This window comes from Dama dama, chromosome 29 (assembly GCF_033118175.1).
Source record: "Dama dama isolate Ldn47 chromosome 29, ASM3311817v1, whole genome shotgun sequence".
Taxonomy (NCBI): Eukaryota; Metazoa; Chordata; class Mammalia; order Artiodactyla; family Cervidae; genus Dama; species Dama dama.
In genome coordinates this window covers 30,734,320-30,804,825 of record NC_083709.1, presented here as the reverse complement: position 1 = coordinate 30,804,825, position 70,506 = coordinate 30,734,320, and the positions used below count along the sequence as shown (strand labels likewise).

General features: G+C 38.4%; 1 long non-coding RNA gene across 1 annotated transcript; it reads left to right on the top strand.

The window, feature by feature from the left end:
- Positions 1 to 12,610: 12,610 nt before the first annotated feature.
- On the top strand, positions 12,611 to 58,435 carry LOC133048487 (uncharacterized). Its single transcript, XR_009691044.1, has 5 exons — positions 12,611 to 12,874; positions 33,266 to 33,387; positions 34,522 to 34,633; positions 41,177 to 48,472; positions 48,666 to 58,435. It is a non-coding gene; the product is annotated as an uncharacterized LOC133048487 (long non-coding RNA).
- The last annotated feature ends 12,071 nt before the right edge of the window (positions 58,436 to 70,506 follow it).

The following is a 70,506-nucleotide window of genomic DNA, read 5'->3' as shown; positions in this document are numbered from 1 at the left end:
TGGTGTCTGACTCTCTGTGACTCTATGGACTTATAGCCCACCAGGCTCCTCTGTCCATGGGATTCTCCAGGCAAGAATACAGAAATGGGCCGCCATGCCCTCCTCCAGGGGATATTCCTGACTCAGGGATCGAACCTGCATCTCTTATGTTTCCTGCATTGACAGACAAGTTCTTTACTGCTAGCACCACCACAGACAAGGTAGCTTTAACAACAGGATTTTAGTTTTTTGGTTTTGGTTCCCTCTTCTTGCCTTACAGATGGTCTCTTTCCTACTACTGCTTTACATAGTCACCCTGTGTGCATGCAAGTTCCTGGTATCTCTTGTGTGTGTCCAAAAAATCCTCTCCTTATAAAGACACTAGTCAGATTGGATTATAGCCCACCCCAGGAGCCTGGTTTTAACTTAATCACCTTAATGCCTAGCTGCTGCTATCTTCAAATACAGTCATTCTGAGATACTAGGGGTTAGAGATTTAACATATGAACAATTCAGTTCATATGGAGTCTCTTCCAAGTTTTACACATATCACTTTTCATTGCTTTTTAAAAAACTGTTGTCAGTAATTTATTTATTTGAATAAGGATGAAAATAAAATCAACACGTTGAAATTGGTTGACGTTTTTACTAGTCTCTTTTGTCTCTTCTGATTTATCAGCTCCCCTCTTTCTTTCTTTCTTCTTTCTTTCCTCTTTCAATTTATTTATTGCAGGAATTGGGTTGCTAATTTTGTAGTTTTCTAAAGTCTGGACTTTGCAGAATGCTTCTTCATGATGACATTTAACATTTTTCTCTGTCACTTGTATTTCTTATCATTTGTTATTGAGATCCAGAGTTTGGGTGTCATTCAGGCTTGATACTTTGGCAAAAATACGTCATAAGTAGAATTATGAACTTCCACCAAGAGGCAAATAATCTGATAGTCTCTTTTTCTACAACTTCGACAGTCATTAATAATTATTTCTTAGATCTGTCATTTCCTTAGGGGTTGCAAAATGGTGATCTTTTAATCCCTTTAATACTTCTTCATCTACTAGCTGGGTTACTTTTATAAAGAGACATTTTTCTTTATTATCTACTTGGTTGCCCTCAGGTACATATAAGAGACAGAATGAATACTTTATTTTCAAGTTTTCAAAATGATGAGTTGAGTCCCTAACCTCTTTCAAAGGTGATTACTGATTTTTAAATTATTGTAGATGTAGGCATTTAAACATAATTGGTATGTTTCAGTTTATTATAATTATCATTCCTACTGATGCTCAAGCCCTATCTTTGGCTAATGGGAACTGAGAGTTGGCTCCTGAGTCTTTCTAACATGACTTCAGTAGTCTTTGACAGAATCCTTTATTTCTGGCATGATAATATATTCCACTTTTATCTTGTATGTTTCCCTCACTATACATGGTATCAACCATTTCTCAAAGGAGCACTGATTATTTTTTAGGGTAAATGGAATTTTAAAATCACAGTTTGAATGCTGGGGATTTTATTGCTACCCAGACTATGATTATATTTTTAGGCCTTTGTGTTTATACATTAAACATAGTTTAATCAGAATATTTACATACATTTTCACCAACATGAATTTACAGAGGACTTACTGCTCAAGTTAGACATGATGAATAATACAGCAGTATAGCAGTCAGTAATTATTTGTGACATGAAGTTCTCTCTTTTTTTTGGATTGACTGTCTAGTTTTAATGTTAGTATCTAGTGAATTTCACAGCTCTTACTATTGTAGATGGAATATCAGGAAAGGGAATGAAAGGTTGAGTTACCCGAAAAACATTTTCTCAAAGTAGAGATAGTTGCTAAATTTCTTGAAATATGCTAAAAAAAAAAAAATCAATGAACTGAGGATTTTACTTTATCTGCATTTTCTCTTGAATGTTGTTGTTTAGCATAAATTACATATTTAACTTTTTTTTTCTCAGAAATGTGTTATTTCTGAGCTATATGTAGTACTAATTTCATTAGGGATAATTATACATTTCTGATAAAGTATATTTTTTCTTTATATATATTCAGCAGGTATATATAAAGGACTCTTTATAATGTAAAGGCATAAAACTTTATAGTGATTTTTTAAATCTTAAAATGTAGTGATTTTTTAGAACTTAAAAAAATTACAAAGCTTATTTGATTAAAAAATGCAAGTACATATACAAGCACATGTACACATATCTTAGCAGAATGAATTGGCTTGAAGATTTTATTAATCTGATATGTGGTGGATCCAAATCTACATTCAAGTCTCCATCTTTATGAGTTATTGTGAAATGAAAAGTGGATCTTTTTCTCATCTACAAGAGCAAGAAAATGTTGCTCTTGTAGATCTAGTACAGACACAGTCAAATCATTACACTTTACATTGCTAGAGAAGCTACTTATTCAGAATGTAAGATCTTTGGAAGAGGAATGTTATTTCTCTTTCAATTCACTCTCAATCTTCTGCAATCTGGCTTTCATTCAGAATCTAGGTAACCATTTATGAAAGTAATCAATGATTTTCTTGTCACTTAATTCAATAATCTGACCATAATTTCTTATAATCTTCATTTGACTATACTTTCTTCCTACAGCTTTGTATCCAGATTAACTCTCTTTTCTTGTGGCTTTTAAATTTCTTGCCTCTCACAAAACCATCCTCTCATATATTTACAATATGTCATGTGTGTGATTAAATAATACCAACACGTTCACATCTTTCTACAGATATATGTGTGTATATATATACACACATATATATGTATATACACATATATTTTGTTTGTTTGTTTGTGCCTTGTGGCATGTGGGATCTTAGGTCCCTGACAAGGGATCGAACATGGTCCCTGCATTGAGAGCATGGGGTCTTAACCATTGGACTGCTGAAGAAGTCCCCTAAAATATATTCTTATTTCACATTTAATCCACCCATATTTTTAGTGACAATGCCAAAATGAAATCTTGAATTATTAGCTATCTGTAAAATATCTACTTATCCATTAAGAAATTTTATATTAAGTCCCTACTAAATATCAGATACTATGGGCTTGGTATAATTGATGAGCAAATCAGAGAGTATTAACTACAAAACTTGGTAACTGTCATTATGTAAAAGTCCTGGATGCCATCTGAATGCATAATGAGGGAATTGATCTGGTCTGGTGGTCAAGAAAATTAAGGGATATTTGGGTTGAGATCTGTAGGATAATGTTGGTATTAATTAATCAAAGGAATGGAGCAGTAGTTGCAAGGAGGAACATTCCAGGCTGAAAGAACTGCATATGGCAAGCTCTGAGGTGAGGGTAAGTATGGACATACTGAATGAGTTATGGTTAAACACATAAGCATAGCATCATTAACTCAATAGACATAAATTTGAGCAAACTCCGGGAGATTGTAAAGGACTGTGTGCTGCAGTCCTTGGGGTCACAGAGAAGGACATGATTTAGCAACTGAACAATAACAATAGTTAAGCGTAGGGATGGAGGAGGAGAATATGGCTAACTGTGGTTGGAAAATTAAGTACAGCAAAATCTTGTAAGGGCAGTATAGACCATGTTAAGAATTTTTTCTTTATATTAAGAAAAGGAGAAACCATTGATGTGTTTAAGCGGAGAAGTGATGTGATCAGATTTTCAGTTAAATAAAAGAAGAAAAAAATTAGGTTCACAGTGGAGAATGGTTTGGAGAAGAAGCAAGAGTGGGTACCTGTGGGCTGGCAGTTCAGCAGATAGATTATGGTAGCTTGAACTAAAGTGTTGGTACCCAACATGGAAAGAAATGGAATGCTGTAAGGTATATTTAATATTTAAGGATTAACTTCAACAGAGTTTAGCAATAAATTCGAGATAGCAGATAAGAGAGAGGAAGATGTTATGCAGATTTGTACAACTGAAGAAGTTGGTAATCATGGTCATAGGAACACTGGAGGAGGATGCAGTTTGAGCTAAAGATCACAAGTTTGCATTCAGAGAGCTTGAACTTGAGACATGGTGATGTATCCAGAGTGAAGATGTCCAATATTAGAAAGATGGGTCTGGAGCTCAGAGAGGAGTGCAAATTTTAAATGCAAACTAATTTATACTGACAAATGTAGAAATGAAATTTTATGTCACAATTTTAGCATGGAAGGTTTATTTTTCGGAAAAAAATAGGAAAAGTTACAGCAAATAATTCTGAAACATTTCCAGCAAAAAAGTTGATAAAATACACTGAAACTACCTCTTCCAACTTTAAATTTGCTGGATCATTCTGAAGACATTTTTTATACTTCTTTATATTGATAATGTTTTTTGCTTATTTTTACAAATTAAGGCTTAACTTTTTTTGATTGTTTATATATAGGACTAGTTCCCAAGATATGAATGCACAGGCATACTTTGGAAATGTCAGTTCAGTTCCAGACCATGGCAATAAAACAAATATCACAATAAAGCATTTGCACAAATTTTTTTGTTTCCTAGTGCATATAAAAGTTATATTTATGCTATAGTCTGTGTGTGCATGCATGCTCAGTCTCTCGGTTGTGTCCTACTCTTTGCAACCCCATGGACTCTAATCCATCAGCTTCTCTGTCCATAGAATTTTCCAAGTATGAATACTGGAGTGGGCTGCCATTTCCTACTCCTGGGGATCTTCCCTGACCCAGGGACCGAACTCATGTCTCCTGCATCTTCTGCGTTGGCAGGAGGATTCTCTACTATTGTGCCACCTGGAAATCATACTTAGTCTGAAAGTGAAGTGAAAGTGTTAGTTGCTCAGTCGTATCTGACCTTTGCGACCCCGTGTACTGTAGCCTGCTAGGCTCCTCTGTCCCTGAAATTATCCAGGCAAGAATATTAGAGTGGGCCGCCATTCCCTTCTCCAGGGGATTTTCCCTGACCTAGGGATTGAACCCGGGTCTTCTGCGTTGGAGGCAGGTTCTTTACCATCTGAACCACCAGGGAAGCCCCATACTGTAGTCTATTAAGTGCTAAATTGCCTTACGTCTTAAAAAAAAAAACAAACAAAGTGCATACCTTAATTAAAAATATTTTATTACTAAAAAATGCTGAACATTGTCTGATTCTTCAACAAGTCATAATCTTTTTGCTCATGGGAGGTCTTAGCTCCATGTTGATGGCTTTTGACTAATCGGGGTGGTGTTTTCTGAAGATAGGTGAGAGTGTGGCGATTCTGTAAAATAAGATAAAATGAAGTTTGCTGCATTCATTAACTCTTCCTTTCATGGAAGATCTTTCTGTAGATGCAGTGCAGTTTGATAACATTTTACCCACTATAGAATTTTTTTTTTTTTCAAAATTGGAGTCAATCCTCTCAAATCCTCACGCTGCTTTATTAACTGCTGCTGCTGCTAAGTCACTTCAGTTGTGTCCGACTCTGTGCGACCCCATAGACGGCAGCCCATCAGGCTTTACTAACTAAGTTTATATAATACTCCAAATTCTTTGTTGTCTTTTTAACAGTGTTCACAGCATCTTCATCAGGAGTAGATTCCATTTCAAGAAACTGTTTCTTTGCTCATCCATTAAAAAGTGACTCCTCATTTGTTAAAGTTTCATCATGAGACTGCAGCAATTCAGTTACATCTTCAGGCTGCACTTCTAATTCTAATTCTCTTGCTCTTTCTACCACATCTGCAGTTACTTCCTCCACTAAAGTCTTGAATCCCTCAAAGTCATCTATGAGGATTGAAATCAATTTCTTCCAAACTCTTGTTAATGTTGATATTTTGCCCTCTTTCATAAACCATGGATGCTCTTAATGGCATCTAGGATACTGAATCCTTTCCAGAAGATTTTCAGGTGACTCTGCCCTGAAGAATGATTATCTATGGTAGCTGTAGCCTTATGAAATGTATTTCTTAAATAATAAGACTTGAAAGTCAAAATTACTCCTTGATACATGAGCTGCAGAATAAATGTTGTGTTAGCAGGCATGAAAACAATATTAATCACATTGTACATCTCTATCAGAGCTCTTGGGTGACCAGGTGCATTGCCAGTGAGCAGTCATATTTTGAAACGAATCTTTTTTTTTTCTCCCTGAGCAGTAGGTCTCAGTAACAGGCTTAAAATATTTAGTAAACCATGTGAAAACAGATGTACTGTCATACAGATTCTGTTGTTTCATTTATATAGCTGAGACAGAGTAGATGTAGCATGATTTTTAAGGCCATGCCATGTGGGGCCACCCAAGACGGACCAGTCATGGTGGAGAGGTCTGGCAGAATGTGGTCCACTGGAGAAGAGAATGACAAACCACTTCAATATTCTTGCCTTGAGAACTGCATGAAGAGTATGAAAAGGCAAAAAGATAGGACACCAAAAGATGAACTCCCCAGGTCAGTAGGTGCCCAATATGCTACTGGAGATCAGTGGAGAAATAATTCCAGAGAGAATGAAGGGATGGAGCCAAAGCAAAAACAACACCCAGTTGTGAATGGGACTGGTGATAGAAGCAAGGTTCAATGCTGTAAAGAGCAATATTGCATAGGATCCTGGAATGTTAGGTCCATGAATCAAGGCAAATTGGAAGTGGTCAAACAGGAGATGACAAGAGTGAACATCGACATTTTAGGAATCAGTGAACTAAGATGGACTGGAATGGGTGAATTTAACTCAGATGACCTGTATATCTACTACTGTGGGCAGGAATCCCTTAGAAGAAATGGAGTAGCCATCATAGTCAACAAAAGAGTCTGAAATGCATTACTTGGATGCAATCTCAAAAATGACAGAATGATCTCTGTTCATTTCCAAAGCAAACATTTCAATATCATGGTAATTCAAGTCTATGCCCCGACCAGTAACGCCGAAGAAGCTGAAGTTGAACAGTTCTATGAAGATGTACAAGACCTTCAGAATTAACACCCAAAAAGGATGTCCTTCTCATTTTAGGGGACTGGAATGCAAAAGTAGGAAGTCAAGAAACACCTGGAGTAACAGGCAAATTTGGCCTTGGAGTACAGAATGAAGCAGGGCAAAGGCTAATAGAGTTCTGCCAAGAGAATGCACTGGTCATAGCAAACACCCTGTTCCAACAACACGAGAGAAGACTCTACACATGGACATCACCAGATGGTTGACACTGAAATCAGGTTGATTGTATTCTTTGCAGCCAAAGATAGAGAAGCTCTATACAGTCAGCAAAAATAAGACCGGGAGCTGACTGAGGCTCAGATCATGAACTCCTTATTGCCAAATTCAGACTGAAATTGAAGAAAGTAGACCATCTAGTAGACCACTAGACCATTCAGGTATGACCTAAATCAAATCCCTTATGATTATACAGTGGAAGTGAGAAATAGATTTAAGGGATTAGATCTGATAGACAGAGTGCCTGATGAACTATGGATGGAGGTTTGTGACATTGTACAGGAGGCAGGGATCAAGACCATCCCCATGAAAAAGAAATGCAAAAAAGCAAAATGGCTGTCTGAGGAGGTCTTACAAATAGCTGTGAAAGAAGGGAAGTGAAAGGCAAAGGAGAATAGGAAAGATACACCCATTTGAATGCAGAGTTCCAAAGAATAGCAAGGAGAGATAAGAAAGCCTTCCTCAGTGATCAATGCAAAGAAATAGAGGAAAACAATAGAATGGGAAAGACTAGAGATCTCTTCAAGAAAATTAGGGATACCAAGGGAACATTTCATGCAAAGATGGGCACAATAAAGGACAGAAATGGTATGGACCTAACAGAAGCAGAAGATATTAAGAAGAGGTGGCAAGAATACACAGAAGAACTGTACAAAAAAGATCTTCATGACCCAGGTAATCACGATGGTGTGATCGCTCACCTAGAGCCAGATGTCCTAGAATGTGAAGTCAAGTGGGCCTTAAGAAGCATCACTACGAACAAAGCTAGTGGAGGTGATGGAATCCCAGTTGAGCTATTTCAAATCCTAAAAGACAATGCTGTGAAAGTGCTGCACTCAATATGCCAGCAAATTTGGAAAACTCAGCAGTGGCCACAGGACTGGAAAAGGTCAGTTTTCATTCCAATCCCAAAGAAAGGAATGCCAAAGAATGCTCAAACTACTGCACAATTGCACTCATCTCACATGCTAGTAAAGTAATGCTCAAAATTCTCCAAGCCAGGCTTCAGCAATCTGTGAACCGTGAATTTCCAGATGTTCAAGCTGGTTTTAGAAAAGGCGGAAGAACCAGAGATCAAATTGCCAACATCTGCTGGATCATCGAAAAAGCAAGAGAGTTCCCAAGAAACATCTATTTCTGCTTTATTGACTATGCCAAAGCCTTTGACTGTGTGGATCACAAGAAACTGTGGAAAATTCTTCAAGGGATGGGAATACAGACCACCTGACCTGCCTTTTGAGAAACCTGTATGCAGGTCAGGAAGCAACAGTTAGAATTGGACATGGACCAACAGACTGGTTCCAAACAGGAAAGGGAGTACATCAAGGCTGTATCTTGTCACCCTACTTATTTAACTTATATGCAGAATACATCATGAGAAATGCTGGGCTGGATGAAGCACAAGCTGGAATCAAGATTGCCGGGAGAAATATCAATAACCTCAGATATGCAGATGACACCATCCTTATGGTAGAAAGTGATGAGGAACTAAAAAGCCTCTTGATGAAAGTGAAAGAGGAGAGTGAAAAAGTTGGCTTAAAGCTCAACATTCAGAAAACTAAGATCATGGCATCTGGTCCCATCACTTCATGGCAAATAGATGGGGAAACAGTGGGAACAGTGTCAGAGTTTATTTTTCTGGGCTCCAAAATCACTGCAGATGGTGATTGCAGCAATTAAATTAAAAGACGCTTGCTCCTTGGAAGGAAAGTTATGACCAACCTAGACAGCATAATAAAAAGCAGAGACATTACTTTGTCAACAAAGGTCTGTCTAGTCAAGACTATGATTTTTCTGGTAGTCATGTACAGATGTGAGAGTTGGACTATAAAGAAAGCTGAGCACTGAAGTATTGATGCTTCTGAACTGTGATGTTGGAGACAACTCTTGAGAGTCCCTTGGACTGCAAGGAGACCCAACCAGTCCATCCTGAAGGAGATCAGGCCTGGGTGTTCATTGGAAGGACTGATGTTGAAGCTGAAACTTCAATACTTTGGCCACCTGATGTGAAGTCATTGGAAAAGACCCTGATGCTGGGAAAGATTGAGGCAGGAGGAGAAGGGGACGACAGAGGATGAGATGGTTGGATGGCATCACCTACTAGATGGACATGAGTTTGGGTAAACTCCGGGAGTTGGTGATGGATAGAGAGGCCTGGTGTGCTGCGATTCATGTGGTCGCAAAGAGTCAGACATGACTGAGCGACTGACCTGTCTGAACTGAAGATTTCTGGAATGGTGATGAGCACTGGACTCAATTTAAAAGTCATCGCTACATTAGCCCCAGGCTTTGAATTTTGACTTCTGCTCTCTAGCTGTGAAAGTCCAGGATGGTATCTTGGTATCTTCTTCTAATACAAGGCTTTATGTATAAATGAAAATCTGCACTTAATAGAGTCACCTTTGTTAATTATCTTAGCCAGATCTCTGGATACCTTGCTGTAGCTCCCACATCAGTACTTGATGCTTCACCTTGCACTTTTACGTTACGGAGACGTAAACCTCATGAACCAACTTCTGCTACCTTCAAGGTTTTTTCCTCACCTCTCTCAGCCACAAAATTGCAGACAGTTAGGGCTTTCTTTTGGTTAGGCGTCTTAAGGGAATGTTGTGCTTGGTTTGATCTTACATTCAGACCGCTGAAACTTTCCATATGAGCAATGAGCCTCTTTTACTTTCTTATCACTCATGTGTTCAGTGGAGTAGCAATTTTAATTTCAAGAACTTTCCCTTTTCATCCAAAAATTAACTGTTTGTTGTACAAGGCTTCCCTGGTGGCTCAGATGGTAAAGAATCTGCCTGCAATGTGGGAGACCCAGGTTTGATCCCTGTGTTGGGAAGATCTCCTGGAGAAGGGAATGGCTACCCACTCCAGTATTCTTGCCTGGAGAATCCCATGGACAGAGGAGCCTGGTGGGCTGCTGTCCATAGGGTTGCAAAGAGTAGGACATGACTGAACGATTTCATTTTTTCTCTTTTGGTGGGGAAGGCCTAACTTTTGACCTATCCAGGCTTTCAATGTACCTTCCTCGCTAAGCTTAATCGTTTCTGGCTTTGATTTAAAGTGAGAGACCTGCAACTCTTCCTTCCACTTGAATGCTCAGAGGCTATTGTAAGGTGATTAATTGGCCTAGTTTTAATTTGTCTTATCTCAGTGAATAGGAAGGCCTGAGGAGAGGGAGAGAGACAGGAAAAGGCAGGTCAGAGGAGAAGTCATACACATCCATTAAGTCTGCCATCTTTATGTTGTTACAGTTCGTGGTGGCCTCAAACAATTACAACAGTAATATCAGAGATCACTGATCATATATCATCATAACAAACATAATAATAACCCCAAAGTTTGAAATATCATGAGAATGATCAAAATATGACACACAGACATGAAAGGAATAAATGCTGTTGGAAAAATAATGTAGATTTGCTTGCTGCAGGGTTGCCAAAAATCTTCAGTCTGTAAAAAGCACAAGATCTGTGAAGCACAATTAAATGAAGTGCAGTGAAACAAGGTATGCCTGTAGTTCAAATTGGAATAATCTATTGAATTCAACCTTGGAATAATCCATTGAAACAAATCAGAGAACGACATAAAAAACACTCAGAAACAATGCCAGGAGAAGGCATTTACCACATAATATCCCTGATAAGAGTTTCTTCTGAAGTTTCTCTTTATACGTGCATTCTTACTAAGTGAAAAAAAAAGCAAGCAAGACAATAGCATTAGAAAATTATCTAAAAGTAAGGCCCTTTCTGAATGAGGAATACTTTTCTTCATGGTTGCTCATTTCTTTGTGTGTCTGTTTTGATTATTCAGTTCCTCTAATAGTCACTCAACAAATATTTAATGAGTGTCTGATATGTGACAGGCACTCTTTTAAGTTCTCTAGATGTATTGGTGACAAAATAGTAAAAGATTCCCATCCTCATGGCTTTTATATTCTAGGGAGAGTAGCAACTTTTGTTGTAAAGTTAATCATATTATAGAAATAACATGTAAAAGAAGTTATTTTAAAATTGAATATATTTCGTATTTTATACTACACCCTCAAACATACAAGGTTTGTTGTTCAGTCGCTCAGTCATGTCCAACTCTCTTGCAACCCCATGGACTATAGCCCGCCAGGCTCCTCTGTCCATTGGATTCTTTAGGGAAGAATACTGGAGTGGGTTGCCATTTCCTTCTCCAACATAAGATTTAGCTTATGATAAATCAATACCCCATCATATAAAGACTTCTAAAAAAATTTTTGTTACATTAATGAGTCAATAATAGGACTATTTCCTCAAAAATCATAAACAATGCAGAGTTATTTTCATCTTAAAGAAAGGTTGGTAGATTTAAAGTGAAAGTTTCAAGAAACAGACCTAGACACCAGAATAAGGCAAGTCAGGTTTGGGTTACTAATTTTGCTATTCCCATACTAAATGAGTACCCCTAATTCAGAGCTGAAGAACTAGATGTGGTTATACACCAAGGCATAGTTGAAATGAAAGTTTTATAAAAGTATCATAAGCAAAATTCGGTATCGTTATGATGGCAGTTTTAGGATTTTATTTTTGACACTCTAGTCTCAAATTGTGTTTGATGTGGTTATAACCAAGGCAGTATTGAAGTGAAAGTTTCAAAACAAATTCAAAGAGTTATCAGAAATATAATCAATATAAAGGCAATGTTAGGATTTTAAAATTTGACACCTAATCTTCAATTAGCACTTGAAATTTAACAGTGAAGTATTAGACATGCTTATAAAACAGTGTTACTGATTTTGATGTATACTTTGTGAGTATGGTTTGAGGTTCATCTATGTGGAGTTCCTGATGGAACCTTTGATATGAATCCAGTCATAGAGGTGATGGTCTCACCAATTCAGATTGTTGGATATTCTCCAGGAATACTGGCCAGGACTCTTTAAAGGATCCAGAGAAGAGAGAATGTAGGTGGCCACCCTCAGATGGCACTTCCCATCTGGTCTCTGACCCAACCCACAAGACTCTGCGGTAGTCAGGGTGATGTGTGCCCACGAGGCACACCTGTACTGCTGTTCGGGGTCATCTTCCAGGGCTATGTTGGAAGAGAAGACTAATGGGAAGACATTTCTTCTAAGTTTAATCTGAACATTCTTAGAGAATATCACAATGGCTTGCTTTCAGAATTTTAAAAATAATTTTCCATTTTCATGTATTCTGACTTTGTATATTTAATCAAGTTAATTTTATCTTGTTTGTAGTTACTAGGGTCTGAATCTTGTGGTATTAATACTCCATGATTCAAATGAGCAAAAACTTGCTTCCTGTTACAAGATGGGGAATGAATAATATAGAAAAGTAATATCTTCCTCATAGGACCATTCCATTTTGTACAATCTCCTGAATTCTAATTCCCATTGGTTCATGGGCTATAACTTTAGTAATATTTTCTCAAAGTAGATTTTGCAAGTCTATTTTTCTTGATCTAAAGACATAAAGCTCAAAGTTCTTCTTGGAAAGAGAATTAAAAACATTTTAGTTACCCTTATCACTTAGAAAATCAGATGTCAGTCAAAACTTACATGTCATACTGAAAAAGCAAAACTCAGATGCTGTCTGCTCTTGAGGAGAGATTTCTTTGCAGTTACACAACCCACCAGGTATTTGGAGCCCATGAGTAATGTGCTTCTTCTTTGTTTGTAGAGTTGTTCTTGGTTGGAAGTACATGCAGAGGAAGTGGTGAGTGGTAACATCCCTGCCTGGAAGGAGCCCTAAGAAGTGCCTAAACTGCTTTTCTGTTTGCTCCTCTTCCCTTCGGAGTAAGTGGGGCGAAAGAGTTTGGGCCAGGAAGCAATTGCTTCTTTTATTCTGCTTAATGTGTATGTCCTGTCTGGGGATTTGGCAAAAAAAAAAAAAAAAAAAGACTCATTCTCTGACCTTGTTTTGAATCCCCCGGTGTTGATATATTTTCCCACATTCCAGAGAAAGAACATTAGAATGCTAACAAGTAAAAGTGTAAGAAGTCAAAAAAGATGAGGTGTGGGCATACGAAGTGGAGGTCCAGTCCTCTAAAACATTACTGGCAGAAGTAGACTTAAAACAGGGTTTAAAGTTAGATAGACCTGACTTTAAATTCTACTTGTCAATGTATGGCAAAACCACTACAGTATTATAAAGTAATTAGCCTCCAATTAAAAAAAAATAAATTCTACTTGTCTTATTATTTTGCTGAGTTACTTTGGCCAAGTTATTTAACCTCTTTAATGTTCTGTTTTCTCATTCAAATGAATGATAATATTAACACATCCTTCCTCAAGGATAAATATTAGTTGAAATTGCATATGCACATTTTAACATAGTGAGCTCCTAATAAGTGGAAGTTATTATTAATACATCCTAGGATGAGAAAAAAGGCATAGAGAATGAATAATGTTTTATTAATAAAATATTAATAGATGGATTATTTGTGGGCAAACAATTTAGGACTGGATTTTCAAGGAGTCATCTCTTTTACCAGGTGTAGTTAGGTTTGCTCTGCTAGTAATAAGGATATATCTAGTTACCTTCTTCAACCAGAGTCATGGGGCAAAAGTTAATGAATAAGATTCAATATATTTACTGAGCATTCTAAATTTTATGCAGTCGTTTGTATACCACTTTCACAATGTTTGTCCTATTCTTACTATCTAGTATATTCTTTTCTTAATAGTTTTCTTCAGTTTGACTCACACTTTCCTCAACTTCATTTAAATCTCATTTAAGCAACATTAGCTTTAAAGTCATGGGTTTGCTATGCACGTTATATTTTTATAATACACTCTAAAAACATATACTTGAGAAAAGTTCCTCCTATCATCCATGGGCCACTTAAAATCATCTCAAGCACCTCCAGTGCTATGTTACTGTAGTTTGGAAAATATTGCCACATGTGATCTTTCTTAGTCCTTGTAACAATTATATGAGGCAAAAAGAGAAGGCATAATTATTCCCATTTCTAAGATGAGAAAATCAGGTTCATGGATAAAATTTTACAGCCAGTAAATTTCCAGAAATGGGCCTGGTACTCATGCTTTCTCCATATCAACCCAACGCTTCTACTGTACTATGAATGCTTCTAAGGAACACAACTTAGAACTAGAAGTAAAGTTTTTTTTCATTTAGATATGACTATTTTGGAATTTGGTGGTAATCTGAATAGCAACCAGACAGAAAATAATTAGCAAACAGAAATACTGAGAATAGATTGCCAAGTGATGGTCGGCAGCATCTCAGATAGTTCCAGATTAGCTCAGCCTCCTAGGAGTCATGGCTGTGTAATCCCCTCCACTTGAATAACTTACTTTGAACCAATAGAATGTGGCAATTTAGAGAAGGTATCATATCCCTGAATACAAAAGTTTGCAAAGGACTGTCACTTCTATCTTGCTAGAAGACTCTCTCCTGCTGACTCTGATGAAGAAAAGTTGCCATAGGAGAGAGGACCTGAGGGCAGTCTCCAGCTAAAGCTGGCAGGGAACTGAAGCCCTTTGTTCACCCTCTCTCAAGGAAATTAATCCTGCCAACAATCAGGTGTATTAACTTGGAAGCAGCACCTTCCCTAGGTGAGCCTTCAGATGAGACCCCAGCCCTGCGGGACACTTTGACTGCAGCCTGGTGAGAAACTGTGAAGAGGAGGACCTGTCACACCATCCTCAGAATCCTGGCCCACAGGCATTTTAAGCCATTCATTTTGGGGAAGGGGTGATTTAATTTACTATTCAGCAACATGTAACATGAGTCCATAGGGGTCCTTCTAAGAAGTGACTCAAAGAGGTGGGATCAAGTGAAATGGTTGTGTGTGGGCCCCAAGTGTTTGCAGTTCTAATGGATTGTGATACCTAACACTGGACACCTTTTCTATCTCTTTTATTCTCCCATTCTTTCCTCCTTTCCCTCTCTCTTTCCCTCCTCTTCATTTCTTCTACTCTTTCCTATGTTTTTAATTAATAGAGCAGTTGGAAGCTTAAAGAGAAAAGTAACACTAAAGAGAACTTCCATCTGTAAAACATTATCATGTAACCTTTTTACAATGCCTTGCCCTGGGCTTCATATGCAGGTTTCATGTGCATATGTGGGAAGTACTTGACAAAGGTTCAACTCTTGCTATTATTTAATCATCATGGAGTTGCTTCATTACTGTCCATTCCCTTTTGTTTTCAGTTTTCTATTTGTTAGAGTATCTTTATTCCTTGCGGATTTTGTATAATCATCTTTTCCCTTTTCCTCTGTGTGAGATTTATAGCACTGATCTATCAGTATCATTTGCTGACTTTGATGTGAAGATGGTTTTTTCTGTAGGTATCCTTTCTACAAAATTAACAACATTGAGAATGAGGAAATGACATGCCTGCTTTACAAAATAAAGAGTCTCCTTGGATTTTCTATTCACCACATTACCTAAAAGATTTTCACTTTTGTTTTTCTTGGCCCTACTGTGCATGTGTGGGTTCTTAGTTCCCCCCATGAGGGATCAAACCCATGCCCTCTGCAGTGAAAGAGTGAAGTCTTAACCACTGAACCACCAGGGAAGTCCCCTTCTCCTCCTTTTTCTATTTTGAAAGATTTTTACTTTTAAGCAGTGTTTACTTCTATCTCACATGCGCAAGTAGCCAGAGAGAATTAGGCAAGGACCATTCCAAGTGATTCTATCTGTGTACATCCTTGAAAATAATCTGAAACTAGTCCTTGATAAATGGGGGAGAGGTGAGTTGTGTGAAGGGACAAAGTGGGTGGTGGGGAAGGTGTATATACAGACAAATTTGAATCACAGATTCCTCACTGTATGTCAGCAAAATTTAATAATAGCACTACTCCTAAACACACACACACACATGTAAATGAATCACATAAAAACTTCCAACAAGTGCTGGCAAGTCAGATGGCAGACTCATCCCGAAACCTGTTTCTCTAATAAAAACCTTGTAATTAAAAACAAGGTTGTCCATAAATTATAACATATAATAACAATTATATGCACTGGTACCAGACTTGATTAGAAAGCTAAAAGTTAGCTTTCTCAGGTGAATTCTTCAACTCGACCATAGGCAACTAGCAGGTTATCATCTATACTTGAACAGTGAGATGCTGCCTGGTCCAAATGCTAATAGCTATGGACCCTGTTCCAAAAAGAGACTGAGGTGATACAGTTTTACTCATCTTGTAAGAACAATACTAGTGTTTGCCATATATTGATAAAGTTCTTACTATGTGCCAGATACACTGTTAGACATTGAATGTGCTGTCTCAGTTTATCTTCTTTAAAGTCAGAGAACAGTTTACCATGTTTTGTTTATATAAAACTGAGGTTTAAAGTGGTTTACTGATTTTCCCAAGTTTACACAAGTAATGAGTGACCAAGTCAGGGTTTGGATCTAAGTCTGCCTGATTCCTCAAAGGTGCTCTTTCCATCAGAGTTGTGGCCTTGATAAAGGACATGGAATTAGTGAATATATTAGTGAAAAAAAAATATATAGCATATGGCTGTGGCCTTACACCATACCCTATTGAATGCGTGGTAGATTGGATGTGCGTGCTAAATCACTTCAGTCATATCTGACTCTTTGCGACCCTATGGACTATAGCCTGCCAAGCTCCTCTGTCTATGGGATTCTCTGGGAAAGAATGATGGAGTAAAAGAGGCCTTTTCTCTGTTGCAACCTTTTAAATCTCAGACAAGTCACCCAGGTTTGCTGAGTTTTTGTTCTTGTGTTTTTTTTTTTTTTTGCAAATTGATGAACACTATCATATCAATTAATTATTAGCTAATATGCCTTCCATATTAAAATACTATTCTTCTAGTCTATAAATTCATCTACTCAGGTGCACCAAGCTAACAAGCCTAAGGCAAGTGAACCCTATAATGTGGCATGCTGTTCCTTTGGAGTTCCCCCATGGCAGGGGTTCAGTGTCTGAGAATGGATGGAAGTTCCCTGAAACTATAGTACTATTTTTTCATTGTGTTTCTCCCTCTCTTTCTCTCTTGGTTTGGTAAGCCCAGTTTGGTAACATGTCTGTGAGAAACTGAAGTGTGAAGGAGCTGAAAGCAGGTCTGGGAAGGATGTGAAAGAATTCCTTGATAAAATTCAGGTTCTAAATTTTGGAAACACAAATATGCTTTCTCCAGCTGAGTTTTTAAGGAGTGGAAGAACGATCAATGCACAGGCAGAATGCCCTAAATTGATTGCAGTGTACTCCCATTTCTTAGAATTTCATAATTCTCTAAAAGTATTTATTATACTCAACCTTTTAAAAATACTTAATGGCATACTGTATTGCAGAAGTTGGCCAAATTGTTCTCTAAAAGGCCAGATAGTAAACTCTTTACCTTTTGTGGGCCAGATACTCAATTCTGCTGTTACAGCACCAAAGCAACCATAGATAATACAGAAATGAATGAGAATGTCTGCATTTCAGTATAGTTTTATCTACAAAAACAGACAGCAGGACAGATTGGACACAAGGGTCACAAGATGCTGACTCCTGGTATAGTGGAGACAGTTCAGGGATAATCTGAGTATGGTTCTTTCACTCTAACTAGTATTCTTGGGAAAGATATTTAATTTAGATTTGATGTAGCTTTCTTATCTGTAAAATTGGAAAAATAAAACCTGCTTCACAGACTATTATGAAGATTAAGCCATGTAGCCAAGTACAGCAAACTGGCACCTAATAACTGCTTAATAAATGGTAACTATAATTATTATCATCATCACAGTATTATTATTTTAATTTCTCTTAGTTTTTTTTTCCCACTTGTTACAGCAGTGTAGCTAATGTATTTACAGCAAACCAATAAATGCTGTTGAGGGCAGGCGGAACTGTGTTTTTTGCTCGTTTACCATTGAAAATTCTTCTACTGGAATTGGAATGTTGCTTAAGAAAGTGTTGGTACTTATTTCATACTTACTGAGCTAATACCATTCTCTCTTAGTTCTAATTTCTCTACCTCAAGATCTTTGAAAACAATTGTGTAGGAATGGGTGTAGGTGTGCCTTTCCCCTTTATTTTCCTTGTTGGGTAATCAGGTATATGTCCATTGGCACCAAACATAGCTCTCACCTCTCCTCTGCTGCACGCTTCTAGTGACTGAACTCGGACCAGCCCTGCTGCTGTGAGTGGGAGAGTCTGGGTGTGTCTGCTTGGGCTGTGGCACCCAGGGAGGGTGGGTATGCCTGTCCCACTTCTGTAACGTGGACGCTAACCAAGTGGCTGCTACTCTCTGTATTTGCCTTTGTCTTCTCCGTGGAACGTCATTGGCTGATTTGAGCTGCTGGGCTGGATCCCACATCCTGTACATATGCGTACTGGCTTTCTCTCTGTGGCGTGCAGCCTCATTTCTAGAGGTGAATTTGGCTCATAAAAGTGAGACTCTAGTTTTTTATCTTTGTGAATTTCCCTAGAAGGAGAAAAGGTGATGATCACAACTGAGGGTCTTGAGTCATTGCAATACTCAAAGAGAATTTTTTTGTCAAAGGAGAAAATTGTACAGTAAGGCAGAAGCCATAGAATGGAGCCTGGGATTTTGACTCACCATGAACGGAGGGGCTACATTTAACAGATGACTTTCAATTTCCATTATTGAAAGGATAATCAGTTCTTTTCTCTTTTTTTCTTGACCTTTCCCCCATTCTCTCTTTTTCATTCACCTTTCTTGTAATGAAGAGTAAAGACAAATGATAACAAGTAGGCTGTGGGCTGGTATGGAGGCTAGATATACCCTTAGCATCTGAAATTGGGTCAAAGTTCACTTTTCTTTTTGAATTAAAATTATAGTGTGCACGGGTTAATTAGATTGAAGGCTTTAAACATTAATAGAGATAAAGCTTGCAAAAGTGACTCCAGAGAAAGTGTCTAAAACAACCTAGTAATACTTAAGGATAATACTAAAAGTTTTCACACACTGTACCTTAAAACAAAATTATTTTTGGTAGGTAAAATAATCCAAACACTCAAAACATTTCTTTATTAAAAATTCATTCTAAATCATTGTAATTTTGGAGGTAAAACATAATAGTGATAAGTAAAGAATGCATAATATTTCATATTTTATTTACATATTTGTGCCTTTTGCTTAATTTGTGCTTTTGCTTAATCTTTAGAAAAAGTGTTTAAGTTGAATCAAATAACAAAGAAAGTTTTAGCCTCGACTGTTTCCTCCTGATTGTTTTCTTTCACTGCTATACACAGGGACATGTCTGTATGCTAAGCTACCTCATTCTTTTAATATCACTGTGTGAGATATTCTTTTTTTTTTTTGAGATAGTCTATAATTTATTTACACTCCCTTATTAATGGGTTCTTAGCTTATTTCCTATTTGACTCAGAAAGGTTTACACTTGTGGGCTCATGCACAGTTAGAAATTGTATGCTAATTTCATGGTGGTGTTTTCTTCCATAGCTCCTGGTTTCTTGCATGCCTTTGAGAATGATCTTATGAAAAAAGCCCAAATTGCTTTTGGAAAGATGTTTTATATATATCTATTTCCAGGTCCATTCTATGATTTAGCTGCATCAGAGACCCAGCAGTATAGGTTTAATTCGAACTCCAGCAAAACCTAATACTATGGTTGGACTCTGGTCAGGCAACTTGCCACTAACTCATCTGTGGGATGGAATTTAAAGGTGACTCTTCCACATTTTCACATCAACATACTGATTTGGCCTTAGTGCCTACTTGCTGTCCCTTTCTCTTGATAGAGCTCATAAAACTATTTGTGTACATGTCCCTGTCTTCTTCATTCCTCTAAGGGTAGGGACCATACCTCATCATTTTTGTAGTTTTGAAAGTTTTGACCCCAAGGCCTGGCCCAGAGTGGTTACTCAAGAAATGTGTGTTAGAGAAATGCTAATGGTGGTTTAGTCGCTAAGTCATGTCTGACTCTTGCGACCCCATGTACTGTAGTCTGCCAGGCCTCTATGTCCATGAGATTTCCCAGGCAAGACTACTGGAGTGGGTTGCCATTTTCCATCTCCAGGGGATCTTCCAAATCCAGGAATTGAACCCTGGTCTCCTGCATTGCAGGAGGATTCTTTACCACTTGAGTCATCAGGGAAGCCCCAGAGAAATAATTATACTCAGCTAGAAATTCTCATTCAGATTTCCATATGTGAACAACCGGCTTTCGGGTTTTTGGGTGGGATAAAGAAGAAATATGGCTTTTAGGTACATACTACACTTTAATGTAGAATTTAAGAGCTGCCACATATAATTCAGAATCCTCTGTGGCTTTCCAGAATTAACCTCACTTCTGTACTAGCCATGTCTCAATGCTTGGTGACTCTTATCCTGGCATGTTTTGGCAGGAAAGAACTCTTCACCTGGTTTGCCTAATCTACATTGGCTTCTAGTTTCAACAGGAATTGTTTACATGCATTTAATTTTAGCTCTTGGGCTATAACATGTCATTGCTCTTTTTACTTATCCCCTCCCCTTGTACTTGAAACAGACAGGCATCTTCAGTTCCTGCTGTTCCTGTTTGGTATGCTCTCAGGTGACTTTTAGCTTTGCCTTTTAGATTTCCTGGCACTCTGACATATTTTCCAGTTGTATTTCTTGTGTAAGAAAATATAGACTATGTCATTATAAAGGGGAGTGGAATTTGGGAGACAGTATTTAAATCATTCAGGGAACTAATATCCTGGATTTAAGAAAAATTAAAGCAAAGTATTTGCATGAGCTTATCTAATTGTTCTGTATTCAATTTACAGGATACTGTAACCAGCTCTTAATTTTATCTGTTCCTGTCACAATGAATCTAGAAGAAAAATATATATTTGGAGCATAGTTTTTTAGTAGAATTACTTTTATTAATTTTTTCTTATTTAGGGGAAAAAGCATTCCCTAGAAAAATAATAATGAACTTTGGACAAAACAATGTTTTCCTAAGCGTGAGTACTCCGTGAAAATTGAAAGTACCCAAAACAATCTTGTACAAGTGCTTTGAAAAGTCTCTTGCACAACTCAATTTCTTTATAGTACTTACACAATCATATTTCTGAATGATTTTCTATAAACAATTTTTTTAGGACAAAAAGCTTAAAGATGTACAAAGAGATAGCTTTAGAAGGAAATAGATTTATGATTGTGTACTTCTACACGAGGACAGACATAAAATTATGCATTTTTTTAAGTGCAAGTTTCATGTCAATTGTTGAGACAAGGAAATGCAACACACTGTAGGAGGTAATAGTTTGCCACCTAGAGGAGAGATATGAAACAACATTCCTTCAAACAACTTCAGTAGAATTCATTCCTTAATTATTTACTCATTTAATTATCAAAAAAATAAGTATCTACTAGGCCTAATTATTGTGCCAGTACATATTTGATAATCTAAAGATTTATGAGCTCAAAGAAACCACAAAGTGTATCTTACTTTAATTGCACGGATGCGTCTTTTTAAAATCTTATATTTTTAAGACTATAACTCAAACATCTGGACAACCCCAAATATCATATTTGTGATATGTTACTTTTAGCTGTTGGGATATATTTATTGGTTTTTACTCATCCCACTGTAATATCTACAGTGTAGATATTAGTGGCTTCTCTGTACAAATTAGGAAATGTAGCCTGAGAGAAATTAAATAACAAGTTTAAAGTGTTACAGCTGTTTCATTATAGTGCCAGTGTGACTCCAGAGTGACATCACCCTGCTCAATTCTAGTCTAATCCAGATGCTTACAAACTATCAGATTGTATCTGGGGTGTGGGCAGTGCTTATGGGTTGAAAAGGAGATCATGGCCAGCATTGGACTGTCAAGAAAGCAAGTTGGGAGAAGCTTGATGAAGTCAACCAACTAGTCAGAATATAGATGGTAGGATTGCTCATATATATTGGTCATATATATAGGTTCCTTGTTCATTCCATATAATCAACTCCTAAATATCCCTGAGTTAGTCCATTGTAGGCCAAAATAAATAGAAGGCTGTGACAGTCAGTGTGCACGATCCCCCACTTTGCAGCTGGGTGTCTAATATCGTTAAAAACCACATCTCATGCAATACAGAGATATACAATTTATAAATTAATACATCAAACTCTTTTGCCATCTGATTCAATGTTTTGTCATTTCTGTCAAGTAGACAGGCCATGCTGATTATGTAGATGTGGAAACTGAAATACAAGAGGTTCCCCGAATTCAGTTCTGGTTCCAGGTAATCCTTGGTGCTGGAACTAGTCCCTAGGTTTTCTGAGGTCAACTCAGCATTCTTTCTGTCATTTCTCATCACCAGTAGAACTGGCTTTGCTTTCTCTGACTTTTCTTAGTCACTTCTGTGGTTTTATACCATTCCCTCCTTGTCATTAAATAACTCTCAAGGCAAGGCAGAAATTCTCATGAAAATAGAAAACAAATGTACTAGAGAGGCTGGCCTCTCTAGAGATAAAACAGAGGTAAGGAGAAGGCCTGTTGTGAAGTGGTGTTCATTGCTGCAAAGGAGAAAATGGATATATTGGGAGGAAAGGAAAAGAGAGAAAATGAGAACCTCTGAATTAGTTCTGAAGTAGTGAGGAGAACAAATGTTATTTGTATACCTGAAAACAGGTATCATCTGGAGGAATTGCATCTAAGGTGAACAAAAGTGTAATTGTAGAAACTGTCTAGCTGTTGAGGTTCTACTGGCAACCATTTTTCAAAGTAAAGAAAACTGATCAACCTCTAGTTTGTTTATGGAGAGGACTTTGCCCAGCTATACCCAGAAAGCTTGAAAATATCACACCAGCACAACCCTGAGACAAACTGTGTTTACCAAGGGGATTTTCTTAAAGAGAAACATTAAGAAACATTAAACAAAATTTGTTTAATTCTGCTGCAGGGACATGTGATAAGTACATGATGACTTTCTATTGTAGACTGGAAAGACTTAACCTTTCTGCGTCTATTCCTGAGGGAGGAAGGAGAGCATTTTCTTAGGGTTTTGAACTTACTTCAGGTGAAATCTAACTGAAAAAGACAGCACCAGAGACTATATCTTACTTATTTTGTATCTTTCTCTGCACTTAATAACAAGTTTTTTTTTTTTGATGATGATTAATAAAGGGTGCTATATTTTATTTAGTTATTTGTATTTAGAAATAATATCCAGATATTGTTATCCAATAAATTTGAATGATTTTAATAAAGACATCTGAGGACAATTTACATTCAAAAAGTGGTTCAATTTGACTTTCATTTCCTTCTAGTTGAAAACTCACAGGCTCCAAACCAACTGTTTTCTGTTTGAAAAAAAATTAAAAATCACCCAGAAGCAATGACCCTGATCCCCATGCTTTTATTTATATGTGGTTAAAGTTCAAATTTCTCAACATACCATAATCTCAGTGTAACTGGCCAAATTCCATGGTGGATAATTAGATCTAGCCTAGCAGGGCAGATTTGGAGGAAGAGAGCAGTCACGTTGTACTTCTGGTAATCTATGAGCCAAGTTTACTGTGTTTGACATGAGTGGTTGGACTCTCCTCACTTGCTGACTAAACTAGCCCATCAGGTTCTGCAGGTGAGATCACTGCTTGGCTCTTTCATTGCCAGGCCTGGTAGGTGGAAGAAGACATGAAATAAATGGACTGACTTTGGATTTCAGAAATTCTCTTTCCTATTTCCTCTCCCAATCCCTTTCTTCTGCCAACTGTCTAGGGACTGAAGCACTCATTTACAAATGCATGCATGCATTCATCCAACAAATGTTTGCTAAGAATCCATAATGTGTCAGACACTGACCTAGGCTCTAGAAATATAATATATATATATATGTAAATACATATATATATAATCAGACATTTCCTGCCTTTAAGGACTTATAAATGAATAATTGCAATACTCAGTGAAAAATAATAATAATAATCCAAGTCTCTTAAAAAGCAGAAAGTGCACAAAGGTATGGCATGGAAGTGTATTTATAGATGGGAACATATTAAGTTTATGGATATGTGAACCTGTTTTTCCTTTCCACTGTGCATTCAGAATAAGCCCTACCCTCCCTTCTGTACTCAGAGGCTGTCTTGGCTAAGGCCACCAAAAGCGCTGCTGGAAGCACTGCTCTCAAGGGGCTCCACCCACACTGTTTTTGAGTGTCTTCCATGTGTTATCCCACAAGTACTCAGACCCATTAGTAAGATTAATGAATTTTACTATGACATTCACTTTGACCTTATCATGTTAAAGAAAAGAAAAGAGGTATGATTGAACTTCTCAAAAAGCCCTTATGTTTCAGCAAGAGTCTCTGAAGTCTCTTTTGTTGCATAATCATATAAGGATGGATGTTAAATGATATGTTTAAACTCCCCTAATCAATTGAATTATAGTCTTTATGGTTAGGTAATGTGTTGCCTTGCTTATGACATGTATACATGCTTTGAAAATCTATTTACAGCAGAGTTTTTATGCTATTCCTATTAATAGGCTGTCATTGTAACACTATTAAAACACTCTTTATATAGGGGTTTTAATTCAGCCTGTTTCTTTCAGTTTTAGCTTCCTCCCTGACCAATTGTGCTGGGCTATCAGGTCTGCATTATGATTATGAAGCTTTAGGTTATTTGTTGGTATAATATCCACATTAATCATTCATTCAACAAACAATTATTGAATGCTACTATGTGCTTAGACTTTTCAAACCAGCCAGTCCTAAAGGAAATCAGTCCTGAATATTCATTGGAAGGACTGATGCTGAAGCTGAAGCTCCAATGCTTTGGCCACCTGATGCAAAGAACTGACTCATTTAAAAAGACCCTGATGCGGGGAAAGGTTGAAGGCAGGAGGAGTAGGGGACGACAGAGGATGAGATGGTTGGATGGCACCACCAACTCGATGGACATGAGTTTGAGCAAGTTTTCTGGGAGTTGGAGATGGACAGGGAGGCCTGGTGTGCTGCAGTCCATGGGGTTGCAAAGAGTTGGACATGACTGAGCAACTGAACTGAACTGAATGTGCTTAGACTTTTCCAATGTTGTGAAGAGTGAGTGGTTAAAAGTTTCCCTATATGTATTAGAAATTTGAGATTTTTTTAACCCATACATTTTAAACATTGGAAAAGTGAAAAGTGAAGTCGCTTAGTCATGTCTGACTCTTTGCAACCGCATGGACTATACAGTCCAAGGAATTTTCTAGGCCAGAATACTGGAGTGAGTATCCTTTCCCTTCCCCAGGGGATCTTCCCAATCCAGGGATTGAGCCCAGGTCTCCCACATTGCAGTTGAGCCACAAGGGAAATAATGGTAAAGACTGTGTCCTATTCATAGGTTTTCTCAATAGTAAGAAATCCCCTTGGTGTTGAGGTATGACTCACAGTTTAAGCCCTTTACATATTCAATGCCTTTATATTTTTCTCCAGTAAGAGCTATCTGAATAAACAGAATGTTCTGATTAAAGACACACACACAGAGTTTTAATTATCTTTAAATTTAGGTAGCTTTCAGTCATTGAGCACATATTAATATACTGACATAGATGAAGACTGAATTTTCCCTTAAGAGGTCTGTAATCCAGGATATGAGAGATTTGTTTCTTTCAAAATGTGCCACTCCTTCCTCACTCCTCAGGTTGTGAAAGTGGTTGTTTATGCATTGTTTCCCAAACTTCAGTTGTTGCTCATAATTTTCATAATTTTGCTGTATTCACATACCACATACCACCTGTACAATTGTGCTTCTGAAAATACCACTGTTTTTTTACTTAATTAAATTTATTTAATAATAATAATTGTTAAATCACTAGGTTAATGTGCTAGCTGTAAAATTTTCAAATGTACTTTAATATATATCAAGTTAAGTTGCTTCAGTTGTGTCTGACTCTTGGTGACCCTGTGAACTGTAGCCCGCCAGGCTCCTCTGTCCACGGGATTCTCCAGGCAGGGATACTAGAGTGGGCTGCCACACTCCCCTCCAGAGTATCTTCCTGACCTAGGGATCGAACCCGTGTCTCTTATGCCTTTTGCATTGGCAGGCAAGTTCTTTACCATTAGCACCACCTGGGAAGCCCTAATATGACTTCTAAATTAAGCGTGACTTCTAAATTAAATTTGTGTGTGTGTGTGTGTGTGTGTGCGTGTGCGTGTGTGTGTGTGTCCCCAAATCTTCCCAAGGGCTCCTAGTACTAGATGTGTCATACCTGGGGAAGCTTTGTGAGGAATGGCAGAAGAAAATAAAATGCATAAATAATAATAATAGCCATAGCAGCGGTAACAATAGCTATTGTTTATTGAAGGTTTCACATGGTCATTTAATTTTATCTTACTTAATCTCTGCGACTCTCACAACCATGCCTATCACAGCATGAAACAAAAAGGCAGGAAAAAGAGAAGAGTGGAAGTGAAGCTTCATTTTGTCTAGAGTAGCTCTAGCTAATAATATGCATCACGATATTTTAGTATTTATTCTTTATTTAGATGAGATTTCATACCCCAAATTATTTTATGAAAATTGGAGTGTGATGCTGGCAGATTAAAACACTTTTAATCAAATATATTTGCTCTATTTGTTAGCCAAACAGAATAACAATCACAGAAAAAGGATGTTAGTGTCAATTAAACCCATTCTATGAATGCAGAGAGAAATCAGATTAAAACAGTTTTATTTATATATATTTTTTGGCTAATAGTTTTTTGTTTCTCTAGTTGCTCATCAGTGAGAATATCTTTGTCCTGCTGAACCAAGGCATTTGTTCAAAAACCTCTGCATTATCTGGTACAGTGCCTAACTTATTAAAGGCAAAATTCTCCTATCTCTCTGCTAAAAAATAGTGAAATAAATATTTTTTATAAACATATTACAAAATGTTAAATTTGGAGGAGACCTGAGGAGACTAAGACAACTCCTTCACTTTATGGAAGGAAAAAAAGTTCAAACCTGGCAATAATTTGAAAAAATTTCCCCGTGTCTGCATAATTGGCATTTCCATCCTTTTATGACATACCCATGTTCTATTTGCATACCTGAATTTTGATTTCTAATATACTGTGAATTCCCAGCACAAACCAAGCCTTGTTTCTTACAGCAGAATTCCTTGTATTTAGTGGGTCTGAAAGAATTGTTTTTTGGTTAGCTAAATTGGATAATATACCCCATAAAGCTCGCTTTTTAATTCTTCTTTGACATAAGCTTTCTAGATACTTAAGCCTCATTCAATTATTTATCTTCCCTATAAAAGTGTAAAAGATGTGTATTTGAGAGATACTTTGGTGTGAAATGTACTATAAGAAGTATTGTATTTCCAGAGCTCTGTTTTAACTTGTGAAGTTCAATGCATCTTCCTTTTTAATCCTCAAAATGCTTTTTTTAAAAAAATAACTTGATGGAATATAACATACTTCTTCTATCTCCCCCTTCTTCCTGTGCCCTTTTCTCTACCAGGTTTTTTTTTCTCCTAGCCTTCTTGGCACTTAGAAGACTTTTTCTGCCAGATGAGTCATTTAGAGTGGAAAATTTTAACCCGCATTTCCTTTATTGGCTGAGAAAAGAGGCTTGAATTTGCTTCATTAAGGTCTTCATACCTCCCTCCTGACCCTCTCCTGAGAATACCACTTTATATTCAAGTTAGAAAACACCAAATCATCTGCTACTGTGCAGAAGAATCACCTGATCTTAAAATCACACGATCAATACTCAATTTAGAAAGTTTTTTTTGAAGAACAAGAAAAATGTTATTGATTTACTTGTGTGTGCACATTTTTCTTAATACCCAGTCTAATTCCACGAAGGATTTAAGGAGATTTTACAAACACAGATAATACTGTAGGATCAAGAGTGGAAAGGAAAAAATATGTATATTTTGCAAAAAGAGAAAAGGAAAATAGGAGAATTGTTAAGTTGAAAATAAATTGTATTCTAGCACAGAGTAGCTATCAGCTCTCGAGTGTTTATTATAGGTAGAACACAACACTATTTAATCAAAATATGTAGTCTAATATAATATGTAGCCACTGTATTGAATCTGTTTAGATTTGGTAGATGTAGAAATTGAGGCTTGAGCTGGTTAATTTATTGAACTCCTCACTGCTAATTAATGGTGGAAACAGGCTTTTGAATCCAAAGCAATCTATGGCTTGCTTTTTGCAGAGGTATTTATTATTAGTAATGGTAATACACCATACTATCTTAGCAAATATATAAATAAATTAGCTGCATTAAATCAGTCAATTTTTTTCCCTGTCAATGCTTAAGAAGTACAATAGGTTGGAGAATCAGTCATTGTTGGGTACTGGTGGGAGTTGTGGTTTTGATGGAGGATGTAGTAAAATACACAGGTTGTCCCTGCTCTTTCCTACAGTTCAGGTCAAAAGTAGATCATTTAAAGACTAATGTTATCCTTGGATAACCAAGGATATTGGTGTTAAATAAACCATATAGACTCAGCCATCAAGAATCTCCCTGCAATGCGGGAGACTGGGGTTTGATCCCTGAATCGGGAAGATCCCTTGGAGAAGGGAATGCAGCCCACTCCAATATTCTTGCCTGGAGAATCCCGTGGACAGAGGAGCCTGGCAGGCTACAGTCCATGGGGTCGCAAAGAGTTAGACATGACTGAGCGACTAACACGTTCACCTTCATATGCTGTAAATGTGAAGATAAAACACTAAAAATTTCTACTATGATGTAAATTGCTCAAAATTTTGGTTAAAGCTCTTTACAATCTCATAAATCACCATGCACATTCATCAAATACTATATATTATATATATACACACACATAGACACACACACACACACACACAAATATAATACCATACTGCAATATCACAAAACTGGACCTAAAATTAATTTGTTGGCTATATTAAATACTAAATATTTAATAGGATGCAATTTTGTTTGCACTAAAGACATAGGAAAAAAAATTGGGACAATCTAAATATTTCAGGTCTCTTAAGAAAAGTCTCTTGAGAAAGTATTTTGAACAGCTTCTTTTCCTCCAGATAAATTTCCCTGTGGCAAATGGAAGCCATCAGATTAATTCCCTACACCTTAAAGCTACTTCAAAGTACTATAATTTGTCTCCTTGACAGCTTACTGAGTTAGATCCGAGTAATGATTCAAGAAAAATATGCTGACTGTCTATGTCTTAGGCACCATGCTAAGAACATTGTGCACATCATTTAAAAATTTTAATAGCAACTCCATGAGATGTTATTATCCCTATTTTAGAGATTGAGAAACCACAGAAAGATCAAAGAAGTAAAAACGATTTGCCCCAGGGCCACATCCATGAGGGAGCCTGAATTTAAACCTAGACATGATCCCAAACCCCATGGACTTAACCACTGGACTGTCCCCCTATCCTCTAAAAGAACAGCTAAGGTTGTGATAAAGACTTGACTATGTATAGACAATTGCTTCAAGAGAGGAAAAAGGCAAGAGGATTTGGAGCATAGGTTTAAGTTCAGTTCAGTTCAGTTGCTCAGTTGTGTCTGACTCTTTGCGACCCCACGGACTGCAACATGCTAGGCCACCCTGTCCATCACCAGTTTCCGGAGCTTGCTCAAACTCATGTCCATTGAGTCAGTGATGCCATCCAACCATCTCATCCTCTGTCATCCCCTTCTCCTCCTGCCTCAATCCTTCTCAGAATCAGGGTCTTTTCAAATGAGTCAGTTCTTTGCATGAGGTGGCCAAAGTACTGGAGTTTCAGCTTCAGCATCAGTCCTTCCGGTGAACACCCAGGAATGATCTCCTTTAGGATGGACTGGTTGGATCTCCTTGCAGTCCAAGGGACTCTCAAGAATCTTCTCCAACACCACAGTTCAAAAGCATCCATTCTTCAGTGCTCAGCTTTCTTTATCGTCCAACTCTCACATCCATACATGACTACTGGAAAAACCATAGCTTTGACTAGATGGACCTTTGTTGGTAAAGTAATGTCTCTGCTTTCTAGTGTGCTGTCTAGGTTGGTCATAACTCTTCTTCCAAGGAGGAAGCATCTTTTAATTTCATGGCCATAGTCACTATCTGCAGTGATTTTGGAGTGCCAAAAATAAAGTCTGTCACTGTTTCCATTGTTTCCCCATCTATTAGCCATGAAGTGATGGGACCAGATGCCATGATCTTAGTTTTCTGAATGTTGAGTTTTAAGGTGACTTTTTCACTCTCCTCTTTTACTTTCATCAAGAGGCTCTTTAGTTCTTTTTTGCTTTCTGCCATAAGGGTGGTGTCATCTGCATATTTGAGGTTATTGATATTTCTCCTGGCAATCTTGATTCCAGCTTGTGCTTCATCCAGCCCAGCGTTTCTCATGACGTACTCTGCATATGTGTTAAATAAGCAGGGTGACAAGATACAGTCTTGACGTACTCCTTTCCTGATTTGGAACCAGTCTGTTGTTCCATGTTCAGTTCTAACTGTTGCTTCTTTACCTGCATACAGATTTCTCAGGAGGCAGATCAGGTTGTCTGGTATTCCCATCTCTTGAAGAATTTTCCACAGTTTATTGTGATCCACACAGTCAAAGGCTTTGGCATAGTCAATAAAGCAGAAGTAGATGTTTTTCTGGAACTCTCTTGTCTTTTCAATGATCCAACAGATGTTGGCAATTTGATTTCTGGTTCTTCTGCATTTTCTAAATCCAGATTGAACATCTGGAATTTCACAGTTCACGTACTGTTGAAGCCTGGCTTGGAGAATTTACTTTACTAGCGTGTGAGGTGAGTGCAATTATGCAGTAGTTTGAACATTCTTTGGCATTGTCTTTCTTTGGGATTGGAATGAAAACTGACCTTTTCCAGTCCTGTGGCCACTGCTGAGTTTTCCAAATTTGCTAGCATATTGAGTGCAGCACTTTCACAGCATCATCTTTCAGGATTTGAAATAGCTCAACTGGAATTCCATCACATCCACTAGTTTTCTTTGTAGTGATGCTTCCTAAGGGCCACTTGACTTCACATTCCAGGATGTCTGGCTCTAGGTGAGTAATCACACCATTGTGATTATCTGGGTCCTGAAGATCTTTTTTGTATAGTTCTTCTGTGTATTCTTGCCACTTCTTCTTAATATCTTCTGCTTCTGTTAGGTCCATATGATTTCTGTCCTTTATTGTGCTCATCTTTGCATGAAATGTTCCCTTGGTATCCCTAATTTTCTTGAAGAGATTTCTAGTCTTTCCCATTCTATTGTTTTCCTCTATTTCTTTGCATTGATCACTGAGGAAGATATTCTTGCTATTCTTTGGAGCTCTGCATTCAAATGGGTATATCTTTCCTTTTCTCCTCTGCCTTTTGCTTCTCTTCTTTTCACAGCTGTTTGTAAGGCCTCCTCAAACAACCGTTTTGCCTTTTTGCATTTCTTTTTCTTGGGGATGGTCTTGATCCTGCCTCATGTACAATGTCACAAACCTCTGTCCATAGTTCTTCAGGCACTCTATCTGATCTAATCTCTTGAATCTACTAGTCACTTGCACTTTATAATCGTAAGTTATTTTATTTAGGTCATACCTGAATGGTCTAGTGGTTTTCCCTACTTTCTTCAATTTAAGTCTGAATTTGGCAATAAGGAATTCATGATCTGAGCCACAGTCAACTCCCGGTCTTGTTTTTGCTGACTGTATAGAGCTTCTCCATCTTTGGCTGCAAAGAATATAGTCAATCTGATTTCAGTGTTGACCATCTGGTGATGTCCATGTGTAGAGTCTTCTCTTGTGTTGTTGGAAGAGGGTGTTTGCTATGACCAGTACATTCTCTTTGCAAATCTCTATTATCCTTTGCCCTGCTTCATTCTGTACTCCAAGGCCAAATTTGCCTGTTATTCTAAATATTTCTTGACTTCCTACTTTTGCATTCCAGTCCCCTATAATGAAAAAGACATCTTTTTTGTGTGTTAGTTCTGGAAGGTCTTCTAGGTCTTCATAGACCCATTCAACTTCAGCTTATTCAGCATTACTGGTCAGGGCATAGACTTGGATTACTGTGATATTGAATGGTTTGCCTTGGAAATGAACAGAGATCATTCTGTTGTTTTTGAGATTGCATCCAAGTACTGCATTTTGGACTCTTTTGTTGAGTATGATGACTATTCCATTTCTTCTAAGGGATTCTCACCCACAGTAGTAGATAAATGGTCATCTGAGTTAAATTTACCCATTCCAGTCCATTTTAGTTCCCTGATTCCTAAAATGTCGACGTTCACTCTTGCCATCTCCTGTTTGACCGCTTCCAATTTGCCTTGATTCATGGACCTAACATTCTAGGTTCCTATGCAATATTGCTCTTCACAGCATCGGACCTTGCTTCTATCACCAGTCACATCCATAGCTGGGTGTTGTTTTTCCTTTGGCTCTGTCTCTTCATTCTTTCCAGAGTTATTTCTCCACTGATCTGGAGCATATTGAGCACCTACTGACCTGGTGAGTTCATCTTTCAGTGTCCTATCTTTTTGCCTTTTCGTGCTGTTCACGGGTTTAAACTAGCTGAAATTGCTGAAATTGGAAGATGGAATTCTTGCATTCTAGTTATCGAGTGGAAGTATACCATATTCAATGTATTTCTCTATGGTGCACACTGTCCAGGTGATAAAGGGGCTTAGGAAGTGGGGATTAGGAAATATCTCCTGTGTTTAGGCCAAATCACAAGATTTATGAACACTTGCCTCTTCTTTCTCCTACATTCAGTCTCTCTTTTGATGAGAGGAAGAATAGCCTCATTCTGAATCAATGAAAAGACTTCTGTCTTCTTGCCAGCAGATATATGCTATCTGCACTGACAGAATTGAAAGTGTACCTCAAAGGAGCATTCTCTTGGGAAGAAAGGTAATGAGATAAAATAAAAGAGAATGAATATTTTTAAAACCATGGAACCCTAGGATCAAATCCTGGGGTTGACGCTTTTTAGTAGCATAACCTACTTTACTTCTTTGAGCACTGCTTTCTTTTTCTGAAACTTGAGGGTGATTCAAATTACCTCTAGGGTTATAATAAAGATATAATGCATATAATACAGATAAGTTCATGATCCTAAAAGACATAAAACAAATGAAGTCTTTTCATCTCTTGTATGTATCTAAGAGCTCTTCCCTTCCCTTCTCCTCTGCTCTCCCTCTTCTCCCTTTTCTTTTCTTTCTCTTATTTTTTCTGTAGCACTGTTTCACAAGCCCAAGAGATTTGTCTATGTATATTGTTGCTACAACTATGTATAAAAGGAGACCCTGATTCTTTGCATTTGTTTTTGTATTAATATAGGTGTCTCATCTTCACAGGTTTTAGAGGGGAACTCTGGATGCTGGTGGATCAGTGAGAAAAAGCACTTATTTTACCCCTGACCTGAGCACTGAAGAGATACCCTTTCACCACTGTTGCAAATTCATGCTTCCAAGAACTGGTGAGTTGAAGAACTTATCCATTGTGTCTCCATTAAAGAAGATATATTGTAAAACATAACTAATAACATCAATGGCAACAACAACAGAAGTAGAAACAAGGGCCTACTATGTAATGCCTTCCTAAGTATTTTCCCTTTAAGGAGATTTTGAGATCCAGTTTTTCTGTGGTTAGACTCTGGATAAGAAAATATTAAGTTGGAAACTCCAAAGATGATGTAAGTCATTGAGTATATTTTAGAGCTGGATTTGTTCAACAACCACTTGTCACTGTCATCCTATAAATGTCTCTCTGTACTAACTCCATTGCCCCAGGCAGTCTCATGCCTCCATAAGACATCTCTCAGCTGTGACCTTCTCTTGGAGGGAGGGAGCTGGCCAAAGGGTGTATACCAACCAAAGCTCCTCATTATATTGGCCTAACTCTCCTGATCCTACATTTCTCAACATGTATCTTTTTCTCCTCTTCTATTGCATAAGTCCAGTGGAACCATTTCCATTGAATTACATGGAAGAGTCTGTTCATGGGGCTAGTCTGGCAGTTCTCCATTGGATATTTAACTTTCACAATTTCACAATTTGCATATACTGTTTTCTTGAAGTCATAGTTAATTCTCAGTTCCTTTAAACAGTTAAATGTCTTTAATTGCCTCTTTATGGTTTTACTGTTCCCCCACCCCAGCCGGGTAATTTTTGGGGATATATCTAGTAACCAATCCATGTCAGGGAAGCAGTAGGACAAATAAAATGATTTTGAACCACCTTGGTTGACTGTTAAGGTGTTTGCAAGAACACTGGAGAAGTGGGGAGGTTGCAGGGAATATGCTAAAATGTTCTGTTACTCTTGTCCCAACTTTGCCGCTTTGTCATTTGGATCCTAAGAAATATTAATGACAAATCTAGTCTTGTTTGAAGATGAAAATCCTAACAGTGTTTACCTCATCGGGATATTGTAAGGTTTAGATGAAATAATCTGTATAAGAGGTATGGCACTATGCTTTCCATTCTATAAGAACTCAATATCAGCTGTATAGCTATTCCTACTCTCAATTCTGAAATTCTATTGGCCAACCTTTCTCCATTGGAGTTTTAAAATAAACTGATAATCAGGCTAATATGTTATATGGTTCTTCCAGGGTTCAGGCATTATTGTGAAAGACAGAAACCTTTCCTGAGTCAATACTACTTTTGAAGATAAAATTGGGATACATATTTGCAATGTATTTAACTCCAAAGAAACTATCTGAGGTAACTGGTGGGATATGGGACACAAAAACCTATTAGACATGCAAACTGAATTAATCTTAGTTGAATAAAATTCCTGAACAGCTCATTGCCACATCTGAGGGACAGTTTTGGTCTAAATGAGAATGACCAGAGATGATAGAAAAAGTTCCTTCCTGCTCTTTTAAAAAATATTAGTTAATTATATATTGACATATAGATGATGTACAATATAATGCTAGTTTCAGGTGTACAACATAGTGATGCTATGTTTTAAATGATTATGAAATAGTCAGCATGGTAATTCTAGTAACCGTCTGTATCCATACAAGGTTATCATAGTACTATTGGCAATATTCCCCATTCTGTATATTACATCCCTGTGGCTTATTTATAAGTAGAAATTTGTACCTCTTAATTCTCCTCACCTATGCTTATTTTGCCCAACCTCTATTCCTTCCCCCCTGACAACTACCCATTTATTCTCTGAATCTATGTGTCTGTTTTCATTTCATTTGGTTTGTTAGATTTCACATATAACTGAGATCATTGGGTATTTGTCTTTCTCTAACATTTCTCTTACCATAATACCTTATAGATCAATCCTCATCGTTGTAAATGGCAAGATTTCTTTTTTCATAGCTGAGTAATATTTCTCTCTGTGTATATGTATATAAGTATATATATACATATAGATCCACATCTTCTTTATCCATTCATCTGTTGGTAAATAATGCTGTGGTAGCTCAGATGGTAAAGAATCCACCTGTAATGCAGGAGACCCTGGTTTGATTCCTGGATTGGGAAGATCTGCTGGAGAAGGGACAGGCTACCCACTCCAGTATTCTTGGGCTTCCCTGGTGGCTCAGAAGGTAAAGAATCTGCCTGCAATGCAGGAGACCTGGGTTCTATCCTTGGGTTGTGAAGATCCCCTGGAGAAGCGAACAGCTACCCACTCCAGTACTCTGGCCTGGAGGATACCATGGACTATACAGTCCATGGGGTTACGAAGAGCCCGATACGATTGAGCAACTTTCACTTTCACATTGGTGGGTAATGCTGTAATGAACACAGGGGTGCATATATCTTTTTGAATTAGTGTTTTTGTTTTCTTTAGGTAAATACCCAGGAGTGAAATTGCTGGGTCATGTGGTAGTTCTAGTTTTAATTTCTTGAAGAACCTCCATACTGTTTTCCATAGAGGCTGTACCAATTAACAATCCTACCAACAGTGTTGAAGATTTCCCTTTTTTCCACATCCTCATCAATACTTGTTATCTTTTGTCTTTTTGATAACAGCTGTTCTGACAGACGTGAGATGATATCTCAAAGTGGATTTGATTTGCATTTCCCTGATGTTCATGATGCTGAGAATATCTTCATGTGTCTGTTGGCCATCTGTATGTTTTCTTTGGAAAAATGTTTATTTAGATAACCTGCCCATGTTTTATCAGGTTATTCTTTTGCTACTGAGTTGTATGAATTATATATATATATATATATATATATATATATTAACCCCATATTGGACACAATTGTTCCCAAATATCTTCTCCCACTCAGTAGGAGGCTTTTTCATTCTGCTGATGCTTTCCTTTACTAAGCAACAGATTTTTTTAGTTTGATGTAATACTATTTGTTTATTTTGGCTTTTGTTTCCCCCTTGTCTGAAGAGACAGATCCAAAAAAATATTGCTAAGTCCAGTGTCAAAGGGTATACTGCCTATGTTTTCTCCTTGGAGCTTTATAGTCAATTCTTATTATTGTCTGTAATCCATTTTGAATTCATTTTGGTATATGCTGTGAAAAAGTAGTCCAGTTTCATTCTTTTGCATGTAACTGTCTGGTTTTTCCAACACCACTTATTCAAGAGGCTGTCTTTCCCCCACGCTATAGTCTTGCCTCCTTTGGTGCAGGTTAATTGTGTGTGTGTGTTTCTGGGACTCTTTCCTGTTCTGCCTAAATGCAAACCTGTGTGGCATTTACCCAAGAAATGCAGCGTTTTAGATATGAGTGTGAACTCCACAGGTCCTTTCTCGTGAAGCTTCTCTGCCCTTTCTTTTTAGAGCATTCGCTCACACCACCCCCTCTCTATGGGCCTCCATGTGGGCCTCCAGAACCTTCAGCTCTAATACAAAGGGCGCTCCAACCAGCCAGATCACGTGGCCCAACTTTTAATAGCAACTGCAAAAAGCTGGGGCAAAAGAGAAACTTGATTTCCTTCACAGAACTGAAATGGCTCTGACTAAAACCAAGGGCCCTGAAGTCAGACAGACCTGAATTTAAATACTAGTTCTAACAATGAATTTCTTCCTAAACTTAGGCATAATGTATAATATTATTAAATGATATATATTTCATGGGATCATAATGAAGAGGAAGTGAAGTCATATTTGTAAAGAGCTTCATAGATTGGCCAGCATATAGTAAACATTTAGTAATTAGTAGCTATTATTATTTTTTCCCCAAAATATTTTGTTTGCCAGCAATCATGAAAGTCAGTCTGTATAGATCCCATGACTAGGACTTGGAGAAGAAAAATGGTCTGAACAATTTGGACAATTATCTTTCTCCTTAGGATCAAGGAAGGCATTTTTTTTCTTAAATATCCAAATGGTCCATGTCCAGGGACTTGCCACATCTATACCTCAGTTGTATGCATTTAAAAACATGTATATACACACATATACTTAGGTATTAATATAATATATGAATATACTTTCTGTAACATTTTGCTCATCTGTTCTCTCCAATGACTGTAACCCTGTGAGGTAGGTTTTATATTATTCTATTTTATGATTAAAGGGAAAAAAAAGCAACTTGGCCAAGCCACAGACCTTGCAGCTGATTAGGGATAGAGCTGGGGTGTCCTGACCCCTTTCCAGTTTTTCTTCCTTTGTACTGCTCCAATGACCATGGAAACGAAATGCACTGGAGCTTGGCTGCCAGAGAAGTTTCAGCTGATAGGTAACCAAAGGAAACAGCATGGCTGAAATCCAGTTAAAAGTTAAAATCCTGTTGGGCAGTTCCCTCTTAAATGACGACAGGAATTGCTGTCACATCCCTGTCTAGCCACTCTGCAAACAGCGGGGATGTTAGCAAGAGCTAGCGGTGAATGGTGAATGCTTCCTAAGGGAGCTGTGATTGCTTTGGCTGGGTTCTGCCGTAGCCGTTTCCTGGTGATGAAGAGACTGTAGGCAGACAATCAGAGACGGTTACCATTTTCTAATAACCACCTCAGGCTTTTGGCACGGTCTAGGGAGCTCTTTATGTTATTTTATGCTACTTGTCAAGTCCAACTGCTTGTCTAATTTCGCTGGGGAATATGACACTGTCCATCAAATCGCTCACCACAGTGGGATCCAGTGTGTGCTTTACACAAGTGAAAAAGTGAGTTAGTCACTCAGTCGTGTCTGACCCTTTGCAACCCCATGGACTGCAGCCTGCCAGGCTCCTCTGTCCACGGAATTCTCCAGGCAAGAGTACTGGAGTGGGTCGCCATTTCCTCCTCCAGGGAATCTTCCCAACCCAGGGATCTAACCCAGCTCTCCCACATTGCTGGTGGACCCTTTACCGTCTGAGCCACCAGAGAAGTGTGTTTTACACATGGGGTTGTCAAAGGGGTTCTGGTCGTCTCCGACAAGCAAACAGCAGAGAGAGAAATTTTTTTAAATGGCCCCATTTTACCCAGTTTTCCCATCTGTGGTCCCATGGTGTTTTGAAATCGGGTTGTGGTCCTGAGTGAATGACACGAGGAAACACTTTGCTGCTTGTATTGCCTACTTGGTTTTCATGAACCTCACATGGACTGGCTTCATCCTGTCCCCAAGTCCATAAGCCTCTGTCTTCCTCTCTGCTTCCTGTGCAGGCTTCCTCTGGTTTGCGGGCTGTGTGCTTCATCTTGTTCCTTCAAGGCAAGGCCTGAGCTGCTGGTCAAACAGTTTCTGTGGTGGCTTCTGCCATCTGCTTATCATCCAATCCCAGGCTCAGGTTTTCCTTCCTTGTTGTTTATACCTGAAATAGCTCTTTTCCCAAATTTTTCTATAGCGTTCTCTTTCCACTTTCTTTCCCCTCTTCATAGTAATTAAGCAGAAGTTATACTCCCTTTCACCCTTTGACTTTGTAATACATTTTTCCCTAAAGAGTTATGTTCATGAAATTAACCAAAACATGTTAAACTTGGTATTGATTCTATGATTTCATAAACCCTACTCCTTGACAGCTTTTTTTTTTTTTTTTGTGAATGAGCTGGCTTGAATCTCTGCTAATCTACCTGAATTTCCTTCTTAAGGCAGTTACATATAATGCCTCTTAAAAGGAGTTATCTATATAAATTTGCAGTTTGGCAGGCAGGCTCCTCTTGGGACTCTGGAGGATTAATAATAAGTCATGGAGATTACACATTCATGTGGGAAATAGGAAGGCCCCAATGTGGTAAATACTACTTAAGAAGACCCCACATCACAAGGAAGGTTGGAGGTATTTTGGAGACTCTTAAAACACTCCCTTTGTATCACTTACCACAGTGAACATTCTCCCTCTAGTGTATGTTATATTCACATTGAATCATTCCAACGATTTTGCTTTTACCCTGCATATACCATATACGGTCTGATCTGGGTAGATAAGCCAGCCTTATATGTTTAAAGGAGATTGCATGAGCTGCTGCTGGGAAGTTTTTCTTGAGTTAGTTAGGAACCTGTGAAACTTAGTCCTTGATATTTCAGTAGCTGTCATTGGTAATAAAATCTGGTCCTCATACATGGTGAAGGACCCTGGTGGGCAAATAGTGGGAAACCCATTACTCTTTTTCTCTGACGTCCCCACAAACTTATGCTGTGACCTTAATTTAAGAGCTTATTACTTCTGTCACTAAAAAATGACAAATTTTAATATTTTCTGCTAAACAAAAGTAAAATTATAAGAATGTAATACTCTTCCAGTGCCCTGGAAGTTGTCAAAGACTTCCCAAGGACTCCCTAAGAGCTGGACTGGGTCTGACTCAGAGACTGTTTCATCCATAGAAACTTAAATTGTTTCTGTATGCTGGGAGTATACAATGAATGAATGAAGGCACTCAGTGAATAAAATGAATGAATGAAGAGAAAGAACCAGAGTCATATTTTAGTAGCCTAATTATATATTTTCAGACTAATGTATTAAAAAAGGCACTGTGATAGCACATTTCTAAAAGGAGCTAAATGGAATATTTGACACTTTCCGAGGAGGGATTCTGCTTCTGTCACTTGATCTAGGCTTTCAATTTCGGAAGCATTGAGAATTCCCTGTGGATGAATACTAGTGAATTTTTAAGGCAAGCTGAAGACCCAGGCTGCCCTTGGGGACATTAATACTCCCATGGAGCACTTTCCACGAAGAAGAAAAGTGTGGGTTTGCTGTCTTTGCTGTCTTTGCTTCAAAACTCCTATGATTTGGCTGACTGCCTGGTTTATCCCAGGACATTAGTCAGCCCACAAATTCCACATTTGTTTATTCAGACCAGAGCAAGTGAATACTGCCATTCTCCCATCTCCTTTGTTGGCAAATGCTTTGTTAACCTGCATTGAGTTCTGCAACACAAAATGAAGTGACTAATCTTTTGGGGGTTCCCCCTCCCAGGTTCTTGTATGAGCAACTGAATCTAGAGACCACAAAGTCCCCACAGTCACTTTTCCTCACGCTGTTCTTTTATTCTGATGGTTCCACGTTGTACTTTAGGAAACCAATACCTTCCAGAGTGTGGTTGAATTGGTGCCACCATTAAGAAAAGGAGGTTACTGGACCATTTAGTGTTGCAGCAAAGGGCAGCTAGGTTGATTATTCTCATACTCTTTTTAAACATCAGCTTATATATTTGGCTGCATTGGGTCTTAGTTGTGGTGCCAGCTCTCTAGCTGTGGTGTGCAGGCTTAACTGCCCGGTGGCACGCGGGATAGTGGTTCTCTGACCAAGGATTAAACCAGCATCCCCTGCATTGGAAGATGGATTCTTAATCACTGGACCACCGGAGTAGTCCCTAGGTTGATTATTAACTCTTATGTAGTCTACTGCTGAGCGTCTGCAAATCATCACCTTGTACTCCCCCCCAAAAAATTTTCTCCCTCTGAATATGTGGGTTTGAAGGTACAGGAAGTAGAAATATTAGCAAAAAACAACCAGTTTGGATGATCACCAATATGTGGTAGACCTGGCATATGCAACTAAAAAGAATGTGTACTCTTAATCACCAGGCTATTTGTGTATCTTTGAATATCTGTAAAGGCCTAAATTTTTTAGGAGAGGTCTGAGGGTCTAATTTGTAAATCACCATTGGCCACGAAAGAGTGATTAGTTTCAAGAGACAGCTGTTTTGCAACATGGTACAAAACAGAAGAGATGATAAAGGAAATCATAAAAATTAACATTTTTGCCATTGAGTCCCAGTTATTTTTATAGCAGGTTGCACATGGCAGCTTGGCAAATGATTCTCCCTTGTTAGGGCTGTAGAAATTCTGTTTGGTATATCAAGTTTTGACTGTGACCATGTTTACCATGGATAACCTGTTTTTCTCTCTCCTCTTCTTCCAGCTCTTAGCCAGAACTACCTTCCAGATGCCCTTTTTCTACCACACTCCTCTTCCTTAGAGTAAGAGGACAAGCACATGATGTTGTTTGAAGCAAGAAGATTAAAGAACGGCTGCCTGCTAACCCAACACTTGGATTAGAACAATCTTTTTAATTCTTTAGTGTGAAGCTCGGGGATCACAATTTGATTTTTCATTCACGAAACTTTTGCAACTTGTCATTTTCATACCTGAGATCTGGAGGAAAGCTTACTTTAAATAGTTTCTAAAATAGCCATTAGCTCAGGAGATATGCAGCCAAGAGGTGCTATGTGACAGGAGATATGCGTGTGACAGGAACTTTGCCTACACTACACTTTTTGGTCACATGTTTTTTTTTTAAGGTGTCATTTAAAAAGTTTGTTTTTTGGAAATGATTCTTCCCACTATTCTTCTATAGAGGGTCAGGGAGATGTATAAATAATTTCTGGGTTAGGTGCAGAAGATACATATGCTGGCAAACAACTCTACAGTGTTAAAGCAGATTGTCCTTTGGAGATACTTTTTCAGGCTTGAGTTCTGTATTTCTGGATTTGACTCAGTGAAAATCTTTATTGAGTACCTAGCAGATGCACAGCAGTCTGCTGAAATAATAGGGGTTGGGGGACTGCAGTCTAATTGGAAGACAAGAAGGATAAAGAGAGAACACCTATACATATAGCACAAAGCAGAATAAATTATAGTATACAACAGGCTATGGACTATTGTGGAGCAAGAGAGCACTTTTTAATAGTGGAGATAGGAAATGCATTACCAAGGTGATGGCATTCTTGCTGGGTCACAAAAGACAGATAGGATTTTGGCAGGTTAGGAGCCATTCTAATGCAAGAGAATAATAATAGAAAAAGCACAGTGGTCCATTAAGGACAGAAGCAGGGAAATAAGGGGTGGCTGGGATTATAGTGTGATTTCTGAGCTGCGTGCACACAGCTGTCCATGCACTCCTCCTTTTTTTAAAAAAAATTAATTAATTTGTTTTAATTGAAGGCTAATTACTTTACAATATTGTGGTGGTTTTTGCCATACATTGACATGAATCAGCCACAGGTGTACCTGTGTCTCCTCCACTCCAAACTTCCCTCCAACCTCCCTCCCCATCCCATCCCTTTGGGTTGTCCCAATGCACCAACTTTGAGTGCCCTGTTTGACGCATTGAACTTAGACTGGTCATCTATTTCACATGTGGTAATATACATGTTTCAGTGCTATTCTCTCAAATCATCCCACCCTTGCCTTCTCCCACAGAGTCCAAAGGTCTGTTCTTCATATCTGTGTCTCTTTTGCTGTCTCGCTTATAGGGTCATCATTACCATATTTCTAAATTCCATATATATGCATTAATATGCTGTATTGGTGTTTTTCTTTCTGACTTACTTCACTCTGTATAATCAGCTCCAGATTTATCCACCTCATTAGAACTGACTCAAATGCATTCTTTTTAATAGCTGAGTAATATTCCATTGTGTATATGAACCACAACTTTCTTATCCATTCGTCTGCCAATGGATGTCTAGGTTGCTTCCGTGTCCTAGCTGTTGTAAACAGTGCTGTGATGAACATTGGGGTACACATGTCTCTTTCACTTCTGGTTTCCTCAGTGTGTATGCCCAGCAGTGGGATTGCTGGGTTATATGGCAGTTCTATTTCCAGTTTTTTAAAGAGTCTTCACACTGTTCTCCATAGTGGCTGTACTAGTTTGCATTCCCACCAACAGTGTAAGAGGGTTCCCTTTTCTCCACACCCTCTCTAGCATTTATTGTTTGTAGACTTTTTGATAGTAGCCATTCTGACTGGAAGGAGATGGTACCTCATTGTGGTTTTGATTTGCAGTTCTCTGATAGTGAGTGATGTTGGGCATCTTTTCATGTGTTTGTTAGCCATCTGTATGTCTTCTTACGAGAAATGTCTGTTTAGTTCTTTGGCCCATTTTTTGATCAGGTATTTTAAGCCCTCCTCCTTGAACCATTATTTGCTCCAGAGTCACAGTGCCCCTGACTCTTTGACAGTCTTACCAGCCATTGCTTCTCAGTCACCCTTCCTGGCTGTCCTTCCTTAGCCTGAGCTCTACATGTTGAAAGCTTTCAGCATTAGTTATTTTTAACTTTCTTTGCCTAGGTCAGTAATACTGAAAGTGTTAGTCCCTCAGTCGTGTCTGACTCTTTGCAACCCCATGAACTGTAGCCAGCCAGGCTCCTTTGTCCATGGGATTCTCCAGGCAAGAAGTCATTCCCTTCTCCAGGTGGGAGAAGGGGATCTTCCCAGCCCAGGGATCGAACCAGGGTCTCCCGCATTGGAGGCAGATGCTTTAACCTCTGAGCCACCAGGGAAGCCCAGCTTGCTATCATTTATGTGTTAACATCTACATGCCAGTAACCTGCAATTCATTAACTTTCCCCATGATCCATGCCCTGACCTCTAGGCTGTATACCAAATTGTCTATTCAGCATCTTCACTTTTGAGGCTAAATATCAGGTCTCTTGGTTCTTTGCCTGCCCCCTCTGTGGAAATCCTGCTTGTCTACTAGTCTTCCCCATCTTAGTTAATGGGCCTGCCATCCACCTAGTTGCTTAGCTCCTCCCCACCCCCAAATGAAGACTTAGTGTAGAGACAGCCTTTTATCTCACTCTCACCATATACTAACAAGTATTTTGAGTCCATTTCTACCCCACACCAAACAAGTGACTATTGTTTTCTGTCATGTTTTATGTTAGTAAGATTTGCCTCTAAATACACATGAATTATCTTTATAAAAATAAGCATTAAATTAAAATATTACTTTTATAGAGATTGTCTCTTGATTCCTTTCTAGAAATTAGCTCCTAAATTACCCAGAAGACCCATGTGTTCTTAAGTTTGCACATGCACTGGAATTTATTTTTCCCAGCTTCTTTTAAGGGCCTTCACATTTTCTTGCCCTTCGGACCTAGCTGCTGTGGATTAGATACAGAACTATATGTCCTTTTTTTAAATTTGTTTCATAGTAAATTAACAATAATGATGACAACAATAGTATTACAAATACTATTAATGATTAGCACCTATACCTGTGGGCATTGCAGAAAGCACTGTAGATTCATTGATGGTTTAGCCCTCACAGTGACACTGGGATGGATACTATTACTGTCCTCATCTTAGACCTGCCCAAGGTTATACAGCTGGAAAGTGGCAGAGAAACTGGATACAGACTTATTTCTGCCAGACTCCAAAGCCCATGTTGTTTTTTTTCTTTTCAAAGCCCATGTTTTTAACCAAAAATAATTTAAAATTCTGAACCACTGAATCTTCTTGTGTAAAGAATATTTTGTCTTCCACACTCAGTAAGATATAAAGATTAGCTCTAGAAAGATCATATAATATAATAAAATAGACCTTTTTACATCACTTTTCCATAGGCCTCATGGTCTATTTTTACATAATTTCCAAGGTAATTTCACTTTGTGGATGCTGAAAAATTGCCATTCATTTATTTTTTTCCTCTAACATTCATCTCTTCTCAGTCTCTCTAATGGACAACTTCACTGACATCAAAACTGTCAAGAGAGAAACCAGGGAGAAACATGAACCTAATGAGAGGATGAAATGAATTATTAGAAAAGTTTTTCAGAGGAAGAACATTCCTTGCAGCCATTTCAATCTTTATTTCTTTCTGTACTTGACAGTGAGAGTACCACATAAGCCTGAATAAAAACAAAACGAGATTGACTCAGGATAAACCAGGTTATGCTATGGTGACAACCACAAAATCTCAGCACCTTAAAGAGTACTCACTCACTCATGACATATGCATATCAATGGCCACATTTTATGATATATTCTCCATCTATCCAGCATCTGTTTGTACCCCCTATGTCTTCATTCTGGGCACAAGGGCCATATTTGAGCTTCATGTAGAAACTGCCTCAGGAGAAACCCCTGCACACAAAAGTTCTTTGATTGATTGATTTTGTTTGAGGCTTTAAATGCTTCCTTGGAAGACTGGTTACCCCCAGTACCTTTTTTCCCTTGGTTTTGGGCCATTCTGCAGTTGGAATAGTCTAATTTGTGCTTCTTTGGCTCTGAGAGCCCCTTGCAAAATTCTTCTCCAATTTCTATCATGGGCTTTGGAGGCAGGTGAGTAGGCTTGATCACTTACTAGTTGTGTGGCATTGTACAATATCTTCTCTCAGCTTTAGTTTCCTTGTTTGAACAGGGCTGTTGTTCATTATTTGAACAGGGAAAAGTGGCTGAATTTGAGAAAAAGCCAGGAGATAATATTAGTAGCAGTTGTTGATGACTTGGGTGAGGCAGAGGGAAGAGGCAAGGATGTCTACCAGGTTTCTATCTTGACAAATGGGTGGTGATGCATTTTATTGAGGAGGAGATAAGAGAAGCAATTTGTGTGTGTGTGTGTGTGTGTGTGTGTGTGTGTGTGTGACAGGGAGAGATCAATTTTGACATAAGGATTTGAGATATTTTCTAGATATATAAACTGAAGTGTTGAGTTTAAGCTTTAATGACACACAGGAGTGTGACCTGAACTGATAATAGAGGTTTCAAAGTCCTTTGCATAAAGAAGATAATTGAAACTGTAGAAGTAGATGACAGATACTTCTCAAAATGAGTAGAGAAGAGAGCTCAGGGTGAGCCCTAAGAATTTCTTTATTTAAGAAATAAATAAATAGCGTAGAGGATTCTTCCCTCAAAAGTTAGCTTTTATGTCACCATATCCCCTCCTTTTCCTCATCTGTCTCTGTACATCTTTTTTTTTTGGGGGGGGGGTGAAGAAAAAGATTACAGTCTCAATAGAGATGTATAGGAGAGTAGGGAGGAATGTTAATCAAGTGAAAAGATTGAGATGTATGAAAGTTTTAAGATCAGAGACCATATGTTTGTTATGACAATAATCTGAATGGCTTAATATTTTACTTAGGAGTGTTCAACCTTCTAGGTACCAAGATGTCATTGATCCTGTGTTGGGAATTTGCCAGGTAAATGCAGTATAGGAAGAGACATCTATCTGAAGGTGTTGGTGATGAGTAGTTCAGATAGCCAACTACTTAGAGTCCTTTTAGGGGAATGCTCACGGACTCTGAGGAAATGAAGACCCAGGAGGTGGAGGACTCAATGAATTTGAAGAGCAGATATGTTCAAGTGAGGGTCCTGAGAGCTTTGGGGGAAAGATGGTTGGGTTAGAGAATTACAGTGGTTGTAGTTAATGGTATGGAACAATTCTGGTTGAAGACAAGTCTCAGGGTGTATGCTGGCAGTGTGGGGAAGTCTAATTGGAGTGGAGGTGAGAATTGTTATTATGTATTTGAGGCCAAGGAACAGCAGATTGAAGGTACTAGGTGGATTGCTCCCAAAGACACTGAAGTTTTCTGGAACAATGGCAGATGTTGGGTTTGAGGGGAGGAGTGTTCTGTTTTAAAGCATATGACCAGGAGGTCAGTAGATGATAGAAACATGTAAGTGTACATAGTGGTATTGTCAGATGTCAGATACCAGGATGGAGCTGTGGTGGTGCTAAAGTGGCACTAATGGGTTAATAAATTATAACCCCTATTCTTAGTTCTATGGTAGGTGAAATGTACAGCTTAATGTGGGGAGATGTTGCGTTTATTGGTTCTTTTTCTTTTACAGAAAGGATGAAGATTCCAGAGGGTTTAGTGGTTTGAGGAGAGAAGCCAGGGAGAAGAGGTACCGAGCATGAAGGGGTTAAGAACAGGGGATGGAAACTGACTTCCTTTTGGCATATGAGGATTATAGGGATGGAAGCCTTAATTGGAATTAATTGACCACAGACATTCCAAAGGCGGAATTAGTCATAACAAAGATGTCTTGGGGTCTGAGTTGGGGTCTGACCCAGTCATGTGTGGGTGAACTCACTGTGTGGGGACTGGGGTCATCAAGCCTCTGAACATGGACCCCCTCCTGTGTGCAGGATGGAGGATCCAGCCTCTTTTCCCTGGGGTGGTCTCAAGATGCACCAAGTGGCCACATGCAGGGTAGTTGTCATTTAACATCTCATTTCCAGCCTCACAATAAACCTGTATCCCTGGAGTTGTGAAGATTCAACACAATCATTTGTGGGAAAGCACTTTAACAACTATAATCACAATAAGTTTGCTGAGTTTTAGTGTTCCCCACACCTTTGATGTATTTCCTTCTATGCTTTTCCATGTAACTGTAACATATTCCTTAAGATAATAAGGACTTCCCTCTAATAAGGACAAAGCCAAGATACTTTATTTACAGTGTTAGCCTGGCACCTGGGCTGATTCTCTGTACTGTTTATATAGTCTTGATGTGGACTGGCATCTTTCCCTGGACCTTTGAGTATCTTCCTCAGCAGCTTCTCATGGCCAGAAGTGCCATCTCTGTGGCTTTTTATTACAAAGCCCAGACTCTCTTCTAGGCCACCCACCAAGTTCTTCACTCCTAAGGGTGCCTACAGCTCAAGGTTCATTTGTAGAACAGAGCTGACTGACACACCCTAAGCAAGGGATGCCAACCTCGTCTAGTTTTCCAGGTACCCCTTGATGATTTGATAGAAAGGCATCCACAGGAAAGTGGTACTAGATTCTGAGAACTGCAGTTTTACAATGTTCAATGTCTTCCAGACTTTCTTGAGAGAGGCAGATATGATCCTAGCCAAGAAAAAGTCCTTCCTTTATTAAACCCCCTATCTCCCTTTGAAATTTAACTGAGACTGTACTTGATTTTTTAGATGTTAAATTTTCTTGGAAGGGGAAAGAAGCTCTTGTGATTGCATAGGCTTTATTTTTTTTAGGCAGGGAGGTGTTAATTCCCAAGTAATTCATTAGCTTTGTTCTATCATCACTTTTTTGTTCAGTGCAGTATCACACACTTGGTCAACTATCAAGAGGCATACAAATTATTTTTAGTAAACTGTAAGTCAGTCTTGGGAGAAAAAACTAAGCTATCTGTTTCCTTTACTCAGTTTACAACATTCCAGAGAATTGCATAGAAGGAGAAGATACTTTTTTCTTCAGCGTCTGTTTGTACTCCATCCCTTCATACTGGGCAAAAGTGCCATTTTATTGACTTATGTAGAAACTGCCTTAGGATTATACCCTGTATGCAGAAGTTCTCTGAACTGTCACTGATATTTTTTTAGGCTTTAAATGTTTCCCTGGAAGGCTGATAAATCCCACTGCCTTCTTTCTCTGATGAGTGAGTGTTAATCTTTCAGTTGTGTCCAACTCTTTGCGACCCTACGGATTGTGATCTGCCAGTCTTCTCTGTCCATGGAATTCTCCAGGTAAGAATACTACAGTGGGTAGTCATTCCCTTCTCCAGGGGATTTTCCCAAACCAGGGATCAAACCCAGGTTTCCTGCAGCATTCTTATTTATTATTTTTTTTTTTTATCATATCACTCCAGGCTCCATGGGGTATACCCATCAATGCATAGGGAAGAGATGATTTTCTTTCTTTCTTTTTTTTTATTTACAGTTGTCCTCTGCAGAGCCATCTTCTGGAAGAAAACCTCAACTGCCAAGGATAAACACATTTTTGATTGTCTTCCTTTTTTATAAGTCTGTGGAAATTTAATATGTGAACATTCTTTGCATAATTTTATGGGCTCTAACATTCAGATGGAGACTAGCATTATTATTTTTTTTTTTTACTGTAAGAAGAAAATCTGTACTGTATCTTCTGTTTAGGAGATGGGACTTAATCACTGTCATCTTTTGTACTTAGTGGTGCTGCCAAGGCAGTGTGGTCAGAATAAGGATGGAATTTCAAATAAAAGAAACTTGGGAGAACATGAGCTTGGTTGAGTCATACAGACAACTATCTTAGCTTCCTCACCTAACACAGCACTAAAATGTGTTACTGCAATTACAGAGTGCTGATTTAAAGGGAAAATGAAAAGGATAAATGCACAAATGTAAACAGCTGTGCATCTTGGAAGGATGTGGAGAGCTGAGATATGAAGGAAGGATAAGGCATCTCTTTTAAAGCACAAAGCCCACAGCAGGAAGCAGTGCTAGCCCCATAGCAATGGTTCTGTAATGTTTGTTGATTGAGCTGTTTTTTGAAATAATCTGTAGCATACAAAGCAAAGAGCCTTCAAATATCTTTATAAAGCGTAAGAAACAGACTTTAGCATTTCCATATTCAGTTACAAAACACAAGTCTGAATTCAGAGTATTTGTTGGGTTCCAGGTGAAGAAGGTAAAAGGAATCAATGAAATTTGAAAATGTTCAAAGCCTACTTTCCCCCCACCTCCCAATTCTCCTTTCTCTCATTTTCTTCTTCTTATTTCAGGAATCCAACAAATTTTCTTTTGGTTCATCAACCTCTTGTATTTTGACTCAGACAAGACAACTATAATTCATTGAGCAGGAACCATGGCTTATTGGACTTTGTAGCCCCCATGCACATCATAATCTAGTGCCTGGTACATAAGAGGGAATTACTATATAGTGGAATGTTAGTTTGGTTTTTACTTTCTCTTCCTTTCCCAGATATTCCCCCTTTTGCATTTGTATAAACATAAAAAGAACTTTTTCTTCATTTTCCCCAAATCTGATAAGACTACTCCACACTCCCATTTTCTTGTTCACATCTGTGAACATGACAGAAGGGATCCTGGCCATTGAGGAGTTTACATGCTTCAACCAAAGGAGGCAGCACTGAACTCTAGGGAAGGAAAGTTCTAGACGTGAGGAGCTATGATCGAGTCCAAGAGATCTCGAGAAGTATTCCTGGAGAACTTGTGAGTTGAAGGAAAACAAGATTGACTAGATGAAACTGGGGAACCAGAATGTCAGTGAGAGAAGTGTATTCCAGGCAGACAGGACAGTCTATCCCAAGCCTGGATTTGAGAGAGAGAGCATGAATCATTCAAGAAACCCGAGAAGTGGACTTTCTACAGCAGGAGCATGTGAGGGTGTAACTCTTTTTCAGTGATATAGTGGGTGGTCTCTAAGTGGATTTGCAATGACAATAACATCAGTATGGCAATACCGTGTGAATTCTTCTGGTAAACATACATGCTTTCTGGACTTGTTTGTTTGCTTGTTTTTCCATGACATGGTCAGTAAGTTAAGTAAATGAAACCTCATCGAGCTTAGATAATATTTCCTGCTAAGTTCCTTAAACTCCAAAGCTGACAGTAAACTGATGGTCAGCCTAATAATTGAGGTCTAAGAAGGAATAGCCACACCCAAGTCAATAGTGCAACCCATTAGGCGGAGCTTTTCCTGGGCTACAGTGAGTCATGCAAATTATGCCAAGGACCCAGGCCTTGGTCTCCCTTGCTAGTAGCTGTAGATGTCATCGTTCCTGTAACTGAAGACAAGAGGAATGGCTTGCCTTTCTCTTTGAACATTACCTTTCCTTGCCCAGGTTTTAAAAAATTCAATTCTCCCTGTATAAAAATAATGAAGTGGAATATAGTTGTGGCACACAGAGTGAGCACCCTGTACCCAGATCCCTGTCCTGCAGCTCCCTACAGCAAGCTTTTGCACTCTAGAGTCCTCTGGCACAATAACCTCTGGCTACGGAGGATGATCAGCAATATTATCAGTTAACAGATTCCCAAAACACAGAGACGTTTTTTCTCAAATTAAACACAACAGCTGAGGAATATTGATAGGAAACACAAATTGTACACTCAACAAACTTCATTAAAAGCATTCTCCAGGACTTCCTTCGTGGTCCAGTGGTTGAGAATCTGCCTGCCAATGCAGGGGACATGGGTTTGATCCCTGGTCCAGGAGGATTCCACATGCTGCAGAGCAACTAAGCCTGTGCACTCTAGAGCCCTTGCTCTGCAACAAAAGACGCCACTGCAATGAGATGCCAGCCCACTGCAACAAGAGTAGCCCCCTCTCGCTGCAACTAGAGAAAGCCTGCACAACAACAAAGACCCAGCACAGTCAAAAAACAAGTAAACAAATAAAATAATTTAAAAAGTATCCTTCAGTATATGCATCAAAGAACTCCTAGGACAATGAATGCAACACTGAGATACATTATATAACTGTATGGGTATTAGGGAGCATATTTTCTAGTGCCCAGATGCTTCAGATTTAGTGATGGAATCTCATTCATTGTGTGAAAACCAAATAAACGTTTGTCCTAAAAATGATCAGAAAGCAGGATTAACTCTGCTTTATGAACATATAAGACTGTAAAATCATTTGTTATTGATAGCGAGTTGGATTGGAGTGTGTGTGGGAGGGAGATGCATTATTTTAAATTGTATTGTAGGTGACAGAATGAGAGTCAGTAATGGTCTAGTTCAAAGGAACAAGATTTCATTGATTCATCAAAATTTATAGAATGATTGTTATATTTTGGGAACTGTATTTGGCCCTGAGCACATAAAGATAAACAAGGCATGCTCCCTCATCTCCAAACGGCAGTGGAAATACTCCTTGGAGAATTTGTTGTTCAGTTGTGTCTGATTCTTTTGTGACCCCATGAACTGTAGACTGCCAGGCTCCTCTGTCCATGGGACTTCCCAGGCAAGAATACTGGAGTGGGTGCCATTTCCTTCTGCAAGGAATCTTCCTGACCCAGGGATCAAATCCATGTCTCCTGCATTCACAGGTGGATTCTTTACCACTGAGCCACCAAGGAAGCCCCCTTAGAGAAGACATAAATGAATACTATACAATATGGTATATATTCCAGTCTAGATAGGTAGGAAGGCCTAAGTACAACTGAGTGATCAATTTCACTCGAGGGGAGTATTGTAATCAGGGAAGATTTCAGAGGAAAAACGATGTTTTGTTCAGTGAGTAAGCATTTTGCAGACAGATAAGGAAGAAGGGCATCCCAGAAAGAAGGAAGAGTGTATTAAAAGGCAAAATGACATTTGACAATAAACTACACGGAGGAAACTACAATTAGGAGGAGCTGAAGTGTGGGGCACACCATGAAGCACTAGCCACATCAAGGCCATGGCAGTGGAAATGTAACAGATTCCTTCCTTTGGGGGGTACAGAGAGGTACTTAGATCCTCCAGACAGTTCCTACATTCTGATATTCTAAGTAAGACTTTAGTAGGATCTCACAGAACCAGGAATCAGAGCAAATGCCAGTGACCTTAAAGGCATTTTGTCCAATGTAGTTGTTGATTTTGCCTGACTCAGAGGACTTGTAGAGGATATAGGCCTAGAGTTTCTGGTAGTCATTTTGTGACACATAGAGCCTGGGAGCAGAGCAATATAGAGGCGCATAGCAGACAGATAGGAGAACATTAGGTCCTGGCAACATGATTCAACCCCTGGATTAAGACTCACCTGAAACATGTCTACTGCTGGACCCAAACCAGTTTGAATTTTTTGCTTAAGTTAGTTTTTTTTTTTCCCTTGTTGGTCAGTTGTAACCTAATGAACCTGGTGTTTTTAAGGAGACTAATACCCAGGATGGCAAAGTCACTTGTTGTTAAGGGCCTCATTAAAAATTGAGAATTTAAAGCAGGTCTCTTCACTTAGGTCAGACTCAGGAATACCCAAAATTTAAAAACTGTTTGCATGTGAGAGTTTCAATATGAATACACTTAGAAATCTTTTTTGCAGTAACCTCATATTTGAGAGTACTCTTGCCTGGAAAATCCCATGGACAGAGAAGCCTGGTAGTCTGCAGTTCATGGGGTCGCTCAGTCGGACACGACTGAGCGACTTCAGTTTCACTTTTCACTTTCATGCACTGGAGAAGGAAATGGCAACCCTGGAGAATCCCAGGGATGGGGGAGCCTGGTGGGCTGCCATCTGTGGGGTCACACAGAGTCGGACACGACTGAAGTGACTTAGTAGCAGCAGCAGCATATTTGAGAGTGTGATCGAGTTTATTTTAAAAATGCATTTCTACATAACTGATTTAGAGGGAGCATTCAACCAAGATGCTGACATTGTTGGTTCATGGCCCACTTTTGCCGCTAATTACCTTTGTGACCTTGGGCCTATCTCTCTGGGCCTTCGTGGTTCATGAGATGTAATTATCTCTAAATCTTCTTTTCTTTCTATGATTCTTAGCATAAATACACCCAATTTTCAATTATCCATTGTGGATGTCACATATGGCTCTATTCCCTGGGGAAAGTTTCCTTTTGAACTGTTTTGATATTACTGGGTTTAGCTTCACAAATACTTACTTAACACTAATTAGGGGATAGGTGTTGCAAAAGAGAATAATTATTTCTAAGCAGTATTGCTTCTGTACTTTTGTATTCTCATATGCAATCTGATATTGTTTGCAGCTTCAAAGTACTAAACAATGCCTTCTAATCCAGGAAATGTGTGATTCCAGATAAGAGTGGTATTAGACAGAGGGAAGACCTATCGCTGTGCATCAGTTGGAAAGGTGATGCCACAGCGTTTAGCAGTCAGAGGGAGGAACAGGGAAGAGTCCCAAGAAGCACAGGCAGATTGGGAACCACACATGTGTGCAAAAGCACATTCTTGCCCACATAGAATGGGTTTTTTTTTTATCAATAGTCTTCCGCAGATCTGCACCACAGTGATCACTGTGGATAACTGTCTTTTCAGAGTAGTTGCCTGTGAAGTTAACAACAACTTGCTAATATTTTATTTACAAGATATTATGAACACTTAATGCTTGATGAATTCTTTCGGATAATCTTTGTGTAACATAATGGTTCATTTGATTCACCAAAGTAATTTTCCAGCTTGTATAAAGACCAGCTTCAGTCAGTTTCTTAGCCTGTCCTCATTTGAACAGTTTTATTGGCTGGAAGATGACCCTGGAGTTCTGTGACCTCATTTGAGGAGTCTTAGGGAGGGACAAAGATGCTGGCTCTGTGGTTTGCTAGAGCTAGATTCCATTTCTTCTCTAATTCTTGCCCGTCTGGCCATGCACACATGACCTGAGCTCTCTAATCCTCAGTTTTGTCATCAGTCAAATGGGAATAATGATATTTCCCTCAAAAGACTGCCCAACACAGTGATCATTTACAGTATAGCCTGGATGTTACTAGATAATAAATTATTAGTGAGGTTTTCTTGGGACTGTGTTCAAGTGACACCTTAGGTTCCAAAGAGGAAAAACGGCAGAAGCATGAGACAGTCTAATTTTCAAGGTAGATACATAGTATGAAGATGCACCATAGTTTGATAATTTCTTTTGACCATAAGATAAACTGGTAGAATTTGTCCTAGTTAATTACTACCTTGCTTTGTTACTTTGGGAAAAGTATTTAGGCAGGTTCTTTACCATCTGAGCTACCAGAGAAGCCCATTTTACTTTTCTAGATTTTTATTTATTCATAGTTATGTTGAGAATATTATTGCTATCTTATTTCATAGAAACTGAAAGAAGATAATAAATATGAAAGTCTCTATGAGACTAGAAAGTGTAAATGTGAAAGTGCATGCTCTTATAGTACAATTAACATTAAAAGTTAATAATATTACAGGTCATTCATTTTTTTTGCATAGTAAAAATTGTTATATTTATGTGTTGGCCCTACTGTTTATTAAAATATTATTTGCTCTGCTTATTAATTTCTGTGAGACTAATATTGCCTTTATACTTTATAAAGGGTCCTAGAGAGGCAATATTTGTCAGATATTTCAGGCAAAAGAATAAAAAGGGAATAGCTATACATGTTAAACATAGCAATTGTTAATGTATGTTTTTTTCTATCAAGAAAATAATCCTTTCCTTCTAAGGAACTATTAATTTTTAGAACAATATTTCCACAACTCAAAAAGATTGTGTGGAACATGTGTTAAATCATAAAACATTTCCCTCTGCAAAATATTTCTAAGAGCATATGTGCATCTAGGCTAGGAAAGTATGCAAAAATCCCCTAGCATTTTCATGTCAAGCTACGTGTATTTAATATACACCACCTCAAAGAAGAACGTTATCACCCTAGCACTGTGTAGTAAGAAGAAAACAGAGATTTCTAAGAATATATGGGTGTAATTTTCTGTTAACTGAAAGTGATTGACAGTTCTTGGAAATCTGCCTGCAAAATAACCTCTGCGGCACCCTTAGTTTTATTAGCTGTGAAGGAAACTGCTTTTTTCTTACCCATTTAACTATCAGAAGCTCTTTTTCTTTGCCATCCTAATTGCCTAAATCCCTACGGATATATTAAGTAAAATCCATGTTTATTTAGTTTTTTTAATACCATTGTTTTTTCTTTTTTCCCATTTGAGAGTTGACTGAAATAAGATCATGTACAGAAAACTACATGTAATCTAGCTCTAAAGTCATTATATGTACCTGGGGGATTGCAATAAAGTTTGAGATCCTAGAATTTTAAGGTGATTTTCTGAAGAGAGAAGCTTTATTTCATTTCACGTGCATGGATACAGAACAACTAAATTGTGCTGGTAAAAACTGTAACTCCCAAATAAGAAAGGGGAACTTGGAAGAAAAAGTCAAGCAGAATTTATTTTATCTGCAGAACTTATGAAACTATCATAAAAAGAAAAAAATTTGATAGAAGAGGAAATGAAGCACTTGAGAAACCTGTCTGGTCACTTTGGGAGACATAGCACACTCTAAGCTAACTTCAGACTTCATCTATTTGCTTCTTTTTGCCTCCCAGTTAAACTCTTTCTCCATGCCAACACTTGCAGGATGCTGCTTACCCAGATGCCACTGCTGGGAGCTAGAGCCTGGGGGTGGAATGTGTTGGAGAATGAGTTTCTTGGGACCATTTTGCTTTTCTTGGACTTTACTGGGTTCCTGCGCTTCCCTATGCCCCATCCTATCCTCGGCTCTGAGTTCAGAAAAAGGATCTTCATACTTATGTATCTTGGTTCAGAGAAAGTCTCTGTTCTGAAAAAGCTGATATCCAAAGCCAAATCAGTTTTCTGTGGAATTTTCATAAGCTCGTATCCACAATTCAGACTTCCATCTGTTCTGCCACGACGTTCTAGACCACTATTCCTCCGTGCAATGGGTATACCGCTGGTGGTGGAAGAGATTTTAGGCAGTAATGGATAAATGTTTAGTTGCTATATACTATCAATGCATATAAATATATTAGTTTTCTATTTATGACAGTGATGTAAAGTTCCTTCTTTAAATACATCTAAATGAAAAATATGAGTTATTTAAAGATGTTTATTAATAAAATCTCAGGTATAGTAAAAAACATGAAGTTGGCATGTAGCTACTTGAGGTTTGGGAAGCACAGTTATATACTCTAGGCTATTTCCTTACTTATCCTTAGGCCCATAAACTAGTCAGATTCTCTCAAAAGTCAGGATGTCCTTGGCATGTTGGCCTTTACTTTAAGAATATCAGACAATGATGAGGAAATACACCTCAGGAGATTCTAGGCGATCTTTGACGTAGAGAATGGTGATAAATATGAAAGAAGGAGTCATAAGGTACAACAGGGGTAGAGGAAAGGATCTTTACTGTGATGAAGAGGAGTTACCAGGTGGAGAAGAAAGGAATGATGTAGCCTAAGCTTATTTCTTAAGCCACAGCTCCCAGTTGTGAGCTTTGGGGCTTTGTCTGGGGGAGATGGGAAGAGTTAGGCTATCTGTAACTTCATTCCTGTTATTCAAGTGTATGTAGCTTGATTTTTACGGATTCTCCTGCAGGGGATGGAACGGGGTGATGATCTCCTCTATGACCAGTCTCACCCAAGGGGTGACAAGGAAATAGCAAAAGAGGTGAATCATCTAAGGGATCACCACTCATCTGAAATTAAGGAGCAGGAATGAGAAGGGATTTCTCCTTGTATTTAATACATTCCAGAAATGTCTCATTTCATTGTCTGAGAGTGTCTCACAGCAAGGAAACTATGCATTCCTAAGGGACTCTACTCAAACCTCTGCAATACTTGGAGGGGTGATGGAGGAACAAATGTTGGAGAGTTTGCTCTTCTCAGTGGGGTTTGCATCTTTCCTTATGAAGTCAGGCATGTTTGATAGGAAAGTCAACTACTGGCAGCCTTAGCTTGGAGAGAGAGGTTTGTATTCCTTTTCAAACTTTTTCAGAATGACACAGAACAGGGGTGTCTAATAGAAATATAATGTGAGCTGCATAGATCATTATAAGTTAATAAACACATCATAAAAGTAAAAAGAAAGAAGTGAAATTAATTTTAATAATATATTTTAACTCAATATATATCTAAAATGTTTTAGCATAAGAATATATAAAATACTGAAATATTTTGCATTTTTTTCATGTAAATATTTGATATCTGGGGCATATTTTCCACATACAGCCCACGTCAATTAGGATGCTAAATTGTCATTGAAACTAATATTTAGATTTTATAATGTTGAAAAACTAAATTTATCTATCTAAAATGTCTTAAAGTTTTCTCAAAACTGAGTTAAATATTAGTTTAAATAAAATAATTATAGTTTTTCAATTAAGTTAAAAGAAAAGAAAACTTCAGTTCCTCAGTTCCACTATCCGTGTGTCACGTACACAACTGCACATGAGGCTGGGGCAACTGTATTTGAATGACAGGGTAGAAGAAAAAATCAAAATAAAATTTTTGGGTCATGTTTCATTCCTTCTGTAATGATTACCAAAGTAGGAATTTCTTAGCAAGCTGGCTGATGAAAGTACATTAGACAAAGGCTCAGAAAGCCTCGCTCTAGACCAAGCCCCATCATTGATCATGCTCTCCTGTAATTTGACGAGAATGACACCTGCTTCTCTGCCTTGTCAAGTTTTGCAAAAGATGCCCTGAAGATCCAGTGAAGTCCTGAAGGACAAATTTATGGGGCCTGAATGGTCTTCAGATGACTTAACAGATGGTTCTCAAAAGCTTGTCCACAGGCCAAATGACTTTCCTCCATATTTTTGAGCTTCTTTTTCATCCAAACTTTTCTTAAATAAATCGACCAACTCTAATTCCTTCAACAATTCCCCCTTACACTCCCCAGGTCATTATTTTAATTTCAGTATCATGGTTCTCAAGTGAATGTGTTCTTGTTTGTCTCTCTGTTTCTTAATTGCACTATCTGGAACTGAATGCACTTAAGATAAGATGTGACAAGTGTAAGGTAGAGTAGGGCAGTCATCTTCCTGATCTAGATACCATGCTTCTATTAATGCAGTCTCTAGCTTTTGTACTTGCTTGCTTTTCAATTTTTTTCTTTTTTGGTAGCCACAGACATTTGACTCATATCAAGCTTATCAGTAACTGAAGCCCCTGTTTTCCCTCTTCCTGTACTTGTTTGATTAATTTTGTTGCACTTTCTGAAATGCCTCCCCCCCCTTTTTTTTAAAAAACAAAACAAAAAAAAACCCCCAGAAACTCCGACAGTTGGTCCTCTCTCTACATTATTGACACCTTTTTCTCACCCATCTAGGGCTTCCCTTGTGGCTCAGCTCATAAAGAATCTGCCTGCAATGCGGGAGACCTGGGTTTGATCCCTCGGTTGGGAAGATCACCTGGAGAAGGAAAAGGCTACCCACTCCAGTATTCTGGCCTGGAGAATTCCACAGTCCATGGGGTCACAAAGAGTCGGACATGACTGAGGGACTTTCAGTCACTTTACCCGTCTAAAGTTTTAAACCATATTGTGCTCAATTTTTAAAATTTTTATTTTTAATTGGAAGGTAACTGCTTTACAATGTTGTGTTGGATTCTGCTGTACAATGAGAAACAGTCATATTTTCTCCCTCCCACCCCTCTAGATTGTTACAGAGTGCCGGAATGGGCTCCTTTTAACAGGGGGCGTAAAGGGGCTTCAGAAGTCTTAATGAAATGCCTCTCAAACTTTAGTGAACACACATCTATACTGGGGATTGCGTTAAATGCTAACGCTGATTCAGGAGATCTGGGGTAGGGTCCAAGACTTTACATTTCTAACATGCTCCCATGGATCACGTTTTGTACTACAAAATCTTTTAGGATATCTGAAGGGTTTTCTTTTCTTTTTTTTTTTTTTTTTTATTTATTTAATTTTTATTATTATTATTATTTTTTTCCAGTGGGTTTTGTCATACATTGATATGAATCAGCCATGGATTTACATTACACCCAATCTTTCTTCCACATTTTCTTCATTATCTTTTGAATGTGCATTTTCTTACTGTTAACCAGCTCTGAGATCCTTTACAATCTTAGTTGGGGCTTATGTGTGCAGCATTTTGAGATTCTCAGTTTCTTAAGGGAAGAAGCCATGTATACTCTTCTTTTGGGTTTTCTCATAGTCTGATAAAATGAAGTATTAATAAATGGTGCTGATTTTTACTGAGTTTGTTTGGCTTCCTGGTGAGAGCTGGAAAAGGCCACAGTCATGCAAAACTTACTGAGGAGGCAGGGGTAACTAACACCAACGTGGCTGTCAATCTCTGCAGAATATTTTTTCAATTTGCCTTATGGCATTTTTTATTTCCTCAGTCTTAACTCATTTCATTAAAATTAAAAAGAAATAAATGCAAAACATAAATATCAGAGATCCTTTATTTTCATTTGTGTGGGTAAGACAGGAAGGCTGAAAGAAGATGTGAAGTTTGCTCTAGGTGAGGAAACAATTTGTGGACAAGTGAATTTACCAGCTTAGAAGGTTCTGGGTTCCTCAACGCCATTTATAATCTCAGATGCAGACCCAAAGTGAGGTAAAAAGTGGGGTTTTTTTTTCCTTCAGAATGGAAATTTGCCCCAGGTTTTCTTTTCTTTCCTTTTTTTTTTTTTCACTCCTTTATCATGTATAGATGTACATTTCCCCTTAGATGCCCCTGTCCTTCCTCCACTGTTACAGCTTTTTTCTCTCATCTAGCCCTGTACTGAATTTGTCACACTTCTTTGAAAATCTACTGTGTGTCAAAGTGTCTTTCTAGTAATACAGATAGACCTCACTCAGTACCTTTAATGTGGTTTCTGTAGTCATGTAGAGCAACATTGCTTTATGGAAATGAATTTGAATTTTTGGGGGTGTGGAAAATTATACTTATGTGTCTGAAAGGTGCCATTGGAGTATATTTTTGCTCTCTACTAAATCTCAGAGGGGTGCTGAGTAAGTACCTGCCAAAGGCATGGGTTGGTAAGGAGACTCAGTTAGGCTGACCTGTGCAATCAAATGCAGGCAACTTGGTTTGTGTGTGAAAGGACTGGGTTTTCCCCAAACTGTTGGTAATGATGCAAGAACAGACTTTCCCTCCCTGGCTTCCTGAAGTAAAATGGCTGCCAACGTATTTGGAACAGAACTTGCAAATGTACCAATCAGTGGAAGACAGTAACAAGGATCCTTTGATAGTTTTGTGTTCACTATGATCACCTGGCATCCACTTCCTTCTTAGGGAAGGATTCTGGAATATCATTGGCTAATGCAAGCTTGTGACATGACATTTGCTCAGGATGCACTGTTGGCATGGGGTGGGGGCAGTCCTATTTGGATTGGGAGTCCCTCAGGAACACAAGGTTTACAGGAGTTCCAGTGGAGCCCATCAGGGAGCAGAGAAAAACCAGACACAATGGGGAATGTTTAACAATTAAAACCAGCCCTTGCTTGTGTGGTCCTGTGTTTCAACACATCATTCTAATAAAATGGACAGCTGGGAGGAAGAACGGATTTCTGGTAGTTTATGAAGCCAAAAACCTGTTGAACATTCTTTATAAGGTAGTGGAGAAAATGTCAAAACCCTCAAAATTTTAGGGAAGTTACTTAACAGCTCTGATTACCACAGGCCATCACACAGTTGGGTCATGGGATCATGGGTGCATGATGAAAAAAATAGGAGGTGGGCTGAGTTAGACTCAGAAACAATTCCAAATTGTGCTAGGACTTTCTAGGAGACTAGTTCTTTTTCTTTTTAAAAAAATAAAGCTTTTTTTTTTTTTTTTTTTTTGCATTGAGAAATAACTATGCTCATTAAAAATACTGTAAGATGTCACTAAGCAGAAAAATAAACAGTACGATTTCTGCTTCCACCACCCATTCATACTGTGGTGTATTCTTTCAGAATTGTTCTCTATGCTTTGAACAAAAACATAATTATGTTCACATGGTAGATATAATTTTGACTCCTTTTGAAATTTTAACTTATCAAAGTCTATTTTCTGTTGTTTCAAAGTTGTCAGGCACAATTTGTCATGTAAGTTTTAATGACTGCTTTTGTAAGTTTGAGCCAAAAATTACTTATTCATTCCTATGATATTAGGCTTTTTATTTTTTTGTGTTGTAACTACTGAGGCCACGTGTCTTGACTCTTTTGGATTAATTCCTCAAAATTAATTCTCAGGGAGGCTATTTACTTTTCTGTGATGGGCAGAGTCTAGTGGATTTACGATAGAATTCTTGTGTGATATAAGAGCATGGTGTTGTCTAGGCCAGTATCTACAACTATATTGTCAACCTAGTGGCACTTGAATCGCCCAGGTCATTCTCTGTTCCAGCCTCTCTTACAACCAGCAGGTTCAGACCTGTCTGGCTGGACTTAAGAGGAAGGGATTCTGGGGATGAAAGAAACAGGAACTAATTGCTCTTCTGAGTGAAGTATGCAAATTGATTCAAGAGAGCCCCTGGGACATGGGCTCAGTGAGCAGAAATTCCTGTTTCAAGTGCACTAACAATTAGTCTCTTATGGGGGAATTGAATTGAGTTGAGGGGAGTGGTTTGTTCACCAGCAGTGTAATTTTGGGCAAGTTTCTTAATGCCCTGAGACTCAGTTTTTCCATCTGGTACTTAACCTCTTGAAGGGTTGATGTAGCAATTAGAGGAAATGTTTGTAAAAGAGTTAACATAGCACCTGGTCTAAAATGAATACTCAATAAAAGTTAGCAAGCATCATTATAGTTGTTGCTGTGTTTTGCTAATCTCTTTTCCCAAGGGCTTCACTCTGCCTCCCCAGTCCTTCAAATATCCCCAGGCACAGAGTTTCTGAAATCAGGATGTTTCACAGCCTGATAAAGAATATTGGCATGCTTCCAAACTGTGATGCTGGAGAAGACTCTTGAGAACCCCTTGGACAGCAAGGAGATCAAACCAGAAAATCCTAAAGGAAATCAATCCTGAATATTCATTGGAAGGACTGATGCTGAAGCTGAAGCTCCAATACTTTGGCCACCTGATGGAAAGAGCAGACTCATTGGAAAAGACCCTGATGCTGGGAAAGATTGAAGGCAGGAGGGGAAGGGTGCAACAGAGGAGAAATGGTTGGATGGCATCACCAACTCAATGAACATGAGTTTAGGCAAACTCCAGGAGATGATGAAGGACAGGGAAGCCTGGTGTGCGAAGAGTCTGACATAACTGAGTGACTGAACAAGAACAAAGCTGATCTGACCACCAAACTCACCCACCTCCAGAAAATGAACTCTTTCCAGACTGTTTCCCTTTATTTCTGCCTGAGTTTACCTGAGCTTCTACTTTTCTTTACTTCTATCTGAGCTTAAACTTTAGGTATTGGTTAAGGCAAGAACACTCAGAACTTTATGTTTAGAGAGGAGAGTATAATTATGTAGTGTATGCCATTTATCTGTGGTAAATTGGGCCTATACAAAACATATAGAGAATTGTGTTTATTAACTTTATTTAGTGTCAGGGTACCCAACTCTGGTTAGGTCGTAGTTGGGTAAGTCAGACCTGGGCAGTGGATGAACCAAATCACACAAATTCCCACTTGGCTGAGCTGTATAATCTGTTCAGGCCTCAGGTATGAGTCCTGGGAAGAAATGTGGAAGAACAAATGTCACATCAGAGGATATTCCATAACTGGTGATTACTAGAGGTCCAGGTAAGTGAAGTGACGTGAAAATTGCTCAGTTGTGTTCGACGGTTTGCGACCCCATGGCCTATATAGTCCATGGAATTCTCCAGGTCAGAATACTGGAGTGGGTAGCCTTTCCCTTCTCCAGGGGATCTTTGCAACCCAGGAACCAAACCGGGGTCTCCTGCATTGCAGGCGGATTCTTTAACAACTGAGCTCTCAGGGAAGCGCAGAGGTCCAGGTAGGAGAAAGGCAATTGGGATGAAGAAAGCCTAATTTAGGATTTATTCGCTGAAAAGGAAACTAGGAGCCAGAGGAGAAAATGAAACAGGAATTACATAGATTTGTGTCATAATAGCAAAAATAATTATATTAGCTAAATAATTCTAATAGCTTGCTATATGCCACTTATTGTACCTATATTAAGAGATTTATATATTTCATCATCCAAATCTCATTTAATAGATATTAGTATTATCTTCATTTTCCTGATGAGAAAATTGAATCTTAGAGAGATGAACTAATTTGCTCAAGGTTATAGACATGTAATTAGCAAAGCAGGGATTTGAATTTAGATGTGTTTTCCTCTAAAGCTTAGGTTCACATAGATCTGGCAGCACTGGAAAGATAGATGAAATGGGATGGTGGCTGGGGAGACTGGATGCAGAGTGACCACTAATTCAGTGATTTCTGAATTCAAGAGAGAGATGAGGGGCTTCCCTGGTGGCTCAGTGGTTAAAAAAAAAATATTCCTACCAATGCAGGAAACATGGGTTTGATCCCTGATCCAGCAAGATCCTACATGCCATGGAGCACCTAAGCCCATGTGCCACAACTACTGAGTCTGTGTTCCAGAGTCCGGGAGCTGCAACTGCTGAACCCCTGTGCCCTAGAGCCCATGCTCCACAACAAGAGAGTAGCCCCCACTCGCCGCAACTAGAGAAAAGCCCATATAGCAATGAAGACTTAGCATAGCCAAAACTAAATAAATAAATGCATAAAATTATTTTTAAAAAGAGAGAGAGATGAGGGTATAAAGTAAAGGAGCTGCAGCAGGAATGGAGATGAAGATACACAGAATCTGGTAAGACTGTATACTACAACAGTGGCTTCCGACTCTTGAAGAGTATCAGTTCTTTGTGGAAGTTCAGCATATTTATTTTTGAAAGTAGATTCCCACAGTATATATACCTCAGGTCTTCTGAATTAGAACCTCTGGGGCAGGACTTGGTATTTTTCCAAAGGACCCTAATTCTGAAGCTCTGCCAGGGTTTTCAGATGTTTAGAGTGGAACATGAGAGATGGAGGATTCTAGGATGACATTCAAATTTCTGAATTTTGTGACTGAGTGAATACAGGCACACTCTACCAAGCTAGGAAATAACAATGGTTTTGAAGGGTAAGATGCTGAGTTCAGTTTTGGACATGTTGAGATGTAGTAGTCCTGTGGGGAGCTGGATATGAGTCTAAAGCTTGGAGGAGAGGTCAAGGCTGTGAATTTAGATACGGGGATCACTGGTATTTGAAGGGTGGTTGCTGTAATATCTCCAAATACCAATGACCCCGTATTTGGAGTATGTGGAGTATAGTCCATGGCGTTGCAAAGAGTCAGAGACAACTGAGCGACTTTCACTTTCACTTTCTGCTGTATATCTTACATGGAATGTTCAAAATATCCAAACCTCCAATTTTTTCCTCAATAATCAAATAGTCACTCTACATTTTAAGTACATTCACTTCCTGACCTGTAACTGAGTCTATTGCTTTTTAAATCTAAATAGCCACTTTGTAGTTCCTTCAGAATCACTCACTATTATAAGTACTCATTTGCATCATCTCATTGGATTCAGACCAACGATTTGCTAAAGTAAAATTTATTATCCCTATATTTTAGATGAAGAGATTTAGGGAAGTTGTGTATCTTGCCTAAAGTAATGCAGAATCAAATAATTGAGTCAGAATTTGAACCTAAGATTCTTACTGACTCCAGCTTCAGAGCTTTCTGGCTATTCACAATAGAGCTGCTCCCAAGTCAAGCAGACAATATTCACATTAACTTTACTTTTACAGGCTAACTCCAAAGTATGTTTAAATACAGAAAAATACATTTAGAGAAAAAATGAGTTCAATGCTTTTGAGACACAACTATATTTAGTAAAATGAGTTTATGTGTACTTTCCTGGGGTCAGTAGCATTAAACTGATCCAAGTACCTTTTGACCTTTGCCCAGTAGCCGTGGAGTCATTTCCATTGTCTGCGCACTCAGAGAATGGGGGTGGGGAGGGGGATGGCTTTGGTTTTTCTGGCTTGGGAAATTCTTTTGCATGGATGGACCTTCCAGGATTTCCCCAACTTGCTCTGGGTTGTATATCCAACTTTGGTCTATAAATGAAACTAAAATGGGCTCTTGGTATGCTCAAATTGAAGCTATGTTTCAGCACTAACATTGTTTTCCTTTAGATTTGGCTAGATACAGATATCTGCCACATCATCTTGGTAGCAATGGTAATTATGAGAAGACCTGGTCAAAAATATTCAGGCCACTATGAAGACTGGCAGGTTAGAGTCAATACACTAAAAGAAATTACATTCTTTTCTGCAAGATGAATCATACAGCTGAAACTGTGTGGTATCATCTGGGCCAACAACCATAATAATAATATTTACCCTCCAAGTGACAGATATCTAAGATAACAACTACACCCAGATGACAACTCAGGGAACAATAGCCCAGCTTTTTGGAATGAGAACAGAATAAATGCTAATTGAGCAATATTCTTTCCAGAGGGATCTCAGCTATGGTAACACTATTAGAGATTTAGTAATCCCCAATACACCAAAATTCAAGATAAAAATAAATTCCACCAGGATGTAAAATGTGGACATATTTGGTGATGATTAAGGAGAGAATGTCTGTCAGTTAATTAGGAGTTGGATAGCTAGAATTTGCCCTCAGATGCACCTAAGTGTAAGGTAAGGGAAACCTCACCTCGCTGTGAACAGGCAAGCTTACCAGTAGTCTGTTTTCCCCAGCCGCACCCAGCCAAGTGCACTCCTATTCCCAGGTGTGCCTGTTTGTCCCCAAGTGCCAGCCACGCCTACACCCTCTTCTGGCCCCACGCCAAGGAGCACATAAAAAGCCCCTCCCTTGAGATCGCAGAATGTCTTGGAGTCACTATTGATTCTTGGCCTACTTCCCCTTTTCCATCATGTCTAGACATGTGTCCCAACCTCTCTTCTATTCCACAGCTTGGCACATAGTAGGGGTTAAATATCTGTTTGTCGCCTGGATTTGGTTTTGACTCTTGCTTTTCTATTCCTTCACGTCTCAGCCTGTACCTTGGATCTCATTTCATAAGCTCTTAATTTTGTCGTTTGGTATTTGGTTGCACAGACCCTCAGGAGGCAGGATAGTTCAATGAAAAGACAGGATTTTGGATCAGAAAAGCCCAAGTTCAAATCTTGGTTCCATACTTGCCAGGTTTGTAAACTTGAAGAAATCACTCCCTTACTTTGGCCCTGCGTTACCATGTGTAAAATAGATAGCCAGTGGGAATTTGCTATGTTTCTCAGGGAGCTCAAACCGGTGCTCTGCGACAACCTAGAGGGGTGGGATGGGGTGGGAGGTAGAAAGGAGGTTCAAGAGGGAGGGGACATATGCACACCTATGGCTGATTTATGTTAATGTATGGCAGAAACCAACATAATATTGTAAAGCAATTATCCTCCAATTAAAAATAAATTTAAAAAATGTATTATAGAGTAATTGTTTGGATGAAAACAGAATAAATACAAAGAACTTGGCACCCTTTATGTGCTCAATCAATATTTCAATATTTGTTGAATGGCCATTTCCTGTCTCATGTCTGAGTCCAGATCCAGCTTCAGTCATTTATTTGATTCCATTCATTCTGGAGTGAGGAACAAAGCCAAGAATTATGCTTAGAGTGCATTTATAACACTAGTAACTCAACTGAGGTGAGTTGGAGTCTATCAGAACATCTCATTTGCTGGAGCTAAAGTTATCTGTCAGGACCAGATTAAAACATGGACAAGGCCAGGCAAGATAAAGATGCCCCTTCACATACTCCACATGTAAGGTAAAGTGTAAAAAAATGTCTAATTAAGTTCAAACAGTGTTCTCATTTTCCCTCCATGATGTCTACTCTGCACCTTTAAAAAAAATATCATATTCTTAAAAATAATAACAATCACAGCCACTTTAAAAATTGTCCTGGCATTGCCATTTAGGTCTTTCCTGCTCACAATAGCTGAGGCAGGTGGAATAAAGGAGAAGGATTATCAACCAATCAATGTGTTTTAAATCCTTGAGATACAATTTTTTGAGAGTTTACTTATTTGGACTCTTAAAAACGAAACAAAACTGTTAGCTTACATTTTCTGTGTGTATCTTGTCAGCTCGGCCCAGGTTTCTATTACTTGTGACACTGAAATAAGAGTTTTCTCCAATATTAATCCTTAGACTTTCTGCAAGTCCTAACTTGTTCAAGTCTTGTGTTAATGCAAGCTCATGGCAAGCAATGTGGACTGAGTACCCAACAGCCATAACCCTCCTACTTCCTTGCCAAGGGAATCCCAACACTGTTCAGTTACTAAGCCCATAATCTATTTTTTTTTTTCAGATAGTGGAGTGCAGTTTATCACACCGGCGGGCCCAAGGCAGAGTCTCCTCTTAGCCAAGGACCCTGACCAGCTTTTGTGAAAACCTTCTATACCTATGAAAGCCCTTAATCTTTATTGGTCCCTTTTTGGCCTCAGTGGATGAATGAGCATTAGGTTAAGGCAGTCCTGGTGTAATTCCTTTTCTTCCTGGTAATGTTGGATTTTATACAGGTGTAATCTTGCTTAAGAAATGTGGAGGCAAATAAGGGAACTTTTAGGGTTCCTCTGCTCTGGAAAGGGACAAAAGTTTCATACTTTTCTGAATCTGGTCATTGTTGGATGAGAGCTGGTGCCATGGAAGCTCTCCTGAGATGAGAAAACAAATATAAGGACAAAACTGACATGCTAAGAATGGCAGGGGAAAAGATGGCAAGAACCTGGATCCTTGATGTCACTGAGTCACTGACTGAATCTATGCTGGAACTGTTAGGAATTAGTCCTTATTAAGATACTTTTAGTTATGTTTCCTATTGTTGTTGTTTAGTTACTAAGTCGCGTCTGACTCTTCTGCGACCCCATGGACTGTACTCTTCTGTCCCTGGGATTCCCCAGGCAAGAATATTGGAGTGGGGTGCTGTTTCCTTCTCCAGGAGTTCTTCCCAATGCAGGGATCAAATCTGTGTCTCTTGCATTAGCAGGTAGATTCTTTACCACTTAGCCACCTGGGAAACCCTGTGTGTTTTCTATTACAAGCATTTAAAAGCATCCTAAGTAATTAATATTAACGGCATCTCTCATAAAAATATTTCCATTTTTTCAGGAAGGCTTACTAGAAATTGCTATTGCTGGCTATAAGACATCCTAAACAGACTGAATTTTCTAAAAGATTGTTAATCTCTCTAAAAATAAAAGGCATGACTTGATCAGCAATTGTTTAGTCTGGTGCTTCTCAAACTTCTATTATTTACATCCCAATCTTACGATTTTATCATATCCTTGTGTCATCTGTACTAACAAAAACATTTTTAAGTTGTTCCTCCTTTTTAATAGTATTCTTATTTAAAAAATAAACTTTCTTATAACTAAAATTGAAAACGAGGATTGTTTGCCTTAAACAGAATAAAAAAAGAAATACCAAAAAAAAAAAAAAAAAAAACCATGAGCTAAGTAATGTTATTAAATTCTTGTCAGATATAGTTTCCTGTGAAGACTGAGCTGGAGGCCTGCTATTTCTGTTGAAAGGAGACCCTAGGGAGTGTTACTGAAGTGGTAAAATAATCCCTATGCCAACTGGTACGATGCTCCTGCTGTAACCGGAAGCACTAAAAGAGTATACCAAGGGAGACATCCATGACTAGCTGAATTTATCTGTCAAGCTGGTGCCATCTAAAATCATCTGATATTCCACCAGTGCTCTGACTGCCCCTAAAACTGACTTGGCAGACAGCCCTCTCAAGGACCTGGCACCCTGAGCAATACTTCCTGTGGAGATGCTCACATTAACCTTGAGGAGAGGAAAAAAGGCCTAATAATCAGCCTTTGATTGTTGTGTTTATAAAAAGACATAAGAAGTCAATGTTACAATGTTTTATCATACTTTATACTAAAGCAAAGACAAGTAATCTAATTTCTCCCTATGTCTGTTGTTTTTTACTTTCTGAAATTAGTTGACCCATTGAGAATTTTTGGGAAATTGTGGTTCTTCTACCCAGTAAAATGCAAAACATGGTTTTCTGAATATGTCTATGAATGAGTAAGAGTAGGAGGTTAATTTAAATGCACTAAACCAGAGACTTATTCTCCCTTAAACATCTACTTTGAATAGACATAGGTTATACTGATATTGCCTTCCAGGAGGCTTAAAGAGACAAGGCCAGGTTCTACAAAATGAGTATTAGCCAACTCTATAAAGTCATCTTTCTGAAATTTGAAATGCCACTGAATGTACCCAGTAAAATTATTCCTGGGCAAGCAGACTCCCAGGCCTGGGTGGAGTTCACAAGAGTTACTTAGGTAAAATAAACAAAAAATGACAGGAACTTTGGATTGCTTTTGTCTGAACTTTTAGTGTCTGCATAGGTCAGCAAAAGCTACAAACCACACACCTGCTTGTCAAAGCAAAGAGAAACCCAACAGGTACCTGTTTCTTACACCGTCAACTGCGCAAGGCTCTCACAGGATTCTAATTTATGATGGCCCCTCAGTCCTTAAAAATATTCCTTCCTCTTTTTTTCCAGTCAAATAGCTTTACCTTTAAAAGGCATAGAATGAGTAGCAAGATGAAAAAGACCATTTTAACCTCTAATTTCAAAAGATTAGATTAAAAACATTCAATAGTAGGACTAAACCATTAGCTCAGATGGTAAAGAATCTGCCTGCAATGCATGAGACCCAGGTTCAAACCCTGGATTGTGAAGATCCCCTGGAAAAGGATACAACAATGCACTCCAGTATTCCTCCTGGACAGAGGAGCCTGGTGGGCAACAGTCCATGGGGTTGCAAAGAGTTGGACATGACTGAATGACTAACAAGACATTAAATATATAATAAGACTTAGAATAGTTTTTGGAACACATTTTAATGGATTATGAAACCACAAACTAAGCTTCTTAGTTTTTCCTTTAAATTTGGTATTAGATTGAGCTAATAATTCATTTCAAACATTCATGAATGATTAAATTAAAACATGTTTCTCCCAAGCATTGCAAAAAATAGGTTAAAAGTACTTGGTCTTGAAGAGGATATAATTCTTTACATAACAAATGTTAGAAATATACTAAACAAATATGAAAGGTGAGTTTTTCATTATCTTCAAGTTAGTTGCTTTATATTAAGAAGGACAATTTTCCTTTAGCTTGTAGTTTACTTAACACTTGGCCAGAGACATCTAAAAATATCAGATGTCTCAAAAATATTTGGAGATCAGTAAAGATGAGTTCATCTGCTTCACTGAGGTGTGAACTTAATTCTGTATCTGGAAGAATTTTAGATTTAACTTCTTAATAATACCGTGGAAGCTGTAACAAAGGCCATAAGTAAAAT